Below are 72089 nucleotides of genomic sequence, written 5' to 3' on the forward strand. Positions count from 1 at the left end.
CGACTCCAATCACATAATGATCACGGAGTTCACCAACAACCACAAGCTGGACGCCAAGGACATTGGGGAGGCCATCTTCAAGCTTCATGAGAAAATCGAGCACCTCCAAGCCCAGATCTATGACCTGCAAAACCAAAACTATGAGTATGAATATAGATTCAAGAGGATGAGTTTGGCTGCAGATTTAAGGATCCCGGAGACTCGATCATCCTTCTATGATGGCGAGCCTATGCCTTGGAAGAGAGACGACAAGCCTACATCATCAACAACTCCATCATCACCACCCCCGAGGAAAGAGATATAATCACATGGGTATGGGCACTCCCCTTGGCAACTGCCAAGCTTGGGGGAGTTGCCCCGGTATCGTATCACCATCACACTCCTATCTTTACCTTTTTCTTAATTCGATCCTTTTGGTAATATCTTGATCTAGTAGAATAAAGTTTAGTATGATCTAGTTTTGAGTTTTGCTTTATGATCTTTCTATGTAATCGAGTCCGTGAGCTATATATAATAAAGATTAGTGTTGAGTCAAGGGCTTGATTACTTTGCTTTGATCTTGAGGGAATAAAAGAAAAATAAAGAATAAAAAGAAATAAAGAGATCATATTGATCTTATGAAGAGTAATGACTTCACATATAAAGAGTATGATGCATAAAAGTCGTTGAAAGTTGACAAACATAGCTTTGGTCATCGTTGCAATTAATAGGAAGTAATAAAGAAAGAGAGGTTCCACATATAAATATACTATCTTGGACATCTTTTATGATTGTGAGCACTCATTAAAATATGACATGCTTAAGGGTTGATGTTGGACAAGGAAGACAACGTAATGGGTTATGTTTTCTTATATCCGAATAAAGTATATTGTCATGGATCATCCAACATGTTGAGCTTGCCTTTCTCCCTCATGCAAGTAAATTCTTTGCACCAAGTAGAGATACTACTTGTGCTTCCAAATATCCCTTAAACTTGTTTTGCCATGAGAGTCCACCATACCTACCTATGGATTGAGTAAGATCCTTCAAGTAAGTTGTCATCGGTGCATGCAATAAAAATTGCTCTCTAAATATGTATGCTTTATTAGTGTGGAGAAAATAAGTTTTATACGATCTTATGATGTGGAAGAAATAAAAGCGACGGACTGCATAATAAAGGTCCATATCACAAGTGGCAATATAAAGTGACGTTTTTTGCATTAAGATTTCGTGCATCCAACCAAAAGTGCATGACAACCTCTGCTTCCCTCTGCGAAGGGCCTATCTTTTACTTTTACCTTCTACCCTTATGCAAGAGTCATGGTGATTTTCACCTTTCCTTTTTACATTTTATCCTTTGGCAAGAACATTGTGTTGGAAAGATCCTGATATATATATATATATATATATATATATATATATATATATATATATATCCAATTGGATATAAGTTAGTATGAACCATTATTGTTGACATTACCCTTGAGGTAAAAGGTTGGGAGGCGAAACTGGAAGCCCATATCTTTCTCTGTGTCCGATTAAAACTCCGTAACCACAAGTATTGCGTGAGTGTTAGCAATTGTGAAAGACTAAATGATAGTTGAGTATGTGGACTTGCTGAAAAGCTCTTACATAGAATCTTTCCGATGTTATGATAAATTGCAATTGCTCCAGTGACTGAGATTATAGTTTGTTGGTTCTCAATGAAGTCTCTGATTCATACTTGACCTTGTGAATAGATTATTACTTGAGCATAAGAAATCATATGACAATATATATATATATATATATATATATATATATATATATTGCTGTTATAAGAATAATCATGATGCCCTCATGTCCGTATTTTATTTTATCGACACCTCTATCTCTAAACATGTGGACATATTTATCGTTATCGGCTTCTGCTCGAGGACAAGCGAGGTCTAAACTTGGGGGAGTTGATACGTCCATTTTGCATCATGCTTTTATACCGGTATTTATTGCATTATGGGCTGTTATTACACGTTTACATGAAGAGGGAGAATGCCGGCAGCTGGAATTCTGGGCTAGAAAAGGAGCAAATATTAGAGACCTATTCTGCACAACTCCAAAAGTCCTGAAACTCCACGGAAGTCATTTTTGGGATTAATAAAAAATACTGAGCGAAGAAAATACCAGAGGGGGCCCACACCCTGGCCACAAGGGTGGGGGGGGGCGCCCTAACCCCTGGGCGCACCCCCTGCCTCGTGGGCCCCCTGGCAGGCCTCCGGTGCCCATCTTCCGCTATATGAAGTCTCTTACCCTGGAAAAAATCATAAGCAAGCTTTCGGGAAGAAACTCCGCCGCCACGAGGCGGAACCTTGGCAGAACCAATCTAGGGCTCCGACGGAGCTGTTCTGCCGGGGAAACTTCCCTCTGGGAGGGGGAAATCATCGCCATCGTCGTCGCCAACGATCCTCTCATCGGGAGGGGGTCAATCTCCATCAACATCTTCACCAGCACCATCTCCTCTAAAACCCTAGTTCATCTCTTGTATCCAATCTTTGTCCCAAAGCCTCGGATTGGTACCTGTGGGTTGCTAGTAGTGTTGATTACTCCTTGTAGTTGATGCTAGTTGGTTTATTTGGTGGAAGATCATATGTTTAGATCCTATATGCATATTAATACCCCTTTGATTATGAACATGAATATGATTTGTGAGTAATTACGTTTGTTCCTGAGGACATGTGAGAAGTCTTGATATAAGTAGTCATGTGAATTTGGTATTCGTTCGATATTTTGATGAGATGTATGTTGTCTCTCCTCTAGTGGTATTATGTGAACGTCGACTACATGACACTTCACCATTGTTTGGGCCTAGAGGAAGGCATTGAGAAGTAATAAGTAGATGATGGGTTGCTAGAGTGTCAGAAGCTTAAAGCCTAGTTTACGCGTTGCTTCCTAAGGGGCTGATTTGGATCCATATGTTTCATGCTATGGTTAGGTTTACCTTAATACTTCTTTTGTAGTTGCGGATGCTTGCAATAGGAGTTAATCATAAGTGGGATGCTTGTCCAAGTAAGGGCAGCGTCCAAGCACCGGTCCACCCACATATCAAACCGAACGCGAATCATATGAGCGTGATGAAAACTAGCTTGACGATAATTCCCATGTGTCCTCGGGAGCGTTTTCCTTTATATAAGAGTTTGTCCAGGCTTATCCTTTGCTATAAAAAGGATTGGGCCATCTTGTTGCACCTTATTTACTTTCATTACTTGTTACCCGTTACAAATTATCTTATCACAAAACTATCTGTTACTGATAATTTCAGTGCTTGTAGAGAATACCTTACTGAAAAGTGCTTATCATTTCCTTCTGCTCCTTGTTGGGTTCGACACTCTTACTTATCGAAAGGACTACGATAGATCCCCTACACTTGTGGGTCATCAGTAGGACAAAAAATGTTATGCAGATTCTTATTATAAGGACGTATGACTGCATACGGAATACATGCCTACATTGAGTTGATGAATTGGAACTATTATGTATCGCTCTAGGTTGTGAATTTTATATGATGAATGTCATCCACACTCAATATCCATTGCTGATCCAATGCCTACGTTTTGATCATATTGTCTTTACTAAGTTACTACTATTGCTGCTGCTGTTACGATCACTACAAAACTGTTACGATCACTGTTACTACTATTTTTGTTACTATCAAACTACTGTGCCACTAAATACTTTGCTGCATAGAATTAGTTTTTCATGTGTGGTTGAATTGACAACTCTACTGCTAAGACTCATAAGTATTTTTGGCTTCCCTTGTGTCGAATCAATAAATTTGGGTGAAATACTACCCTCAAAGACTGTTGGGATCCCCTATACTTGTGGGTCATCAGAGCGCCGTCATCGCCCAATCCACATGATCATGATTTTCACACGGAGCGTCTCGGGGGGCAAGGAGCAGCCGTGACGGTGCCTTTAATTCATCAACTTCTTGAAGGTTAAAAGTTACCGTGTTGCAGTTTGTACGAAGTTGTTCATGCTAAAGTTGTCGGGTACATAATTTAAACTCTTTTGTATCATTTCAATTATTTTTTCTAGGTCGGGCATTATCACCCGGTATTGAAAGGGTTACCGGTATTTGTTCATATGCTACCATTAGCATATAGTATGTGGGTTGCCGGTCTACTCATCTGTATCAGTTTCAAAACTAAATCTCGTCACAACTATCCATATAACTACATCACTCTCAGGGAGTACGACCTAGCATGTGATCGGAAGTATATCTATGTTGAGAGAGATGGTGGACTAAACCGAAGATTATGTTTGTCATCAAGTGTGTGAGTGTGACATTGTGAGTTTATAATTTTGTGAGAATCAGTGATGCATATATATGTACCTATAAATAGCAATTTTATTTACTTGTATTATAGCATCAAACGGATACAAAGCATGATGATCGGCACCTAACCTCTGCAAAGCTAAGCTTAGGATGTACACATTCAAGACAAATAGTCTAACAAATGAAAAAAACTATATGCTATCAACAGTAAAGTCACATGGGATCAAAACTATGTCTTGTTGAGGGAGACGGTGGACCAAACCAGATATTATGTTGCCACCCATGTTGGATAAAAATCTCCCGACCACTCGAACCAACCGCGTACACACCGTTTTGAACAAGAGTGGTACTTTGTTCGATGCAGCGTAGACCACATACAAAGGCAATACGTACATCCAACATGAGATCCACTTTCGAAGGTCTCGCCGCAATGAATTTAATGGTGAAAATGGATTTTATATCAGACTGACGGTTTGAGTTACAAAATATTTTGAATTTTAAATTTTGATGAAACTTTAACATCAGCATTTTCATCTCATATGCATCCATGCACACTTAAAATCAGCTGGAGACATCCCATGCAAGCTTGCTCGGCCGTGTCGAAGTAACAGTTCGATAACGTCACTAAAAGTGCAACATTTTTGTGTCCTGCTCAGAGAGGTGAGGCGGTGACGTCTCTCTGAAGACAGAATGTGGGGTGCTGTTCCACATAATGTCCTCCCCACCTAGCCCCGCCTTGGTGGTTTTTCCAGCATCGCTGATGGGCGTGCGAAGGTTTGTCTCCGGCGGATCTCACACAACTCGGTTGTATTTGTCTTCGATGGATCATTCGTCGATTATTACCGTCCAAGAAGGAAAGGAAAAGATGCATCGAAAGAACAGAAAACGTACCAGATAAATTACGCCTTCATCAGCGTAAAGCGCGCAAGACGCGAACACAGGGGGGGAGCGATCAGCTTGAAATAGCCAACGGATTAGAGGCCACTTTTCCAAAACGGCCCCTAATCTTTCCCCTCCCTCCCCCAAATCTCCAGCCCCTCCTCCCCTCCTCCCCCTTCGCAAATCCCAGTCCCCTTCTCCACTCTCCCTCCATTTCACGGGGTCTAAACATAGGCGCGAGCTCGGCGCACGCGTCGCACGCCCGCACGCACACTCCCGTCGGAGAAAATTTCCGCCCCTCGCTCGCGGTCTCCCCCGCCCCCCGCATTGAGATCGCGCCTCGCCCGGATTCGAATCGAGTTCGCCGGCCGGTGGTGGTGATGCGCCGGTGCTGGTAGCCGCAGGCTCGGGTCGGTCGGCCGGACGCGAACGATGAACCTCGTGCGGGGCGTCGCCGATCTGCTCCGCAAGTCGCCGCAGCCAGGGCCGCCCGCGCCCCCCTCCCCCTCCGTCCGCGGCGGCTCCTTCCGCGGCGCCGACATCGACGACGCCCCCGCGCCCCGCGTCGTCTTCAGGTACATCACATCGTCCCGCATTGGGACATGCGGCTTGCTCGCGCGGCGCGATGGCTCGATTCGCGCGCGTGTCCCCGCTTGCCCGTACGTGACCTAGCCTCTAGTGATGGGAGCTGGTGCGTGTCCTGTTCGCAAAAATGTGGGTGCGATTTTCATCTGTCTCTGTTGTCACAGTAATGTCCACGGGTTCATGAACTGTGGGAAATGCATGTTATAGGAGAACGATGCCGACGCGATGGGGGTAACTCAGTGTGGATTCTGAGTAGTGCTGGGGCTTTTGTTTTAGTGTCCAGCTATGAATTTTTCCTAGAGAAGAGCTATGAAATTTATTCACTGAGTTGAGCCTGAACTTGTACTGTAAGCTCATATCCTGAGCTGCACTACTTGCATTTGCTGTTCCAGTTTTGTGCTTTATAAGCCAGGCGAAAGCATTCCGTTCCACCTAAGGAAAACCACATTTATTCACTTGCTGCTGTCTGGTTACTAGTATTAGGGCCTTTTTAACTTGCCTGCATTCCCTGTATAATACATCCACCGCTTCCGAGTTGTTTTAAAATGGTTATACATATGGTTTACATTGAGCGTGCAACCATGGCTACCATGGACCGTGGAGCAGGTGTTCATGTTACAAAAGCATTAAAGACAGTAATGCATTGACTGATTTTAACTCCATGAACTCCTTTCTTATTTAATGATTGGGATATGTTGGTGCAACACAATACCTGCCTTCCATGACATTACGTGGAACAGCACACCATATGCTTGCCAGTTAGGAAATTGTTTAATATTCTGGTACATTTGACACTGTATCATATAGTCTGTAATGGTTCATACAGAAAATATATCATCAAACGACTTGATTGTTATGCGCACATCATCATGATTGGTTCTCATTATTTTTCATCTCGTTCTAGTGATAGCACTGAGGAGGGAGTCTTAAGTACACTTTGGCAGAAGTACGAGAATGCCCATGATAAGGTATTTCCCTGAAGCTTGCTAGTTTGTTGTATTGTCTCTATACTTTGATGTAACGTATGAGGAGGGAGTCTTGAACAACCCTTTTCATAATTAGGAATGTACACCTGACAAAGATGTCCAGTCTACTTTTGTTAGATGTATTGTCTCTATACTTTGATGTAACGTACGAGGATAAAGGACTAGTCATGTTTACTTAATGTTTGTGTTTCGGCTCTTATCCATTTCATTACTGAGTAATTTCCTGTCTTAGTGCAACACGTGAGAAGTATCAAATAGACATAATATCTATAGACAAAACTTATATTTTAAAGCCAAACGTGAAGTTTAATACTTCCATTTGGCTGTGTCTACTTGTTTGTCCATTGGGCTTAGAGTTGGTTTGTGTTGTAACAAGGTTGAATGCTTAACTTTCAAGTCGATTTGCACTTCGAATTAGAACTACTCCCAGTATGATGATAATTGTATTCACACATGTTGTTTGAAGCTACAATGTACAACTTTGTTTTTCAAGAAATATAACATTCAAAGCCTTAAGTGTTGTAACTGTTGAAGTGTATATGTGGATTGCCTAGCCCTTTCCATCAGTTTGGACTTTTGGTTGCATTGGCTAGTGCATGAAGCTTAATATGCTATTGGGGCCTAAGGTCTTGAGTTCAAGTCCTGGCTTTCGCAATTTATTCAAAAATTGTTGCTGTCCCCCATCTGTGTCGGTATATAAGCCTCTTGAGCCATACCTCTGAGTCTATTCACGTGTTGACTTCCGCGTCACACGTGAGAGGGGTGTTAAATGTATATGTGGATTGCCTAGCTCTTTTCATCGGTTCGGACTTTTGGTTGCATTGGCTAGTGCATGAAGCTTAAAATGGTATCAAGGTCCAAGGTCTTGAGTTCAAGTCCTGGCTTCACAATTTATCCAAAATTCTTGTCCCCCCCCTTTGTGTCCATGTATAGGCCTCTCGAGCCAGCGTTGCTTAGTGCATGAAGCTTAGCAGTAACAACAGTGATTGATAAATATGATTTGATTTCTGTTAAGTACTCCCTCCGTCCCAAAATTCTTGTCTTAGATTTGTCTAGATACGGATGTATCTAACACTAAAACGTAACTAGATACATCCGCATTTAGACAAATCTAAGACAAGAATTTTGGGACGGAGGGAGTATTAGACATAGCTGTATGTACTTGTGCTTTATGATAAACTAATTAGTGTATTTATTAGCAATTCAGTCAGTACTATATCTTGTATCTCTTTGCAATAATTTTTACAGGAGGAAAAGGAGAAATCACTGCAAATTTTTGTCTTACAATTCGTACAAACATTCAGAGACTGGGGTCCATACCATATTGAAGAATTGGTTATGCAAGAATTGGGATCTGATGAAACAGTCGTTGGATGCTCTTATGGGCATCCTTCTGAGGTCATTCTTATTCTGATCCAGGAAATTTCTCTAATAACTTCAACTATCACTGAAAGTAAGTGCCTCTACTATATGGCGAGTCTATAGTGGGATACCGCTCCACTTCTCAAGTCGCGCTATACAAGGGCCCACCTACTATTTATGTTCATAGTATATATAAATGTTCTATTATACATGGGACTTGAGAAGTTTGGAATTAGGTGTTGAGAAAAGATCGTAACGGTAACATGCTAGCCCAAATTTCTTAATGCTTACTCCACCTGTAGGGCTGGACCATGTATGCGTAGCACCCCTCTTACACTCTCATCCTGTCTTAATGGAAAAGGCTTAACCCAGAGGTCGTAAGTTTGGAACACAATGACATATATGTTGGTCCAATTGTATCTAAACTCTCCATGTTAGACTAATTCCACCATACAACTATACTTGGACCACATGGGCCTCCACTAATGGGATGGGGTATCACAGTAACTTCTTTGACGCTTTTGCTACAAAGCGCAGCTTTGCTGTTTTTCTAGCCACTAAAAGATGCACTCTTGTGGTTTTATTGTTTTTTCATTATTAGGGCTAGGGCATTTCCAACACCGACCTGCAAATTTCGTCCCGCATCCATCCGCAGACACACATGCCGGAGCCGGCCATCCAATGCTATCCGCGTACATCCGGCCCCATTTTTTTTAAAGTCCGCACGCTGAAATAGCCGCATATAAAATTTCAGTTTAGCTTCAAATGCAGCGGTTGTTCAAATATTACACTCCAACATCGTTCTCCCCTTTGACCACCCATAGATGCTCAATCAGATCTTCCTTCAGTTGCTCGTGAGTTGCTTGATGCCGAATTTGTTGATGCATTTGAACAAACTCTTCAAATGTGGTCGGATTCTTGTCTGGAAATTCCATAAGATCACCCATGTTCTCAAATTCAAGACCTGCAGCAGCATGGCCACCCTCATCTTGCACGATCATGTTTATGCAATATCACAAAACATGTCATCACCTCCCACAAGGTCTCTGGATCCCATTGTTTAGCATGTCCACGAACAACTACAAAACGTGCTTGCAGAACTCCAAATGCCCTCTCAACCTCCTTTCTAGGTGCTTCTTGTCTTTGAGCAAAGTGAGACTTCTTCTGACCAACTGAGTTAGAGATGGTGTTCAAAAGGTAGCCCACGAAGGATAGATGTCGTAACCAGATAGTAGCCCATGTTGTACTCATGCCCATTGACAGTATAGTGGCAAGAGAAGCTTCTCCTACAGTCAGCCTAGCAAACAGTGGTGCTAGCTACAGCACATTGATGTCATTGTGAGTCCCGGGCATTGCCAAAGAAAGCGTGCCAAATCCAAAGATCATTTAATGCAACTGCATCAAGAATGATGGTGGGCTTCTTAACATGACCCTGATATTGCCCTAGTAAAGCTTTTGGGCAGTTCTTCCATTTCCAATGCATGCAGTCAAGAGATTTGCGGAAACCTGACCACCCTCCTGCTTTCGAAATTGCCAAGAGCCTCTTGGTGTCTGTCACAGTTGGTTATCTAAGGTATTGGGGTCCAAACACCTCGACCACGGCATTGCAAACCTGACCATGACATCTCTGCATGTGCTCTCAGACTTTTGTAGGTATTTGTCCCGCGAATCACCGGTCATGCCATATGCAAGCATCCACAATGCGGCCGTGCACTTCTGGTAACCAGAGAACCCAATCCTTCCCACAGCGTCCTTCAGGATGGTGTAGTCATGAAAGGATCGGACGCAATGGTATAGACGATCGAAGACATTTTTGCGCATCCGGAAGCGCCGGTCATGCCATATGCAAGCATCCACAATGCGGCCGTGCACTTCTGGTAACCAGAGAACCCAATCCTTCCCACAGCGTCCTTCAGGATGGTGTAGTCATCAAAGGATCGGACGCAATGGTAGAGACGATCGAAGACATTTTTGCGCATCCGGAAGCGCCTGTGAAAATTGTCAGCAAAGAGGGCATCGAAGGCAAAGTAGTCGTCCATCAGCGTCAAATGGCCGCGTGCCCTATTGCGGTTGAGCACTCGATGACCCTTGATCGATCCCTTGAAATTGAGAACATGCTCTTCCACACACTCCGTGTCTGCAAGGACCGCCTGCATCATCACCGTTTCATCCTTGTAGTCCTCGTCGGACGAGCCGTCGGATGACTCAACATAGTGCTCGTATATGTACTCCATATCCGAATCCATTGCTTCAAAGAAGAAGGGATAAATTTTTTAGCACGGGCATTTCACTGAACAAATGGCAGGCATGGTGAGTATCGTACAAGCGGATGGTACCTGTGCGGCGGTCGGAGGAGAAGTGTGGAACACGGTAGAGAAGCGGTGTTGAGCCCGGGGTGTACCATCGGAGGTGATGGACCTGTCGACTTCCAGCAGGGGTGTGGTGGGGCGGCCGGGGTGGTGGAGCGGCGGCGATGGCAAGAGAGGAAACGGATGCAGACAAAGAAGGGAGGATGGAGGCGTGGGGTCCGAGAGCGGTTTTGGTGGGGGTTTCGGGCCTACGTGGCTGCTGTCTAGACTCCCACAAAGCCCCCCCCCCCCCCCCACACGTTTGTCTTGGGTTTGCGGGAAAAAGTGCGTCCGGACCGGTCGGCGGACGGATACAGGACATTGTTGGATGGAAAAACATGTCAGAACCGCGTATGCGGGCGGTTTGAGGATCCGCTTTGGAGATGCCCTTAGGTCACATGTAGTTTGACTCATTTAAGTAAAAGCAAAGCAGTAGAATGGTCTTGCCAGCAATAATGCTAGTAGGCAGGGCTAACTTCTCCTTTTTTGATCTTTAAATTTTCAGAGCAAATGTAAGAGAGGTAGCATGGTCCTTTGATGCCGTTAGTGGACATAATATAGTGACCAAAGAGAAGAGAGTGTGCATTGTCCGACAACAAAAAGTAATCATAGAGCTTCACTTAGAGACAATAACAAAAGTTCCGTAGTTTTAATCCTATTGCTGTAAGTAACCTACTTAAGTTAGGTGTCAGCTAGCAACTAGTGCTTCCGTCAGTCCAACACCTTTTGCTTCTTTTGTTGAGTCAGTGTGCTTAAGGACTACTTTTCTATTGTTGTGCAGTTGGGCTGTGGTGTGTTGTCCTCCGATGTGGAATCTATTTCGGTGTGGAAATCCTGACCAATTTTTATAGGATTTCATTGTTATGTTTGTGTGCAAGATGGTCTTATGTAGCTAGTATATCGAAAAGAGAAAAGTTCTCTTTCCAAATGCCGCTAACATACCAAATTTAGCATTAACCAATGTTACCCCAACATCCATGTCATACCGGATCACCACTCATGCTAAATTATTACTGCAGTATTCAGGCATTTGTCTGCAGGCAGTGCTGTACATGATAAATTCGAGTTCTAGTGAGGTTATACGAGCAAATGCCTTAACCAAAATACATCAATGCTATGGGAGCATGTACTATTACATGGGAATGTGTTGCTGATTTTTTATGATACTGTTTGTGATTTTGGCTCTTACTGTGATAAATGGATTCACATCTGCTCCTGTATTGCATTATTAGGTGGCACCAGTCCAGAATCTTCTCCAAAGCATTCGGACCAACTAGAACCCCTGGAATTAAGCGCTGAAAGATTGCATGTCCTGGAGTGCTTGACTATTCTGACTCGCTCCGTGCATAATTGTAGAGTATTTAGCTATTATGGTGGCGTGCAGAAGGTTACTTCTCTATTAAAAGGTAGCATTTCTCTTCAGATGTTGGTACATTCCGAGAATTATCTCTGGGTGCTGGATATGTGTTCTGATTACCTGTTCTATGTTCAACTATAATTTCTTATTTTCGTTACTAAATGTTCCAGTTGTACCATTATTTCTTGTTAGCTTACCTATACTTTCCTGCATCTGATTTTGATGGGTCACTATGCAAAATTTTAAATAACTCTTTCGTCTTTGGTATATTCAGCCGCTGTTGATCAGCTGAAAGCCTTGAACAGTTTGCATGCTGTAGATGACCAATCTTCAGATCAAGCAGTAGAAAATACAAGGATGATGCTAAAGATACTCATATGCATAATCACAATAATTTCAAATTTCATGAAGTTGGAACCAACTGCTACAAGGGACCCCTATTTTGTCGATACTACTAAATATGTCCGATCGAGCAGTTATTTGGCTACGGTTTCTCCAAGTATTCCAGAAAACACCATTCCTGATGCACTTCAACATTGGCAGCAAAAGGCTATTATTCTTGTGCTGGAAGCTGGTTGTGTCAATCGGTTAGTAGGTAAAGTTGCCCTTTAGCTGTTTATCAAAATTGAAATTCTGCAATTTTTTTCTCAAACATACATTAGTGCAGTAGTATCTGTTGTTTACTTTACTGGATTGTCATATAAAGCCTTCGTTCTTCCTTGACAATAGATTCTAGAAGTTTCAAATGTCGATGATTGAAGGTTTGCTGTTAGGAGCCTTATGTTAAGTACTCCTCATTGATGATTTATACTTGGTATTTTTTAAACTAAGAGAGGACTTAGGGAGAATCCTGATGTGTAAAGGGATACCAATTACAGAAAAGGGCATAGACATTGTCTGCACAGTTCACTGATTAAAGTTAGCTTTTTATTGATAGATGGAAAATCATACTTCTACTTCAATCTTTTGTGTTTAAGAACGAAAGTAGTGAAGAACAAAATAGCACTACTCCCTCCGATCGAAATTAATTGACACTGCTCTAGTATAACTTTAGTACAAAGTTGTAAGCACCATGGACCACAAGCAGTGAATGCCTATCGATGTTTGCCGGTGGATCCATCTGTAATTTACAATGTCATCATATGTCTCTTATTGAATTTCTATCATTTTTATTATTTGATAAAACATAGAAATGTTACTGCAGAACTGTTACGGGTCATTCAGAGGCTGAATTTGAAAGAGCAGTGGACTGATCTCTCACTTCATTTTACCACTTTGTGCACCCTTAGATCAACTATATCTGGTACCCATGCACAGAATCATTTCAGAAGCATTGGTGGGCTGGAAATTCTACTAGATGGATTAGGACTTCCTTCAAATAAATTTTCAGTTTCAAAGCATTCATCTATATCAAGAGATGAAAGGTGTACCTACAATACTTCTGTTTTTCATTTCATATTTCCTTACCTTATGCTCTCGTATTATACCCATAATGGCAAACATTCTGGTTAAGATGCAAACTACATATACCTAAGAGTTTTCTAGTTCCCAGTTAAAATTATATTGCAAAAGTCAAAATGCAACATTGCTTTGCAAAAAATCGTATCAAAATTCACTATTAAGTTAAAGATGCCATTTTATTTAATTTTAGCACATATATAATGTGAATGCGGAATTTCTATATCCATTCCACATTCAAATTGAAACTAAAATTTACTTGAAATCGTTAAGTTTGGCATTTTCGTTTTTGAGTGTCAGTTTCAAAATATAAATGTTATCTATGATATTAGTTTTCAAATTTGATATCTATTTTTTTCCGACAAATTTATGGGGCAGAGTGGTTGACAATGTGGAACATACAGTTGCAGTTCTTTAAATCATATACACTCATACATCAGACTTAGTGTTTAGACTGTTATTTACATCCTCTGTAAAGAAATGTAAGACATTTTAGGTCACTATTTTAGTGACCTAAAACGTCTTACATTTGTTTACTACTTTTTCATTAAATTTTCTCCAATTGCTTGTACAACTTGTAGAAAATTTGCAAGCTCTATTACGGGTGATAACAGGAAAGTTCTGCAATGAACAATTTGTTTCTGAAAAATCTGCTGTGAAATATTAGGATGAGAACCTGCTAGGTTAAGAGTTCAGCTCTACTGTGCTAGCTCACCTTATATATTTCATCCCCACTTTTATGTTCTGACATTACCATGCTTTTATAGGGGTGAAATTCTTCTTCTGCAGCTACTATATCTGGAAATTCTGAGTGAGGCAGTGTATCCTGTGCTCTAAACTACTTTTAATTGGTGATCACAATATGTTTCAGAATATTAATACGCTTCTCTAAACATAAAGAACATCAATATGCTGTGCTAATCTTTATCATTGGACAGATTAATGTACGTTTTGACTATGCTCTACCAAGAAAAAAAAGAGTGTTGTTTATGCATTTTCTTGACAAATTCTATTCCTTCTATCAATGCGTCGAGACGCAAGGCCTGTTGTGTTTTCTTTGAAAGAAAAGACTTACAATAATATTGAAGAATTTAATAGTGCATTTAAACTTCGATATTATACTGTTTTAGTATTTTCCCCATATTTGGTCCTTGACTGCTGTTCAGATTTGGCAATGTCAACAACTTGGAATTTTTATGCGAAAATGGATTGGTGCATAAATTTGCAAATAGCATCAGTTGGCCTGCATTTATGATTCAGGAGTCTCACCGGCAAAAGGATACTACAAAAACTCTTCTTGCATTAAATTCTATCTCTGGTCCAGTTCATTTTCTTAAAATAACAGAATGGAATGACTATTCTCTAAAGTTGAGCATTGCCCTTTGCTCTTTTATTCTCCCCTCAAATGTCGTAAAATGCTGTTCTGATGAAACTGCTATCAACCAAATTTCGGCATCCATCCCATCAGCTTATCAGGAGCAATCTGTTAGATGGATGATAAGGGTTCTCCTAACAGTCTTTCTTTGCATCAAAGCTTGTGCTTGTGAATCGGAATTACCAAGCCATATAAAGTAAGTTTTAAATGTACTGGCATGAATATTCTCTTCAGCTAGAATAGTTAACTACAGTGTTCTGTTACTTCGTTCAATGCTACCTAGCTGCTTCATTTGCTCCATGGAAGATATCTGAAGCTAATGCATTTTAGCAACCATGGAGTTTAGCTGATATTTTCTGAAGCTAAATTCTACTCCCTCCGTCCCATAATGTAAGAGCCTTTTTTACACTAGTGTAGTGTCAAAAACACTCTTATATTATGGGACGGAGGGAGTAACATGCAATGATCAATATGTCAGTCAAACCCGACTTCAATCTATTAGTTATTGGGCAAGTGACTAACAATATTCTGTAGTACACCCCATAAAAAACTGTTCTAGTTTATACTGCAACTGTTACCTATGCAGTGGATTAGTTTGACGCTACAGAAACTGCTGTACATTGTAGATTGTTTTTTTTAAGTTGAATTCATTGAAGATCTGTATGTTTGAAGCTTTGAAGATTACCTTTTCCCAACTCATTTAATGACAAAATGCTCCCTGTATGATGTGACTCACACTACAGGATATTAGCCAAAACCATTCAAATTTACACGATCCGTACATTCAGAAGGGTTCTTGTTTCAGCGCCAGCTCTACTCACAGCTTTTCGAGAGGAAGGTGTATGGGACTTGATATTCTCCGAAGACTGTTTCTATGTTGGGTCATCTGTGGAAGACATCCAATTTCATATTGGTACAGAGAACCAAAATGACAATGTCAGAAATAATAGGACAGCAACTGATTCTCAAAGCTCATATCGGACTGATGTTAACATTCTTCAAGTGGAAGCTATTTCCTTTCTGGAATTTGCTGCGACACTTAATGAAAACACATATAATCTGGTACAGTCTTTTCACTTCTGTTACCTTATATTTTATATTATTCTGTAATAATGATATTTCTATTATTTTGAGTTCTTTTTCTTATTATATTATTTTCGTTGTTTGTAGCCAGAATGCTCAGCACTAGTGGATGCACTTGAGCATTGCGTTTCAGATGCGGTGGTGGCCAGCATTCTTCTTAAATGCTTTCGTGTTATTCTACAACTTGCCACAGAACAAACTTTAGATTCATTCATATCCTTGGATGCAATCACTAGAGTCCTTAAGGTCGCATGCCTTCAAGCACAGGGACTACGAAACTCCAGGAATTTGCCTCGTCCTGAAATTACCATCGATAGAGATGGTTCTCGGACAGAAAATATTGAGATGACTTCACCTGAGGACAGAACTGATCACACTCTTACATGCCTAAAATTAGGTGTAAACCTCCTTAAGGATTATGTAACTATATCTAGTGATGGAAGAATTCTAGTTTTGCACAATGCTGAATGTATTGAGTGTTTATTCAACTTATTTGAAGAAGAGAGCCTACGGAAACTAGTACTGGAGCAAGTTCTTGCCTTATTTAGGGTAAAACTGTGTTTTATCTCAAATTTCCCTCTGTTAATATTGTTATAACTTTTGGAGCTAAATTATTCTTATAATTTATTGTAATCAGTTGCCTCCATCCTCAGCACGAGATCATGCTGCAAAGTTGCATCTATGCTCCAAATATTTAGAGAACTTCACACAAGCAAATGAAAATGAAAAGGTCAATTCGGAATTGTTAATTGATCTACTGGTCAGCATGAGAGAGATCATTATGATGGACCGCATGGTAGGTTCTCGTATATTTCTTGGCATATAGCAATTGAAATAGCAGTAGTGTTTGTTTTCTACTATAAGTGACATAATATGTTGACAAATACACTTTTATACTCCATTTTTGCCTAGTACTATCAAAATCTATTTCGCAACGAAGGGTGCTTTCTGCATATTATCTCTTTGTTAAATGGAACTTTCAATGAGGCAACTGGTGAGCGCTTGGTACTTAATGTCCTTGAGACGTTAACCTTACTGCTTGAAGGAAATAATGCCTCAAAGGTAATCATATCGTTGTACGTTGTTTTAAGCTTTTTTTTGTCTGTTGTGCTAATTAGTCTTGGTTTGTCTTGTCAGGCCGCATTCAGAGTGCTAGTTGGTGTGGGTTATCAAACATTACAGAGCTTGCTATTGGATTATTACAAAATGTTGCCAAGTGAGAGGCTCTTGGATGCATTGCTTAATATGCTAGTTGATGGGAAATTTGAGATAAATGAGAAAACAACTATAAAGGCTAGTATCTTTGAACCAATTTAACATGATGTTATCATTGCTGGGCCCAGTTAATTATTGTGCTTCATTCTTGTATCATTCTCATAAATGTTTTCTTAACTTATTTCTCAGAACGAAGACGTTGTTGTATTACTTTTGAACATTTTACAGAAGGTCTGTTCTCTCGCACACAGAGATGTGATTACCATCCTTTGATAAAATTTAATTTATGTTTTACATTTTTTGTAACATCAGCAATTTCTGATTGGCAGAGCAGCACATCACTTCAGCATTATGGGCTTGTTGTATTGCAGCAGTTGCTGAAGCAATCCATTACAAATAGAACTTATAGTTTCAGAGCAGGGTTGCTTAGTATTCTTCTTGATTGGTTTTCAATAGAAGAGAAGGATGATACAGTGAATGTAATTGCAGAGTTGATTCAGATTATTGGCGCACACAGCATATGTGGGAAAGATATTCGGAAAATCTTTGCCCTCTTACGCAGCGAGAAGATTAGTGCCAAGCAGAAGCACACTTCTTTGCTTTTGAGAAGTCTCAGCCACATGCTCAAAGAAAAGGGCCCAGAAGCTTTTTTTGAGTTCAGTGGCCATGATTCTGTGCGTTCTGTCATATTTATTTATCACTTATAATATTTTTGTTTTGTTATCCATGTTAATAGTGACAGGCTGTGAAGTTTTGAACTCTCAGTGTTTCCTGGGTGAAAATTAGTTTTTTTTTTTTGCACTGAAAATGGGTTTGTAGAGAGTTTGACACCACTAAGGTGTGGCTATGCAACCACGGTAGCAAGTTGTGTGAGTGTTCCTAATGATTTCCTAGCCTTTTGGGGATGAATTTCTGCCATCTTAGTACTTGTACATGTCTTCTGTTGTATGTTTCTAGACATATGTTACCTTGTGTGGAGTTAATTATGGTTGCATATAACATTTGACCATGATGTTCTGCCACTAACATCAATTTATCTATTTCATTTTCATGTGTCTTTTGAACATTTTATAAGTCACAGATACTACACGCATACAATACATAATGTGGTGATGGTCTGACATATTCCTTTTCTTTGATAGGGTATAGAAATAAAATCTCCATTTCAATGGCCTTATAATAGAGGACTATCTTTTTCTTGCTGGTTGAGGGTAGAAAACTTCCCAGAAAATGGTATGATGGGCCTTTTCTCCTTTTCCACAGAAGATGGAAGGGGGTGCTCAGCCATGCTTAGCAAAAGTGCTCTAGTATATGAGGTAATTGTGTTTTTCTACCTCATTTTTAGTCAAATCAGGTACTTGAATTGTAGTTATTGTTGTGAAACAGTTTATCAGATTAATGGCTTCTGTTAGCTAGCTAGCATATAGATAGAACCATATCTTTCTTTGCCCTATCAAATAATCAAAAATCACCATTTTGACTACATCACTTGATAATTTTCTCAACACAGTTTATCTAACTTCCAGATTTTAACACAAATACATGGAAACTGGCACAATAACAGCCTCAATGGGGATTCATGGAAATTGGCACGATAATTTCAATGCAATGAAACGAAAAAGTCTTTTGCGTTTTCTCGAAAAAATACAACTTCACTGAACATATTTACTAATTTCATAAAAGTTCAGAGAAAACCCCAGTTCCTTTATGCCATAAATTTTAATACGCGTTGCTAATGTTGGCTAAATTGAGCAATTTTGGTGTGATTACACTGATTCTTCTTGCTTATAACTCCATACGATGTTTATGAGTTGTGACTAGTTATTTATAGAGGTAGATCTGTTGCATCCAAAAAAATTCTTTAACTACATTCTACAATGTGTGGATGCAGAATACCGTTGAGTTTACAAAGGAATTGGTCATATTTACTCTAAACCTGCAGAGATTTCCATACCTCTCCAAAATAGAAAACCAAATATCCCATCCCCCTAAACTAAAAACACCAAATAAATTAACCCTGTAGCATTGGCTCCAGAGCAGTTTTGCCATTGTGGACACTCCCTTCCCCTCTAACTCTATCCCTACTAGTGTAGAATAAGGCAGTGAGAATTTGATATATTGACGGGTTACTGTGATGTGCCCATGCTCGACGTGGGTGGCAGTCTGGCAGAGGAAGAACTTTTTATTCGTGTAACTCATGACATGCCAGCCCATGTGGTAATAATAGATCACATTGCCTTTAACCATGAAAGAACAACATCTAGTTTTGGTCTAAATCTTGGGCCACAGGCATTTCAGATGATGACGGTCTTCATGTTTGCTTCCACCATGGTAGCCGTATGATTGGTTTGTAGGCTATGTATTTTTGTATCCTATGCTAAAGTCTGGTTCTTCTCTGCTTTGGCAGTCTATCAATAAAAAACATCAGTGTGTTTTGTTACAACTCAAGCTCCCACCAAAGGAGTGGAAGTTCCTTTCTGTTACTCATACAATAGGAAGGGCTTTTTCCGGAGGAAGCCAGCTGAGATGCTATGTTGATGGGGAGCTAGTATCGTGTGAGAAGTGTAGGTGAGCAAATCATTCTTCATCCGTAATTTACAATGATGTTGGCATCATCTATTTTGCATTGGGGCCTAATATGTGGCTACATTAATGTATTCTAATCATATTTTCCAATTAAAACTAATTACATAATATTGTTTACAAGTAATTATTTATTCATCTTGTTACATCGATGAAAGATAGGTTTGGGGTTCTTCAACATGTACTTTCATATGTTAAAGTATTCACTCATGTATAGTTCTAATTGGTAGACCCATAGTGTAGTCTGGCTCAAAGCACCCATGTAACATAGGGAACTTCCAAGACTTTGCAATAGAGTGAATTTATCTGGATATCTTCCTAGTTTAGACAATGCCATGTTGCCATGATATTATTATTTTTTCTGGAAAAAAAGAGATACTGTTAGTTTTGTTTCCCCTGATTTTAAGCTTGTAAAATCAGAAGTTATTGTTGCTATTTTTAGGTATGCAAAAGTCAACGAGGTAATGACCCGCTGCACCATCGGTACAGAATTGATGCCTCTTGGCGATGAACCTAATTCTATTGGTTTTGAAAGGACTTTCGCCTTTACTGGTCAAATGGGCCCAGTTTATGTGTTTTCTGATGCTCTCTCCTCAGAGCAAATAAAAGGCATATATAATCTGGGACCAAGTTATATGTACTCCTTCCATGGCGACGATTCATTGTACAGGGGAATTTTGGACGCACGAGACGGCATCTCATCAAAGATTATTTTTGGTCTTAATGCACAGGTTCCAATCTCTTTCTGATAAGCATGACGTTGTACTTATTTCATCAAGTGTAACACTCCAGTCCAGGTAGTGTTTGCCCATGTGTGTAGTAGATAGTGTAACTGGAAATGGGATTGGCCCAGCAAAAGTTTCAGAAAGTTTGGACCGCATATGAAGTTATAAACTTAAGGGAATCAAACATAGCAACTCTGCACAAACTGTAGTTTGGGAAAAAAACATGTAGTTTGCTATATGTGTCCAAATCGCTCCATGTTGGGCAACCTTGAGCAGATTTTGGGCTCTTTGGAGTTACAAAGAATTCAGACTAACTTAATGTTTTTCTTTCCCACATATTCTCAGGCTAGTGACAGCAAGACTTTGTTCAGTGTGTCATCCGCACTTGATAGTGCTGACAAAAGCACAGTTGAAGCAACAATCATCGGCGGGACAAAGTTATGTTCACGACGCTTGCCACAGGATATTATTTATTGTGTTGGAGGAGTCTCTGTATTTTTTCCTCTCTTCACTCAATTTTGTGACGCTGTAACTAATGGTGGGCAATATTGTGATACATCTGTCATCAATGATAAATTGGCAGCTGAAGTTATTGAGCTTGTCGCGTCTGTTCTGGATGGAAATGTATCAAATCAACAACAGATGTATCTTCTTTCTGGGTTATCCATTCTGGGTTTCTTGCTTCAAGCTGCTCCACCTCAGCTGTTAAATATGAAAACACTTCCTGCAGTGAAGTATATGTTCGATGTGTTACGGAACTGCGGTACTCTCTCTCTGTGTGTGTGTGTGTGTGTGTGTGTGTGTGTTATAATATATTTTCCTGTGTGTCTGACGAAGCTACATATTATTAATATTTTTTCTGCATATTCAGGTATGTCTAAAGTTCTTCTGAAAGATGCTATTTCACGAGTTTATTTGAATCCAGAAATATGGGTATATTCAAACTATGAAGTGCAGAGAGATCTTTATATCTTACTGATACAATATTTTGAAACGGATGGAAGATTTTTACCACTACTATGTGGACTTCCTAGGATTATTGACATTGTGCGCCAATATTATTGGGAAAAGATAGATTCTAAGTGTGTTATTGGTTCAAAGCTGCTGCATCCAATTACTAAACAAGTTATTGGAGAGAGACCTAAGATAGAAGAAATCCGCAAGCTTCGGCTTCTGCTTCTGAGTTTAGCAGAAATGAGCATAAAGTAAGCACGTCTAACTTTAAAAGAATCCTTTAAAGATGTTTAGATGTTTTCTCCTCTCTACCCCCCCCCCCCCCCCCCCCCCCTTTCCTTTGATTTCTTATGTAGATATCTTATAGTTGTACTTATTTCACAGGCTCAAAATTTCTCCAGCTGATATAGGAGCTCTTATATCATTTGTTGAGAGGAGCCAAGACATAGCATGCATCGAGGACATACTGAACATGATACTTCGCGCTCTTTCACATGATTCACTTTTGTCATCTTTCTTGGAACACGTAAATGTCCTCGGTGGCTGTTGTATTTTCTTAAATCTTCTTAAGAGGTAATATATTTTCATTGATCACTATCCAGAGCTAATTTCTTCATGTACATTAGTTTGTGCTAACTAATACACAACATATAAATCGAGATATTGCTTATCACGCAAATCAGACCCGATGGTACTTCACCATGGTTAAAAATTTAGTTGCTTGCTTGTGTAAAGTAATTGGATGCTTGATAAACTGCAAAACAACACAGAAAATTCCCAGAGATTGTGATTTTCTTTGACTCAGTTATTTGGTTGTGATGATTTCCCTCAAGGAATTTTGTAAACTACAAAAAATGAACAACGAAATGGACCACATGAATATTGGAGCAGATTGAATGGTGAGGATAGTGCACCATTATAAGGCTCTAGAGCTCATTTTCTGCCTATCTCAGCATCTTGAACCATATAGAAGAGCCTAGCTGAACATGGGGTGTCATGATTGTCACTGATGCCCCTGAATTCTTTGTTGTCGATGCTCTGCAAGAGTGCTGTCACTACTGTATTTTGACCTGCTTCTTGCAGTATTGAATGACTCATGTTTCAGAAATGTCTGTCCATTTGGTCAGAAAAAAAGGGAGTTCACTTTACCACAATTTCAGTTCACTGATGTGTAATATATATTCAGCGACGCCCACATTTTCCATGTACAAGTTTTTGTAACATAGACATCCATCTCCATTAGGGCGACACCTCTAGGGCGACACGGGGGCGATCTCGCGCCACCGCCGCTAGGCTTCCCCGCGTCCCCTCCATTCCTCGCCGCTGCCAGAGGCTGGCGCCAGGCAAGCCTTGGACGCAGCCAAGGAAGGTGGCGGCAGGGAGCTTCTCGCGCTCGGGCAGGCGCCTGGATCAGATCCGCCTGATCCGTCCGGCTGTTCGGAGGAGCTTGCCTCTGCGTGGTCAGCCGGTGCGGCGATCCGGGCTAAGCCCATGGATCGGACCTGGCTGTTCCGTCTGATCCTTCCGGCCATTCGGGACACCGGCGGTTGGGCTCACCCGGAGATGCCTGATCTGGATCGGGACGCCTTGTAGCCTTCGTCCCCTTCTAGGTGTGCTTCTCCGTACGGATCTGGGTCACAAGACTTGCCGATCCTCGATGCGGACGGAGCCGGAGGTGAGGATTCAGATCGGGAGAAATCCCTAGTCGACCTTTCGGCGGCGGCGGCGGCGGTGACGCCCGAGGGCGCCGCTTTCTTCTCCATGGAGATGCTCGTCAGATCTGCTTCTACTTCCACCGCGTCATTTGTCTCCCGGGTGAAAGCCCTAACTGCGGTGGGTGGCGACGGCGCCTTCGGCGTCGTTCCCTTCTTGAAGGCGCCGCCTTGGGAGCTGTGTGACTATGGACACCGTTGGGTGGGCGGGTGGGCGTTGGCGGCGATCTGTATTAGGAGGTGGAGCGGTGTTTCATCATACGCATCAATGCCGACGGATCTCGGCAGCGTGGCGCAGTGGAGTCCCGGCGTCCGATGTGGGTTGGCGGACTCGTGCAGGAGGACGACACTGTCTGGCGTCGATGGCAGAGATGCCTGGCAAGGTCGGTGCATCAGTTCTGCTCTAAGGATGAATAGATGGAAGATGGAGGTGACGGCCCTTGCAGCGTGCGGTGCTCACTGGGAGTGTGCCGGACCGGTGTATGACCCAGTCCAAGTAGTGGCTTGGATGGGGCATCCGGCTTTAGATGTTAGGTTTTGGTGCGATGTCTGTTTGGTATTAGGCCCGGACATTCGGCACACCTTCATCAAGGGGATAGGAGTAGCAACAGGCGTTGCCAAGATGGTGGCTTCAGGCTTATTGATGTATCACCTTGTATGGTCTTTGTGAATAATTAATAAAATGGCTGCATGCATGATGCAGAGGCCAGGGGTACATCCTCCTTTTCTAAAAAAAAAGACATCCATCTCCATATTTTAGTCTTCAACCGCGAACTCCAGAAAAGACTGATTTTGAACCCTGAACAAGGAAATTGTTTATTTACAACCCTGAACTAGGAGAACAGTTCAATTTACCTCTCGCTTGGTCTGGCAGGTGGTTTTGGTTGAGATTTGTGCCACACGTGTGTTTTGAATGATGTGGCATCGATGTGAACAATTTTTCTCCCTTGAGCTCTTTGTCATTCTTAAAAATTCTTAATAAGGTGTCCAAGGTTCAGTGACAGAACTCATTAAATGGAACAGGGTGTGATGTTCCCTACATATAGACTGATTCATTTTGGGGAAGAAGAAAGAGAGAGGCAAAGAGGATGTCAATCTCTTCTTGGACCCGCATAGACTTGTCTACTGGGTCCACATCAGATTTAAACCACTTCAAATTAGGTCGAGAGGGTAAAGTAAACTATTTTCATAGTTCATGGTCGTAATATAGATGCTTCCGTAGTTCGTTGTTGTTAATTGGATTTCTGCCAAAGTTCTGGGCTGAAAACTAGAGTTTTGTTTGCAAGAACCTTTTTGTTTCTGCGGTGATCTGTCTACCTTCCATCTTCTGTGCATTGCATCACTGGATTTTGTATGTTACTACAAAAAACATGATTGTGAGAACCCATAATATCTAGGTATGTCATACTTGTTTAACGTAGGTAGTATGTTTCTTTTGGTATATCTGACTTGGTTCATTTCTCAGGGAATTCGAGCCAATCAGATTGTTGGGGCTTCAGCTCCTTGGAAAGCTTTTGGTCGGGATTCCATCAGAGAAAAAAGGAGCAATATTATTTACCTTACCCACAGGAAAATATAGAAAAGAAATGACATCAGCACCTCAGTTGTTTTTCCATGTAATATCTGAAAGGCTCTTGAGATTTCCACCCTCAGATAATTCAAGTGCAACTTTTTTCGATGTTCTTCTTGGTAGAACCAGTCCAAAACAGGTCATAATGACAATTTTGTGTCATGTCACTGTTTCATTTTATTATTTTACCATAACTTTTAGTAATTAACTGAAACTGTAAATGTGGTCTGCTATTTTCCCTGTATAGGTCCTACAAGAACATTCTCAGTCTGATCCATCAAAAGATACAAATTCCAACGCTTCAAGCTTGGATCACTTTTTCCTTCCTCGGATTTTGGTTTGCATCTTCAAATATATGCAGTCTTGTCAAGATTCTTCAGCTCGCACGAGAATCTTAACTAAGCTTCTTGGTTTACTCTGTTCAAACCCTACGAACATCGAGGCATTAATGGTACTGATTATTTTCTTAGCTCTATATAAATTACTCCCTGTGTGTTAATCCTGGGATGATTTTATCAGGAGCATGGTTGGAACTCTTGGCTTGAGACATCGACAGATCTCGATGTAATTAAGGAATACAAACCAGCTCCTAAAGCTGAGCTGGACAATGTGGAGATCAATGAACTAATTCTTGTGAGGAAGTTGTACTCGTTGGTCCTTTCATACTACCTGAGCTCTGTAAAAGGTGGCTGGCACCAGCTTGAAGATACAGTTCATTTTTTCCTTCTGAAATTTGACCAGGTTTGGTGTTGTCTCCTTTTATATGAACAGCTTGGTACCATATATCTTTTGTTCGGTTCTGATGACATTACTGGGATTAATGAATCTGCAGGGACAACTATCAAGTTCTTATTTGCTGCGGGACATACTCGATGATATAGTTGGGAGCCTGCTTCAGACATCTTCGGAAGAAAATATTTTCCTTTCACAGCCTGGCTGTGATAATGTCTTACATCTTTTGAAGCTTATCCAGGAGTTGCTTGTCAATCAAATAGGAATTAAACTCTTGGTAAACTTCAAAGCATACTTCTATGAAACAGAAAATAATTTATTCTATACACACATTTCAATACTGTTCTTTTTCATTTACAGTTTCCATCTCCTAGCACTACAGACGAATCTTCATCCGATGACAAATGGAAAGAAGATATTAAGCTTACAGTAAATGAAATTTTAGATGCTGAGACCAATGGCCAGTGTAGAAGGTACTAGTTCTTTCCCTATGTTTTCCTGCATAAAATGCTTTGTTAGAGCATCTCCAGCCGTTGGCCCCCCAGGAGGCGCTAAAAATCGCCCCCTGGGGTCGCACCGGCGCAAAACGCGCGCTGGGGGTGTGATGCCACCCAGTCGGGGCGCCCACGTTTTTTTTGAAAATTAAAGTGCAGCACAAACACGGCGCAAATTCAACCATTTTCGGCGAGTTCATACATATTTCGGCGAGTTCAAACCAAATTCAACCAAACACGGCACAAACACGCCCACTCATACATATTTAAAATATTTTACAAAAAAGAAAAAAACACACTACTGGGCCCGCCCGCCGTCTCCCTCGCCTCGCCGCCCGCCGCCCTTGCAGCTCTACATGCCGAGGAGGCTGTAGAACTGCGTGTAGTCGCCGCCGCCGTCGTCGTCGTTGTCGTCGCCTCCTCCGCGGCTGCCGTCCCTGCTGCAACCCTCCCCAGGTTGGCGCGGCGGGTTGGATGGTCCAGGGGCGTCGTCGTCCTCGTCGCTGTCGAGGATCACCACGCCGTGCTTGTCCTCGCGCCCACGCTTGCGGGCGGCTATCTCCTCCAGGGCCCGGCGCTGCCAGACCATCTCGTCGCGGAGGTAGTCGTCCCGCGCCCACTGTAGGGCGTCCTCGTCGGAGAAGCCGCGCCGGGCTATCTCCTCGTACTCCGTGGGGAGGCCGGGCTCTGGCTTCGGCCTGACAAGGACGAGGCGGCCAGAGGGAGGGGTGGACTCGTCGATGCGGACGCCGGAGCTGCGGGTGCGCCGGCTGACCGGCGTGTCCTGGGGCTCTGGCTTGACGGGGCGGAGGCAGGGAGAGCCGGACGAGCGGCCGAATGAGGAGGACGCCCCGTGGTCCATGCGCCTCGGCGTCCACGAGCTCCCACGTCGGCGAGAGAAGGACGGGGCGGTGTACTCCAGCCTCGGCGTGTTGCCGCCCTCGATGTACTCGAGGACGGCCTCCAGCGTGCGGCCGGGCACGCCCCACCATTGGCGCCGCCCCTCGGAGTTGAGCCTTCCGGAGGGCACGACGCCGTTGGTGGCCTCGAGCTGCTCGGCATGGCGGCGGCGGAAGTAAGGCTCCCAGAGCGGGCTGTCCGGGACGTACCGTGGCCCTTCCCTCGCCGCCCGCGGCAGGGAGGCGCGGATACGCGCGATCTCCGCATGCCGCGCCGCACCGGTGGGCGGTGGTGGCACCGGGACCCCGCCGGCGCTGATTCTCCACGCCCCCGGTACCCGCATGTCCGGCGGGACTGGGTACTCGGCCTCGAAGAGGAGCCGAGCTTCGTCCTCGTGAAGGTGGCGGCGGCCGAAGCCGTTCGTCGCCGCGCCGTCGCCTGGAAAGCGCTCGGCCATGCTTTGAGCTGGAGACGGCGAGAGGAGAGGGAGGAAAGGGGAGAAATGGCGCGTCGGCGGTGGAGACTCTGTGCGTGTCACCGGCGCGCTGGGGTCGGCTTATATAGGCGGAGGCGCCGCGCGTACGCGTGGCCGCGGCGTGTACGCGTGGCGGGCGAGGGGACGCGCGTCGTCCGGTCTTCACTGCGCCTCCCGTGAGGCATCAATGGAGGAGGCTGACCGGCGCAGCAGCTTTGGCATTGATTCGCCGCGGGAAACGAGGCGATGAGGACGACGAAGCGGCGAGAAGAGAGACGAGTCGCTGACGCGGCGGGCCCGCGGCTCTTTCGCGCCAAAAACGATTCGCCCGGCGCCCCCGAGCGCCCCCCAGCGAGCCGGGTTCGGGTTGGGTCTGCCGGCGCCAATTTCGGCCCGAGCCGGCGAAAAATGGGCCCTTGGGGGCGTGACTGGGCCGATTTTTCTGCGCCGGCGGCCGAAAAGTCGCCTGGGGGGTGGCTTGTTGGGGGCGCGGCTGGAGATGCTCTTACTATTGCTAAATATGCGAGTCTTGTGTAGCTAGATGTGGAGTACTGCTTATACCTGCATTCTCACTCCTTGTATTGTTGTACATGCATTTGCTTTACCTGTCCATTTTACCCCTTTTCATTCCGAGGTGCATATTGCAGTATTGTGCCAGGAGCCCAGGTTATGGTCAGGGGTTACCACCATTTGACCACTGGTTGCCAGCCCCGTTGTGTTTCTACTGTCCCCGCCCTAGGCGACATATCTCCACTCCTTTCCCAGTGCATCCACTCCTTGCACAGATGCCTCAGTCGTACCCTGTTGTGGCTGCACTGCTTCAGGCCTCCACACTACTTGCGGTAAAGCAAGGCACACCGCAGACGGATCACAAGAATGGCCGTCCTCCGAAGGGCTCTGATGGCATACACTAGGTGATCGAACCCAGGTGCTGAGATAGGTGCTAAGGCAGCAAAGGGGAGGGAGCAAAGGACCGAGCATCAAACCCATTTTGCTGAGGTACCATTGCCTGACCTAAACAAGCCATGCATCTTATGTCAGGCAGTCAGATCATCAAGATCACCATGGCATTGTTTCAGGATCGATACACAGGGCTTTCTGTGTCATGTTAGGGTTTCCTCCCGCCTTCAGAATTAACACTGGATTACCTTTTATATCAATGTTTTCTTTGGTGGCCTTGTAAGATATTCTCTTATCCTGTAATGAGTGCCTCTTCAACAGCAAGCATCTTGGTTTCATCAGCCAGTTTAAAGGGCAGCCCGGTGCACGTAGCTCCCGCTTGCAAAGGGTCCGGGGAAGGGTCTGACCACTTTGGGTCTATAGTATGCAGCCTTTCCCTACATTTCTGCAAGAGGCTGTTTCCAGGACTCGAACCCGTGACCTCATGGTCACAAGGCAACAGCTTTACCGCTGCGCCAAGGCTCCCCTTCTTTCATCAGCTTGTTTGGACAAGACAAATCGGAGGCGACAGCTTGTGCTGCTTGCCAACAGCATTTATTCTTTTGGGTGTGTCTAGGGTTTCCTGGTCTTAGGCTTGTATACAGACCCATTGTTTTTTCTATCTATGCATCGAGAGGCCAAGCTTTGGTGTTATCTCCAAGGAAAAATAAAGATGCATTTACATGAATGAGCTCAGACCGGTAGTTAAACAATTTAATATTTATATTCGAGTCATACACAACCTGAAGCTGATATGTTAAACTGCTATTATTCCCAAGCTGAACAATGCCTTTCCATAGATTTTGATTTGTTTCGGATTTCTTAAATTTCTAAACTTGAGGAGCTGCACATCGATATTCTAACGAAGATATCAATTATCAGGTTTCCTTGGAGCTCGTGCCAATTTGCTGCTGGGGATGAAGTAAGTGATGATTGGTGGAGCTTCTTTGACAAGGTATGGAGTATTATATGTAATTTGAATGGGAAAGGACCAAGCAAATTGATCCCGAAGAGTCCCCAAAATGTTGTAGCCCCGTCCCTAGGGCAAAGGGCACGTGGATTGGTCGAGTCTCTGAATGTCCCTGGTGCAGAAATGGCGGCTGTTGTTGTATCCAGTGGTATTGCAAAAATGAATATATTTGCTGACAGAGCAACGATATTGAGGGGAGAGATATTCCCGAGAATTTTCTTTCACCTTGTTATTCTGTACCTCTGCAAAGCTGGATTGGAAAATGCATCCAAGTGTGTTCTGCAGTTCATGTCATTGCTTCCCTTGCTCATTGCAGACGATGACCAAAGCAAAAACAAGCTGCATTTTCTAATATGGTATGCTGAAAACATTGAGCTTTGTTATAAGCTTGTGTAAAATATTATTCTAACTCCTTTCTTGGTACAGGTCTTTACTCGTTGTGCGATCTCAGTATGGGCAACTTGATGATGGTGCACGCTTCCATGTTTTATCACACTTGATTCTCGAAACTATCATATATGGCAAGGCCATGCTTGTTACTAATATCTTGGGCAGAGATGATTCTATTGAAGTCAACAGCAATAAAGAGGCTGGGTTCATTCTTAGTTTTATACAGAAGGATCGTGTTCTTGCCACGGTTTGTTCCTTGGTCCTTATGTTTATATTTGTTCAGAACCTTTTGTTGCCGTCTTAGAAATTTGTAGCAGTTCATTGAGTAGGACATGTTTCAAGCGGCACAACTTCAACTAATGGTGTTGACCGCGTGCTGTATGGCTGTTTGTCTTTTCCTTTTCATTTTATTAGTGTGGTGGGCTGGGAAGGGGGATGAACCGTTCTTTATATGTTTATTCTTTTTTTGGATGTACGAACGATGTTAGAACACATATTTGTTTCTAAGTGGTGACAAAGTCATATTTGTTTTTCAGGCTGCTTATGAGGTTAAGCATATGCATGCTGTTCAGGCTGATCGCTTGAGGAATCTACAAAAACTAAACTCTAAACTTAACGAGCGTTTTACTAAAGAGACACAACTAGTGCAGATCGTTGATGATCAGATACATCTCTCCATCAGTTCTGCACTTTCCTCAGATGACAGTAGAAAAGCAGCTTTTCAACTTGCTTTTGATGAGGATCAGCAAATTGTTGCAGTAAGTGAAATACTGCCAAATTTCCAATGCCTTTTTGAGTTTTGGAAGACATATACTACCTCTGTTCGGAAATAAGTGACGTGGTTTTAGTTCAAATTTGAACTAAAACCACGTCACTTATTTCTGAGCGGAGGGAGCAGTTGTTAAGTTTCATGCACAAACCAGTAGAGCCAACTGTCCAAACTGATATGTTTAAAAAAAATAAATTCCAAACTGATAGAGAAGGTTGGTCAATCCAAACCCTCTCTCACGTATGGCTCAATTAGGTCTAAACGTGAACAGAAAGAGGGCAAGCAATTTTTTGTTTAAATTGTGAAGCCGAGACTTGAACCCAAGGCCTCTTGACTTTGATACCATCTTATGTTCCATGCACCAACCAGTAGAACTAAAAGTCCGACCTGATGGAGAAGGTTGGGCAATTCATATATACTTCAAAAATAGTCATATAGTAATTATGGTAATATGTAATTATTTGGAGGACATATAGTCATATACTCCCTCGGTCCCAAAGGGAGTATATGACTATATGTCCTCCAAATAATTATAGTACAAGTCAGCGACACTTATTTTGGGACCGCAGGAGTAGTAATTATTTTTGTGTTCTGGAGGACATAGTTATATAGTAATTATTTGCCTCTTGCATCAGGATAAGTGGATACATATTTTCCGTGCTTTGATTGATGAGAGGGGACCATGGTCTGCAAACCCTTTTCCGAATGATGCTCTGACTCACTGGAAACTTGACAAAACAGAAGATAAATGGCGGCGGAGGTTCAAGCTCAAGCGGAATTACATGTTTGATGAACGTCTTTGCCAACCTTCATCCTCTAGGAATGAAATTACAGAGCCATTTTTTGACCAACCTTCTTTTAGCACCAAAGTTCCTGAGAAAATGAAGCGATTCCTTCTGAAAGGCGTGCGAGGAATCACAGATGATAGTGGTTATGGACTATTTGAGGACACTAATGATACAAGTGAATCTTCCCACAGTCCTTCAGAGAACCAAAACCAGAATAATGCTGCAGATTCCTCAGATCATCGCACTACTGTTCAGAATAAGAAAGACACATCATCTACTAATGGAGATAGTGATTATACCAAGGTAAAAAAAATTAGCATAAAATTTACCTGAAGGTACCGGACAGATGTTGATTGCTGTTTGCTTTCTATTTTCCAGGTGCTATGTTCAGTTCATTGTGTTCTTGTAACCCCAAAGAGAAAACTGGCAGGGCAGTTAAATATCACACGAACTGTTCTACATTTTTCTTTTGATTTTTTGGTTGAAGGGACTGGAGGATCATCTGTTTTCAGCAAATTCAAAGATAAGAAAGATTCTGATAGGAAGAACGAGCTGGGCTGTGCGGAGAGACTTTATGGTTGTCGAGACAGTTTGATTAGAATCAATGGCGGTTTGATGCAAAACCAATCTAATAAAATCAAACATCACAGGAGGTGGAATATAGCCAAGGTATGTCCACCCCTCTCTCTGTCACTCTATTTTTCTTGCTCACTCTTTTCATCTTCTTTCTTCCTTGTTTGTTTCAGATAAAAGGAGTTCACTGGATACGCTACCTACTACAGTATACTGCAATGGAGATATTCTTTGATGATTCAAATGCACCTATATTTTTAAACTTCTCCTCCCAAAAGGATGTTAAAAGGGCCGGGTCTCTCTTAGTTTCCCTCAGGAATGATGCCTTGTTTCCTAAAGGAAGTATTAAAGACAAAAATAGTGTCATTTCATTTGTTGACAGGCGAGTTGCACTTGAAATAGCTGAGAATGCCAAGGAAAGATGGAAAAGGAGGGAAATCAGTAATTTTGAGTATCTAATGATTCTTAATACCCTTGCTGGACGATCTTACAATGATTTAACTCAGTACCCTATATTTCCATGGGTTCTGGCTGATTATGCCTCAGAAAATCTAGATTTCAACAAGTCATCTACTTTTAGGGATCTCTCAAAGCCGGTTGGTGCTTTGGACGAGAAACGATTTAAGGTCTGGTAACTGTTGAGTACTTATTTTCATGTACTAGGTTAGCATCCCTTATGAGAACCTCATAAACAATGTGCTATTGTCAGGATTTTGAAGATAGATATCTTAATTTCTGCGATCCTGATATACCGAGGTTAGATCTTGACTCTTAAAAAATAGTTCCTTTGGTTTCCCTTTTGTTGTTGTTTGAGTTCACATCAATTGTACTAAGAACTGTGAATCTTTTTGCTGCAGTTTTTATTATGGATCTCACTACTCTAGCATGGGAATCGTTCTTCATTACCTTCTCAGGCTTGAACCTTTTACAACCCTGCATCGTAGCCTTCAGGTTGTTAATGTGCTTGTCATAGAATATTTTTCACCATATATTTTTCAAAACTGAGCATTGTGTTCTCTTATCACAATGTCATTCATCTTCTGTTGATACTTAATAGAGCACTTGTCATGCCACATTTTCACCATAATTCATAAAGCAGTAGCTTTAATATGTGATAATTGTTCAGCATTTGTGCCTGTCTGACACTTCCTTGTACAGGGTGGCAAGTTTGACCATGCAGATCGTCTTTTCCAGAGCATTGACAGCGCTTACAGAAACAGCTTATCAAATTCAAGTGATGTCAAAGAGCTTATTCCTGAATTCTTCTATATGCCTGAGTTTCTTGAAAATTCAAATTCATATCATCTTGGTATTAAGCAGGATGGTGAACCTTTAGGTGATGTTGCTCTCCCTCCATGGGCGAAGGTAATGCATACTTCTTTTTGTCAGTTATCTATATGATTTTCATATTTGTTATCTTGATGAATTACTTGTCCACTAGGATAGCTTTATTTTTATTCTAATGACAATTAGTTTGGTCTTTTGTAATATTCACATGCTGTGTACAGTACCATCTCAGTTATGAGATTTGAGAGTTGAGCCAGCTTTCTAAATAGAAGATGGATTTTCTTATGTGGAAGCTGCTAGACTAGTCTTCCCTAGAAAATATCCTTTTGATTTGATCATCACTACTAACAAGATCAACTCCATAAACTTGTAATGTTGCAAAGAGCAATTTGTTGAATAATTATGTCAGTTCATGTTCTGATGTTCATGTAGCTCTCTATTTAGCATGCTTGTTATAAGTGAGAGTCTACTGGTTTGCACGCGCATCTTCAATTTCTTTGGTGTTCAACCGCATCCTATTTTAGTAATTTGGTACTTTTCCTGATATAATTTACTTCATACAAACATTTAGGGTTCTCCAGAAGAATTCATTCACATCAACAGAGAAGCACTTGAAAGTGAATATGTGAGCTCTAATCTCCATCACTGGATTGATCTCATATTTGGGTACAAGCAGCGGGGACAGCCTGCCGTTGAGGTGCAATTAGGTTATTTTTGCCAGCGTCTTTGAAACTCTAGCAATGGAATATTATTTGATCTATATATTTTTACCTTTTATAGGCAGCAAACATATTTTACTATGTGACATATGAAGGCGCAGTTGATCTGGAAAACATGGATGACATGATACAGAAATATGCTATTGAGGATCAGATTGCGAATTTTGGACAGACACCTATCCAGATTTTTCGTGTGAAACATCCAAGAAGAGGGCCTCCTATCCCAATTGCCCATCCACTGTATTTTGCACCACAGTCAATAACATTAACTTCAAGTGTTTCTAGCACAATCAGCCATATGTCGGCTGTACTATTTATTGGCTTGTTGGATAACACAATTATACTGATGAATGAGGGACTCATATTATCAGTGAAGCTGTGGTTGACAACACGGACGCAGTTAGGTGGAAATTTCACCTTTTCTGGACCACAGGTTTTTCCTGACTACAACACCATAAAATGATATAAATATTGACATGTTAGTATATACTTTTGTTGGTAACATCTATTTATTTTTGTAGGAAAATTTCTTTGGGGTTGGTTCAGATGTTATCTCCCCTCGTAAAATTGGCACTTTCCTGGCTGAGAACGTCAAATTTGGAAGACAGCTCTTAGCAACTATGCAAATTAACAGTGACAAGTATTTGATTTTATGTGGAAATTGGGAAAACAGTTTCCAGATAATTTCTCTCAGTGATGGAAGAATTGTGCAGAGCATCAGGCAGCATAAGGATGTTGTTGGCTGTGTTGCAGGTACAGACATTTTAACGGGTTTATGTTATCCATTTTATTTTCAAGTTTCCAGATTATTTTGGAGTCCGTAGCTCTCGCTTTGACCAAGATATGGGTACCCAAGCCGGTCCTAGGAGTGTGGAGATTAAACAACTCGACTTCCTTACCCCCAGGGCACTAGCCTACTTCTGTAGTTCCCTAGCTGGAATTGTAACAGAATTTGCAATCATTTGCTCATGCACACCCAAATATGGGCCGTTTTATATTAGAAGGAGAACACAAACATGTCACAAAAGGTTACAAGGGTTAACCGGCAAAACCAGAAAGAACCAAAATAACTATAGTAAACAGCCAAAGAAGAAGCCTAAAAGCTACTCCCTCCATCCATAATATAAACATTGTTGTAATAACATCTTATATTATGAGACGGAGGGAATAAGAAAGAAGAAGACCAAAACCCTACTGCAACCGTTGCAGGTCTGGAGGCTCTGCATGCAAGAACTCGCAATCCTAAAAAAATATGCCTCGTGTGCTAACAAATCTTGCTCTTGAGCCCCTCGAAATAAGCCATGTTCTCCGTCTCTCTCGATTGCATTTCCACAATGGATGTGAAGTAGTTTGTGGTGAGGAATAAAGTCTGTTGACCACTTCATATCCTTGTTTCATGCATGGTAATTTGGATAGTAAAACGGAGCAGCAAATTTTAAATTAATGATCTGGTTATCTCATTTTATTAGACATTTTCTGGGTCCTTGTGTGACCATTCGATTGTTTGTTTTATGTCTTTTGTACGTTGACTGGATTTTTAAAATGTAAATGGTTCTTGTCGTTCCATATTGCTTCTTATGAAATTTCTCGTCCTAGTTGTCATTGTTCTTGTTTCCCCTTTTCATTGTTAGAAACTTTTGTTATGCAGTTTCATCCGATGGAAATGTGGTTGCAACTGGAAGTTATGACACAACTGTTATGATCTGGCATGCGTTTCGAGGCAGACCAAGTGAGAAAAAAATGAGGACTGCAAATTTTGAAATTTCAGAAAATGATCATATTATAATGGAAAGGCCTGTTCATATCTTGTGCGGTCATGATGACATCATAACATGTTTATTTGTTAGCACAGAACTGGACATTGTTGTCAGTGGATCGAAAGATGGAACTTGTATTTTCCATACACTGCGTGAAGGGAGATATGTCAGATCCATTCGGCATCCATCTGGCTTTGGTTTATCAAAGTTGGTGGCAACAAGGCATGGAAGGGTGGTACTGTATTCTGAAATTGACCTATCCTTGCACATGCATTCTATCAATGGAAAACATATTGCTTCGGCAACATCCATTGGACGTCTCAATTGCATGGAACTTAGTTGTTGTGGAGAGTTCATGGCTTGTGCTGGTGAGCATGGGCAAATAGTTCTGCGTTCTATGCATTCTCTTGATATTGTTTGGAAGTATCCTGGAGCTGGGAAGGCAATTACTTCTCTAGCTATGACCCGTGAGGAGTGCTTCATAGCAGGAACCAAGGACGGTAGCTTGCTTGTATTTTCAGTAGAAACTGCTCTAATTCGACGAGGGAGCATGCCACAAACAAGTGTAAAGCCTTCGGGAGCTGGTTGAGTTGTGGTAACTTGTAGCGAGAGAAATCCACTCACAAGAACCCTTGCTCGGAAGTTTGAAGCACAAGGTACACCAAGTTTGAATTGATAAGTCTTTTCTCACGCTCGTCTCACTCAATTGCCCTTTATCATTTTTGTCTTTATTTTTCTCATGATTTTAAGTATGATGTGTATTTTACACCATCTCTTTATATTTTAGTACTTCCTTCTATTTTCATCTCTTAAACCAGCAAAACGAACTGAACCTTGAGTTACCCCGGCTTAGTACTGCTTATAAGTTATAGTGCATACAAAAAGTGTACCGCAGCTAGGAAATAATGTCTCATTTAGCTATCCTAAGATTTCTCCAGCCATGACTGTTAGATTGCGTTAATCTCAGGTTTAGTTCTAAGGGTTTCCGTCAATTTTGAGTAGTTCAGTACTTCTGACTGCTATTTGAACTGCCAAGTTCAGAAGTTAAGATTTGGAAATGTTAGCTTTAGCTCAACTATGCGCAGAATTCGTCATGAAAGTATTGACTGCTGAATTCTGTTGGTACTCTCTGCAGGTTATTAGCAGAAAAATACACCAGTTCTCACGCTCATGCATAATGTACATAACGTGGAGCGAGATTCAGAGAACAAAGGATTCTCAAGATGCTGTGCTGACGACGATCCATGAGCAACCAAGCTGACAGTAGTGAAAACTAACATGCATGAAGAACACCGACTAGCGGAGTACCAAATTGATTTTCAGGGTAGACAATAGCAATTGACATCCGTCTCACAGCGGTACGGCACACTGCCACTCCTGTTGTTGTGTAGTGGAGGGGTGGTGCCAGGGTTAGCCTAGCCCCAGCATGGTTTGCCTGTATGTATTAGACGTCAGTGCTCTGTAATCACCAAACTCCTCACTGTGGTAGAGAGGGTATTCTACGTTCCTAGCAATTGGGAAGTGTACAAATCATCTAAGACCAGCAGTTGTTCTCATGGTTCTTGAAACTTCTAGAACATATTATTGATGTCAGCCTTTTAAAAAACGATACTGAAACTTGAAAGGTGCTCTTGAACAGTGTCTAGATCGATTCCTCAGAAAAATAATAATTAGATTCCTCAAAATCAAAAAGATTCCAGGAAAAAAAAGTGTCTAGATCAGAATCCATTTTCACTATTGCATTAGTTCTTATGAGATCTTCAAAACCGGGCCCCAATTGTATTCGTCTCAGCCACATTCGTCTTCTACTGCATTTTGCACTAGTGTATGCACTGCTACTGCATTTTGCACTAGTGTATGCACTGCAAATTTTGTGTTTTTATACAAATTTGTATTCTATTTCTACACTAATGTGTACTACATTTATGGACAGTAGGTACTACTACGATGGTCTATAGCACTTTTGCAAGAGTTTCCTTTTGAGTTGTATTCCATGTGGATGTGTAAGAAAATTGTGTGTGAACTATAATACTATAAAAACATTGGGAAATGATTCTAATCACCCAAGAACTTTAAAAACAAGCCAGCTCCACCTCCACATTCTCCCTTTCCGTCTACCAATCCAAGACCTTGCTCGCTCCCTCTCCCTCTTTCCTCTCCACCCAGATCCTTGCCGGCCAGGTTCACGAACCTACCAAGCCTACCAAGCCTCGTGCTTCTGGAGAAGGTTGTTGCCGCCGGCGTCGAGGAAGGAGAAACTCTCGGTACTTGGGGTCGGGAGGAGCAGGCGAGGGCGCTCGTACGCTGGGCCAAGAGGTCTCGAGAGGTGGAGGAGGCTGCCGCCAGAGGGGAGGATCCGTCGTTCCTGAAGCCGCTCGATCAGACGTCGATCATGGTGGGCCTGGCACCGGACGTGAAACTAAAACGTGATGGCGAGCATACCTCCATCTCCTCTCCAGGTCCTTGCAAGAGCTAGCGATTAACTAGGCTAGGCCATCGGCTCGTGGAATTATCTATTGCGAATTGTGTTGTCGCAGATTTACTTCATCTTGTTTTCCTGAGTAATTTGCAAAAAACCACCACAATTGCGTCGCTTGGTGCGAAAAACCACCGTTTTCATAAAAGTTTGCAGAAACCACCGTTTTTGAGTAATTTTGTTGCACAAAGCACTAACTGGTCGATTGACCGCGTTTTGGCAGAAAACGTGACGGGTCGGGCCCAACCGTCAGGCCACGTGGCATGGGGCAGACGGCGCGCGCCTGACGCCTGTTAGCGGTGCTCCCTTGACCTGGTTCGACCGGACCAGCTCGTGCCCGCCTCTTCCTCTCTTCCCCCCCTCTTCCTCTCTTCCCAGGGACCTAGTTCATCTTCCCCGCCGCCGCCGCCGTTGCCAGCTGAAATCAGTTGCCGACAACCACCGCAGTCATGGTGTCGTGGAATGACGGCGAGACGAGCTCGGAGTCGATGAGGAACCATATGCGAGTATCATTACCTCTCTGCCTAGGGTTAGGGTTTGCTATTTTTGATTTTCAGATGAGAGATTGCATTTGTTTTGATTTTCTCCCCTTTGCTCTGCTTAGCGCCCAGCAACAATAGAGGACAGGGATTGGTCAGGCATTGATGCCACTGGAAAGCACCTTTGCAAGCATGGGAATGCTCTTGTCGGTGTGGAACGACACCTATGGGATCACAAGAATCCCTACTACGGTTGCCGGGGCGCGGGGTTGCAAGAAGAGCAGGGCTAGTAGACAGCACAAGGATCGTTTACCCAGGTTCGGGCCGCGAGGATGCGTAAAACCCTAGTCCTGCTTTGGTGGGTGTATTTCAGAGAGTTCCTGAGCTCTTGAACTAGCTGTGGTCAGTGCGTGGTTCAAAAGAGCCGAATCCTTCTCCGGTATGCCATGGGCCTCCTTTTATAGTCAGAAGGGGCTGCCACAGTGGCACACAGGAGGTGGAAAGGCGTACAGTGCCCTGAGCCTATCGCTCGTATTACAGGACAATACGCATTTAATGCATAGCTTAGGTGTCCCCTTGCTTTATCGGGGACGGGGGCGAGGCCCGTCCCGTCCGTCGCCGCTCCTCCTCGCTTCGACACGCGCCTTAGCCAGCGATGCGTGCGGCGCCATGTAGGCAGGCAGCTGAGGTGGCGCGGTGGTGGAGCCTTCACGAAGATCTGCATGCCGCCACGCAGGCGCTCGATGAGTTGGCCTGGGGGCTGCATGTTGCCACGCAGGTGCCCGCCCAGCTGGTTGGGCTGACAGCTGCATGTGAACGGTGGTGGAAGCTTGGTCGGCGTGGGCCTGGCGGTGGCCCTGCTGGCGTCCTTGGTGATGGCCTTGTCGGGTGGCCCGGCAAGGGCCTTGCCGGGTGGCCCGGCAAGGGTCTTGCCGTGGCGCGCTGTCCTCCCCGGCAAGGGCCTTGCTGGGGGTCTGGTGGCCTTCCTCAGCAAGGATCTTGCCGAGGATCGTCGTCTTCTAATCTTAATCTGATCTTGAATATGTCTTTACAAAGATCTGCATGCCACCACAGAGGTGCCTTCCCGAGCCCTGGCCTCACGTGGATGATGGCATTGGGGACCGTGGGCTCAAGGGTGGCTCACTCTGTTGGTGTGGGGCGAGCTGCCCCGGCAAGGGTCTTGCCGGGGCTGCTGAGGCTGCCCAAGCAAGGGTCTTGCCGGGGGAACCTGCTTCGTCCCTCTGCTTTTTGTGGTCTTGGCCTTGGCGTTGCTTCTTATTATCTTGGGCTTTGGTCTTACCTTGGCTCACCTCCCCTGTTCTGCTTGGCGTGACCATATGCGCGGCTCCGACTGCCCGTGCACAGGTATAGGGGTACAAAAACGCACCCCTCTTTTTGTACACCGACAGAAGCCCCCGGGCCTGGGCCACACATAAGCGCGACACGTTGTTGGGCCAGGCCCAAAACGGTGCGCGGGCAGGCGGGGCGTTTTTACCGCGGTAAAACTTTTCGCGCGTTGCGCTTCCCATGACCCGCGCGCGCGGCGCGGCGTGGAGGGGTGTGCGTGACGTGGGCGGCATGCGTGGGGCGGTTTCCGCACGCATACGTCACATCGCAGTAAATGGGTAGCGCGCCCCGCGGCTTCCCCATAAAAAGGGATAACCGCGGGCGCACTGTTCCTTTTACCCTTCGCGCAACTCCAATCTCGGAAACCTCCGCCTGCCTTCCTCTTCTTCTCCAAGCTTCGTTCCTGCTCGCCGCCGTTGCGCTTCCGCCGCCCTCTGTCCTGCCCTCCTCCCCCAGCCGCTATGGCCCCAAAATCCACCAAGGGCAAGGGAGTGGCCAAGGACGCCGGAGCCGCCGGAGAGTGCGTTGGCGGTGCAGCGGATGCAGTCCGCCTTCTTCCCCTCGACAGTTGACGTGTTCGAGCTTCGGGACTCCTTCAGGCCCCTGTGGGGAGTGAAGACGGGGTGGGGGGGGAGAACTCGGGGCATCCAACCACGCGCGTCATCCCCGCCGACTGTGCCGAGGCTGCCCCAAATCGGTACCCCTTCTTTGTCGATTATTTTTCCTGTGGGCTCTGTCCTCCCTTCTCTGATTTCTTCAGTGACGTCATGCATACCTTTGGCTTCCGCCTCCTGGATTTTACTCCGAATGCGGTGGCGTGCATGGCCCTTTTCGCGCATCTCTGCGAGGGCTTCGCCGGGGTGCACCCCAACACGACTCTCTTCCGCCATTACTTCTCCCCTCGGATCCAACCAGGGGGCGCCTTCTCCGGTTGCATTGCCTGGGTCTCAAGATCCAAGGGGGCGTATCCGGAGGGCGCCATGAAGGAGAGGTGGGAAGAATGGCGGGGCCGGTGGTGCTGGATCGAGGAGGAGGACCCGCCGGCGTTCTGCGAAGTTCGCCGGGCGCCGCCGGTCCGCAGAAGTGATTGGAGCGACGTCGACGCTGACGACGAGAAGCTCACGGTCGCCACCACCAGGATCTCCGGCTCACCGAGGCCGGCCTCACCCTTGAGATGATCGGGGCGGACTTCATCCGCCGCCGGATCGCTCCACTGCATAACAAGGGGAGGCCAGTCTGGCTCTGCACGAACCCCGCCGACATCATGCGGCCTCGTCCCGGCCTCGACCACAATTTCACAGTGATGGGGCACGCTCATTTCTGCCAGCGGCTCTTCCAGCTTGACGTGGGCCGCGACGGCGAGGTCGATCGGACCGGCAAGGTCGCGAGGGCCACCGCGAAGGCCGACAAGGTCCTCAAGGGGCCTCTGTTCAAGCTGCCGACGGGGGTGGTCCCGTTGTGCAACAACTCACGCCGGTCCGATATCATTGCCATGATGCCAGACTGCAATGCACATGGCCCCGACCCGAGCTGGAAGGAGCCGGGGGACGCCGAGGTGCAGCAGTTCTTTGACACTTTGCACGAGGGGTACGTCAACGCCGACGCCGAGCGGCTGCTCGTCCAGGACACCACCCAGGCGGAGCTGGACTACATCGCCACCAGGGCGAGGGAGGCACAGCTCGCCAAGGAGGCCGGCAGCGCCGGCGGTGTGGAGGACAAGGTCGCGACGGCCGCGGAGGAGGAGGAGCTCACCCGGTGGGCGGCGGCCGCCGGGGAAGCCAGCAGCGCCGACACCGAGGCTCCTCTGGTTGAAGATGTGACCGGCGAGTCGTCGTCGGAGGAGGCCGAGACCGCAGGCCCGACGCCGGCTATGGGGAGAGGGCGAGTCCTGCGGCGGGCCAGTTCTGGCGAGCCGGTCCGGCCCGGCAGGGCTGCGCGGCCACAGCTGACCTTGGAGGGGTCCGGGCGCCACACGAGGGCCGCGGCGACAAAGAAGCCGGCGAAGGCCGCGGTGAAGAAGAAGACAACCGCCCCTTCTTCGTCCACGCATGTCCAGACACCACCTCCTTCTCCTCCTTCGGCGGATGTTGATACGGAGGTTACTTTCGATTATGGATCCCTCAGCCCGAGGAGGAAGAGGAAAACAGCAGAGGAGGAGGCGGACGATAAGTAAGTATCTGGTTCCTTTTCGTTATCTCTGCCTCCTCAATCTGTGTTGCTCGTCTTGACTTGTCTTCATCTTTGCAGGGACGTGGAGACGCTGGCCCAGAGAGTGAAGAGGGCCAAGGTCTCGGCGGGTGGCCAGCCCCCAGCTGGTACTTCGGGGGCGCCACTGGTGGTGTTGAGCAGCCCGGACAGCAGCCCCCGGCATAGCCCCCAGCATAAGTTCATCACTCTTCCCCCGTCGACGTGTGTCAGGGGCACGACACTTTCATGCTGACCTTGCTAGGTATGCAGGAGGAGAGCAGCAGCAGCAGGAGGAGCCACAGAGGGCTACTCCCAACACGTCGCCCCCACAGGGGCGTTCCCGGCAAGGGCGCCAGGCACCGGGCCCACGCACATGGAGGAGGAGGAGAACTTGGGCGCCGGCAGCTTTGCCTCGACGCCAAATGTTGGCGGGGAGGGGACTTCCGTTTCCCAGCCGGGTGCTGGCAGGTAAGTCGTTCGCCGTTCGTCCCTGCTTCTTTTTCTTTCCGGCTCTTGGTCCTGGCCTTGCCTTACCCCTTTCTTCGGCGTCCAGATTCCTCCTCGGTGAACCCAGAGGACGTGGACGCCGTCATCGAGGACGTCGCCAAGGCCGCTGAGGCGGACGCCGAGAAGATCGCTGCCGAGGAGGCCACCAAGGGTGCTGCCGAGGACGCCGCCGAGGGGCCTACCGGGGAGGCCGGCAAGGCTACCGCTGAGGAGACCGGCAAGGGGCCTACCGGGGAGGCCGGTGGGGCCGCTGCCGAGGAGGAGGAGGAGGTGGCTGATGACCAGCCTTCCTCTTCTGCTGCTTCCGGCTCCGGCAAGCACCTGAGGGTGAGCGACGACTTGTTCGTCCACCTCCCTGGCGCGTCGAGCACCAGGACACCCGTTGAGGGAGAGGTGTTCGACGACAAAGTGCTTGCCGCTGCCGTGCTTGAAGTCGTCGACAAGCCGATCGTTGGCGGCGACGGTTCACAGGAAGAGCGGCTCCTCCACGCCATGGGCGCCAGCTTCCGGAAGCTCCAGGCGCTCCATCGCGCCCGCCTGGAAAAGGCTAAGTCCAGGACGGCGGTGGTGGAGAAGGCGGAGGCGGACCTCCAGAAGCGCGTCGCCGAGGCGAAGGACTGGTTCCGCGAGGCCCACAAGGAGATCAAGGCTGCCCAGGGCGAGCAGGCCAAGCGCGACATGGAGCTCACCATGAAGCTCGCCGACGTCAAGAAAGCTCAAGAGATGGCGAGGAACTTGGTCGCGGCCGCCGAAGCCGCTCGGACCCAGCGCGAGGCCGCGCTGAACTCCCAGGAGGAGGACCTCGCTGCACGCGAGGAGAAGCTTGCCACCATGCTTCGCGGCAAGGATGCAGAGGTGGAGAAGCTTGTCTCGCAGCGGACCAGTGAGCTAGAGCAGAGGCACAAAGAGGCACTCAATGCCCAGGCCCAGGTTCACGCCGGCAAGGTGGAGGAGTTGGAGGCGGAGCGCGACGGGCTGAAGGAGCAGGCCCTGAAGCTGTCCCAGGAGAAGGACACGCTTAACAGTGCCCTGACTGAGGCGCAGGGCGCGGTCGTCAGCAAGGCTGGGGAGCTCTCCGAGGCCAACAACTCCATCAAAGACCTCAAGCTGAAGCTGGAGGGTCTCGAGAAGGTGCTGTCAGATGCCAAAACCCGAGAGGGGACCCTGGCCAAGGAGCTGGAGGCCGAGAAGCAGTTGCAGACGAACGAGGGCCTCAACTTCGCGGATCACGTGGCGGGCGAGAACCGTTGGCTCGATCGCCTCACCACCGTCGCCAACCAGGCCACCGCGCAGCTGGCCATCATGGGGATGCCGGACGTGAGGTATGTCCCGGAGCGGAGCGTGAGCGCCAATTGCAGCCTGACCATGTTCTTTGAGAAGGTCGTCGGCGCTCTGGAGCGGCTCCACGCCAACCGGGCGGCCTCACTGGCCGACGAGTCCCGGAGGCTTTGCCAGGGTGCCATGACCAAGGTTCTCACCAAGGTGCCGCACTGGTACCCCGACCTCGACTTTGACGCCGCGCTGGAGAGCTTGCCGGAGGGTACTGACCTCGCGCCGCTCAGGGAGCGCATCAAGCCCATCATCAGCCGAGTCGGCGAAATCCAGAGGGTGGAGGGCCAGCGCCGGGATTAGGTATCCCGTTCTTTATCGCCGCTGCAGGTTCACAACCAAGACAATCGCTATCTCTAGTTAGAACCGCAACAACAATTCAATGTAATATAACTCTGCAACACTTTCAATATTATGCATGTTATTTTCCTGTTCGATTTTCCTTTGTATGTCCCCCCTACATTACTGGGTAGGCTCGCCGGCGCGTAAACCCAAGGCGGCGTCTTGGGGACGGATCCCCATTGGCCTGCCGGGTGTGCTTGCTACCGGGCGAACCACCTTGCCGCCCTTAGCGTGGCCGCCCGAACTGTCGAGCTTGACTCGAGTCAGAGTCGGGAGCGTTGCCAAGTGCGGAAGGCTACCCCACCACTCTCGACGCGGCCGCTTTGAGCTGTTGAGCGGACTCGAAACAGAACAAGGGCGTTCCCAATTGCGGGAGGGCCCCTTTGCGTGCAGGTTTCTCATACATAGGCGAGATCTCCGAGGACGATAACCTTATGTATAGGAGGAAATAACTCAAAGTTCTGAATGACTTAGCTTTTCTGTTGCCGAGCCGGCGTTGTTCCTCCGGCCGCCTTCTTCTCAGGAGCCAAAGGCGATGAAGAACTGCTAGGCTAACTACTAGACCATATTCTCACAATTGCACCATCCCCTACCTGGCGCGCCAAAGATGTCGGTGTCGAACGACACCTATGGGATCACAAGAATCCCTACTATGGCGGGGTTGCAAGAAGAGCAGGGCTAGTAGACAGCACAAGGATCGTTTACCCAGGTTCGGGCCGCGAGGATGCGTAAAACCCTAGTCCTGCTTTGGTGGGTGTATTTCAGAGAGTTCTTGAGCTCTCGAACTAGCTGTGGTCAGTGCATGGTTCGAAAGAGTCGAATCCTTCTCCGGTATGCCATGGGCCTCCTTTTATAGTCAGAAGGGGCTGCCACAGTGGCACACAGGAGGTGGAAAGGCGTACAGTGCCCTGAGCTTATCGCTCGTATTACAGGACAAGACACATTTAATGCGTAGCTTAGGTGTCCCCTTGCTTTATCGGGGACGGGGGCGAGGCCCGTCCTGTCCGTCGCCGCTCCTCCTCGCTTCGACACGCGCCTTGGCCAGCGATGCGTGCGGCGCCATGTAGGCAGGCAGGCAGCTGAGGTGGCGCGGTGGTGGAGCCTTCACGAAGATCTGCATGCCGCCACGCAGGCGCTCGATGAGTTGGCCTGGGGGCTGCATGTTGCCACGCAGGTGCCCGCCCAGCTGGTTGGGCTGGCAGCTGCATGTGAACGGCGGTGGAAGCTTGGTCGGCGTGGGCTTGGCGGTGGCCCTGCTGGCGTCCTTGGTGATGGCCTTGCCGGGTGGCCCGGCAAGGGCCTTGCCGTGTGGCCCGGCAAGGGTCTTGCCGTGGCGCGCTGTCGTCCCCGGCAAGGGCCTTGTCGGGGGTCTGGTGGCCTTCCTCGGCAAGGATCTTGCCGAGGATCGTCGTCTTCTAATCTTCATCTGATCTTGAAATATGTCTTCACAAAGATCTGCATGCCACCACAGAGGTGCCTTCCCGAGCCCTGGCCCCACGTGGATGATGGTGTTGGGGACCGTGGGCTCAAGGGTGGCTCGCTCTGTTGGTGTGGGGCGAGCTGCCCCGGCAAGGGTCTTGCCGGGGGAACCTACTTCGTCCCTCTGCTTTTTGTGGTCTTGGCCTTGGCGTTGCTTCTTATTATCTTGGGCCTTGGTCTTACCTTGGCTCACCTCCCCTGTTCTGCTTGGCGTGACCATAGGCGCGGCTCCGACTGCCCGTGCACGGGTATAGGGGTACAAAAACGCACCCCTCTTTTTGTACACCGACAACTCCTGAGAGGCTTGTTGTGTTCGATGGGCTGAACACTGGCAGTAGATTTTATGGTTGCGCTGAGAAGGTTAGTAGCAAATAAGATTTAGAGATAAATATAGCTCTATTATTTTGTTGGAATTCTTAGACATAGCTATTGTTTTTAGATTAGTTAATTGATTTAGATATAGGTAATGTAATGGCTCTGTTTTAGGAATGATGTAGATATTAACTTTATAGAACTGAGAGATGCTCTGTTTTATTGTATTGAAATATGTATAAATGATTTACATATAGGTAATGCAATTCAATGATCTGTTTTTTGTACTGAATTAACCAAAAAAAATCTGCACTTCTTTATAATTCACTTCTCTATTTATTGTATTGTTAACTAAAAGGAAAAAAATGGTTGCAGGAGGGTAACAATTGTGGTGTTGTGGAATGGGTGGACAATGAATGGCCTTATGCACTAAAGAATTCATTGACAAAACTCTTGTTCTTGGGTGCTCTTTCACAACTCTAGTAGTAACTATACATCTGGATCCAGGGTTTGTGTCAAGGACTGTCTGAAGGTAGTCCCTGATTCTTGTGTACTACCTTTCCTGATCACCCTGGACCACTGCCAAAGCTAGTTTTCTTGCCCTGTATGCCTTGTTCTTGCTTACCTCCACACCAAACTTTTCCTTGGTGTTCTCTATCACAGTATCAACACATGTGCTAGGATCTGTCCTTAAGCTGCTCTCAATTGACTTTGCCACATACTTAATGGGCACTTTGCAGTTCTCACCAATTACAGGACATGTGTGCTGCAGTTGAAGTTTCTTTATGCAGAAGGTTTTCTCTTTTCCCACTTGTGAGGCAGTCATATGAAAGTTGCAACCCTCTTGACTGTAGTCAACTATTATCCTGTCCTTGCAATTCCTATGATAGTGGAAATTCCTCCTCTGAGTTACATGCAAGTTCACCAGAGCCCTTCTGAACTAATACACATCATCAAAACACATCTGCCAACAAATTTGATCTTCAGGTTGTTGCATTTCCTCCTTATACCACTTCCTCACTGCTCTCTTCTTAGCTCTTGATCTCTTGCCAGTATTTGGCACATATCTTATCTCCTCCTCATCTGATAATTCACACTTAACATCTTCCATGTTCTCATGAGAGGAGGGCACATAATCTGTTTCTATTGTTGCTGCAGAACTGCTGTGAGATCTGTCAGTTGGCCCTCTTCTAACTGGTAGTTTTTGTGCTGGAGCTTGCTGTACTAAAACCTCATCCTCATCTGAACTATCCTCCTCATAGAAGATCTTCTGGATCTGTATCACCTTCCATGTGGTACCTAGGATCTTTTTTCTTCCTCTTTAGTTCACAAATCTTTTGCTTCAGTTCTGGATCATCAAGTTCTTCTCCTTCTGAACTATCATCAAGTTCTTCTCCTTCTGCAAACTCATACTTCTCTTGTCCTTCTTGTTCTGCATTGGCTGCTTCCTCTTCCATAGGCTGTCCATCATCAATAGGATCCGCATATTGCTCCATAAATGCATTGAGAATGTCATCTACATTGTCATTTACAATGACAATCTCCTTCTCTTTCTCATTCTGCAAATTGCAACTCTGCTGAGTTATCATATACTCTGCTTGAGAGTCATCTGGCTGCATTGGAGTACAGTCATGTGCATTAGCTTCAGAACTGCCTTGTGATTGAAACAACACACCATCATCATTTATCTCATAAACAATTGGATTACCAATCTCAGAAATGGGCACTTGATCTTCACATGCAGCCCCTTTGTCAAGGTCTTGTAATGACAACAAGTCAGGTTTGCTGGCACTGATCATAGTTATGTTCACTACTTTTGTCTCTGCATTCAAATCAAGCATCTCCTCGACATTGTCATCTGACATAATCTGGTCCATCCCTGCATTCCCAGCACCTACCACCTTTGGATATTACATTGAATAACTTCCATCATAACCTTGTTCCTCTTTAACAGCTACCAAATGACTGAATGTTATGTCAGACTCCTCTATCTGCCTCTCATAATTGTCTTCTCTAATGAAATTAAACCTGACATCCCAAATTTCATCATCAAAGCTACAAAAGAATAAGAAAATAACAATGGTTAGGACTACAACCTTTTCCAGTTATAATTTACATCACACATGTACAAATTCTTTAGTTGTCCTCCACTAATTTAAAATCTACAGAGAGCACATATTTAAACAGACTTCATCCATATTTAACAATTCTAAATGCAACACAATTGTAAAAGTCACTATATATTATTTACAGCACAAATGTTTACAGAACTAAACAAAAAGAGCTCATTATTTACAATACCAATGAATTTGACAGCAAATAATAATTAAGAACAACCATGTACAACACATTTTTTTTACAACATCTCAGAAGTATTTAAATGCCTAAAACCTATACAGAGCATATAACAGAATTATTTACAACATTTAGAAGTATTTAAATTACTACAAACCTACTCAGAGCATATAAAATAATTATTTACAGGATTTCAGAACTAGGATTTTGCACAACCAAACAATTGCTACATCTTTGACAACAATAATTACATCTAACACATTCAACAACACTACTAAGTAAACAAGCTAGCTAACCCTAATTCTACATTTCACAGAGGTGGCAGATGCATAGAGGTAGGAGAAGGAAATCTTACTCGACACCGCCAAGACCAGAGGTATAATGGTGGCTCTGGCTAGGGTTGGCCTTCCAGACCTTAGCCAATGCCGCCGCCGACCTAGCTCCCACGTCGTACGACGCCAACGACTGGCTAGATGCGGCAGGAACTTCACCGCCGCCGCCCGTCATCTTCACCGCGTTGTCGCCCTCCGGCCTCAGGTGCTCCTTCTCTCCTTCGTCCTCTCATTCGCCGCAGCCGCCGCCGCGTGTCGCCATGGAGGGAGAGGAGGGGGAATGGTGGCGCGGGCACGAGCTGGTCCGGTCGAACCATGTCAAGGGAGCGCCGCTAACGGGCGTCAGGCGCGCGCCGTCTGCCCCATGCCACATGGCCTGACGACTGGGCCCGACCCGTCAGTTTTTCTGTCAGAACGCGGTCAATCGACCAGTTAGTGCTTTGTGCAACAAAATTACTGAAAAACGGTGGTTTCTGCGAACTTTTATGAAAACGGTGGTTTTTGCACCAAGCGACGCAATTGTGGTGGTTTTTTTGCAATTTACTCAGTTTTCCTCTGTTTGCAATATCGTTGTAGAACAATTATGTTGTACTCCTACTTTCTTTTTCTATCATGGATCCGATGAAGATCGACCCGGAAACTGGTCAAAAATCTTGCCAATTTATTGTTGTTCCCGTGCCTAACTAGCTTTGTGAGTGTGATGTCTTGTGTCCCTCTGGGTGACTAGATGCTGATTAGGCTCGTAAATGACTTCTTTTTGTTTCGATCGATGCATCATGTCCAAACAAAACCTTTTCTTGTATATGCACACGGATACCCAACACAGTTACTCAAAATCTAACCAATAGATCTACCGATGGGGCACAAGCATATCATGCTTTCACTACCAGAACAGGGCTCGATGCCGACGGCCAAATGTATGCCGACGGCCCCCATCGGCCTACTCCACGCTATGCCGACAGCTGGGTCCAGGCCGTCGGTGTATAATGGCCGTCGGGCTATCCCCGGCTACGCCGACGGCCCCCGTCGGCAAAGAACGGCCGTCGGCTTATCCCAGACTACACCTACAGCTGCCGTCGGCATAGACGGGCCGTCGGCATAGCTGTGGGCCCATTGACCACGCAAGTGACGGGCGGCTAACGGAGTCGGATCTATGCCGACGGCGGAGATGGGCGGCCGTTGGCATAGATACGGGTGCCACGTCATCGATCCAAAGCGCACCGACCAAAACCTATGCCGACGGCTGCCGTCGGCATAGATGGCACGTCATCGATCAGCGGCGCGCCGTCCATCTGCCCTGGCCGCAGCTATCCGTCGGCATAGTTTTTTTCCTTTTCATATAGAATTTACGTATTATTATTTAATTAACTTACAAGTAGCATGTGTTAATATAATCATAAATACTTCAACTCTTCAATTATATACGGAGGCCGACATGTGGAGGGGGGAAACAGCCACATCGGGGCCATACGGAGGGACGTTGCTCCCAAGTGTTTATATGGGATGGCCTACCACAACCGGGTGGTGTGGTGGCATGTCTGAAGAGGCGGCACGTGTCTCCGGGGGGTGGCCCCCCTCACGGAAGGCGTCGCCGCCGGCTCCTGGAGGGGGAAAATGGACGCGTTGGGTCTACACGGAGGGGATGTTGCTGTGGGTTTGGCCCGGATGTTGCTCCCAGGTGTCCCTATGGGCTGACCTAACACAAACGGGTGGAGAGGTCCACTGGTCAAAGCCCGTCCGTGGGAAATCAAAGGGGCTAGGTCTCGTGGTCAACCACTCCAGGGTTAGGCGGGACGGGGGCCCTGGGGGTAGCAATGCCACCGGAGCATCGCACCGGGCCCTCATACATGCGCGCGGGGGGGGGGGGGGTGTGGTGGCATGTCTCAAGAGGCGGCATGCGTCTCCGGGGTGTGGCCCCCCTCACAGACGGCATCGCCGCCGGCACGTGGAGGGGAGAAACGGACGCGTTGGGTCTACACGGAGGGGATGTTGCTGTGGGTTTGGCCCGGATGTTGCTCCCAGGTGTCCCTATGGGCTGACCTAACACAACCGGGTGGAGAGGTCCACTGGTCAAAGCCCGTCCGTGGGAAGTCAAAGGGGCTAGATCTCGTCCTCAACCGCTCCAGGGTTAGGCAGGACGGGGGCCCTAGGGGGGGGGTAGCAATGCCACCAGAGCATCGCACCGGGCCCTCATACATGCGCGCGGGGGGGGGGGGTGGCATGTCTGAAGAGGCGGCACACATCTCCGGGGTGTGGCCCCCCTCATGGAAGGCGCCGCCGCCGGCACATGGAGGGGGGAAACGGACGCGTCGGGTCTACACCGAGGGGATGTTGCTGTGGGTTTGACCCGGATGTTGCTCCTAGGTGTCCCTATGGGCTGACCCTAACACAACCGAGTGGAGAGGTCCACTAGTCAAAGCCCGACCGTGGGAAGTCACAGGGGCTAGATCTCGTGGTCAACCGCTCCAGGGTTAGGCAGGACGGGGGCCCTGGGGGGGGGGAGGGTAGCAATGCCACCGGAGTATCGCACCGGGCCCTCATACATGCGGGGGGGGGGTGGCATGTCTGAAGAGGCGGCACGCGTCTCCGGGGTGTGGCCCCCCTCACGGACGGCGCCGCCGCCGACACGTGAAGGGGGGAAACGGACGCGTCGGGTCTGCACAGAGGGGATGTTGCTATGGGTTTGGCCCGGATGTTGCTCCCAGGTGTCCCTATGGGATGACCTAACACACTCGAGTGGAGAGGTCCACTGGTCAAAGCCCGTCCGTGGGAAGTCAAAGGGCTAGATCTCGTGGTCAACCGCTCCAGGGTTAGGCGGGACGGGGGCCCTAGGGGGGTAGCAATGCCACCGGAGCGTCGCATCGGCCCCTCATACATGCGCGCGGGGGGGGGGGGGGTGTGGTGGCATGTCTGAAGAGGCGGCACGCGTGTCCGGGGTGTGGCCCCCCCTCACGGACGGCGATGACACAGTAGTAGACGTTCTGCGGCAACGGTGCGGCGTGAATATTATTAAATACACGGAGCGCGATAAAATCATGAGTTTTTTACATGACGTGGGCACATGTGCTATAGGACTGATGGTAATTTTCCATAATTTTTGGTGATCGAGAAGTATCTGAACACTTCACTCTACGTGGATTTCCCTTCGCATGTCTATGACTGTGGCCGGCGGCCTCCGGGGGCTAGCATGCCGCCAATTTTGCGTACGCGGCCGCTCACAAGTCTGCAAGTGTTTTGGCGGTTGCAAACAACCGGCACGCGTGTCCGGGGGGTGGCCCCCCTCACGGACGGCGCCGCCATCGGCACGTGGAGGGGGAAATGGACGCGTCGGGTCTACACGGAGGGGATCTTGTTGTGGGTTTGGCCCGGATGTTGCTCCCAGGTGTCCCTATGGGCTGACCTAACACAACCGGGTGGAGAGGTCCACTAGTCAAAGCCCGTCCGTGGGAAGTCAAAGGGGTTAGATCTTGTGGTCAACCGCTCCAGGGTTAGGCAGCACGGGGGCCCTGGGGGGGGGAGGGTAGCAATGCCATCGGAGCATCGCACCGGGCCCTCATACATGCAGGGGGTGTTGTGGCATGTCTGAAGAGGCGACACGTGTCTCCGGGGTGTGGGCCCCCTCACGGACAGCGCTGCCGCCGGCATGTGGAGGGGGGAAACGGACGCGTCGGGTCTACACGGAGGGGATGTTGCTTTGGGTTTGGCCCGGATGTTGCTCCCAGGTGTCCCTATGGGCCGACCTAACACACTCGGGTGGAGAGGTCCACTGGTCAAAGCCCGTCCGTGGGAAGTCAAAGGGCTAGATCTCATGGTCAACCACTCCAGGGTTAGGCGGGACGGGGCCCTGGGGGGGTGTGGTGGCATGTCTGAAGAGGCGGCACGCGTGTCCGGGGTGTGCCCCCCCTCACGGACGGCGATGACACAGTAGTAGACGTTCTGCGGTAACGGTGCGGCGTGAATATTATTAAATACTCGGAGCGCGATAAAATCACGGACGGCGCCGCCGCCGGCACCTGGAGGGGGGAAACATCGGCATCCATCATGAAAAAAAACTATCGATGCTATCTATGCTGCTGCAAAAAAGAGCATCTATGCCGCTGCAAAAAAAAACTATCTATGCCGATGGCATAGCAGTCGGCATAGGTTGCCACATGGCGTCTTTACCTATGCCGACGGCTATGCCGATAGCTGTCGGCATATATCCCCTTATCCACTCGGGGGCGATCCGCGGCCACTCATTCTCGTTCCCCCGTGCCTCTCCACACCCGCCTCCACCCGCGCCGCTCCCCGCCGCCGCCGCTCCACCGGCGCCCCTCCCCTTCCCTCGCCCCTCGCCGCCTCCACCCCGACCCTCTCCCCCCTCCTCGCGTCACCGTCATCGCCACCTCGACTACACACCGCCGCGGCCACCACTCGACCTACCCGAGCTCGCCGCTGCCGACCACTCCACCTCGTCCCTGTCGTCGCCGCCGCCCCACCCCACCACCACCCACCCCTCCGTTACCCCCGTCCGCCCTGCACCGGCACCAGCCCCGTCCACGCCGCCCCGACCCCGGCCGCCCCTCCCTCTCCTGATCAGGCCTCCGCCGGCCTTCGCCGCGCCGACCCGGGCTCGGAGACCCCTCCGCCGACGCCCTGCAGCCGCCCCGACCCCGCCTCCTCGCGCATCCGCCCCGACCCCGGTGAGCCTTCTCTTTTTTTCATTTTTTTCATTTGTTAGATGAATGCCACTGTTAGATGCATGAATGGATGTTAGATGAATGGATATTAGATGCATATGCTAGATAGATGGATAATTTTTTTTGTTTTGTGTAGTTTTATTAGGTTTTTAGATACATAGTAGAAAGTTTTTATTAAATTTGTCAATGGATGTTAGTCAAGTTAGCAAATGTTTTGGTTTCTAAAATATAGATGAATAGATGTTGCTTAAGTTTGTGATAGAGGGATGGATATTGGTCAAGTTAGTGTTAGGTCATGTTGATTCATAAGAAGCAATTCGAGACACTTAGTTTCTAAAAAAGATAACGAAGCATTTTTGCAATTTGACACGTTGTTTCATGTTGATGCATAATGTTGTGCCAGTGCTTAATGTGAGGTGAAGACCTAATTTTTTTCACTCGGTGGAATTAACAGGATTTGTGGTGTTCCATCTTCCTGGAGTGATCGTCGACGTTGGAGGTGTTGGTCCACGATCATCCCTCTCCTTTGATCGACTACATCGTCTACATCGGAGGGTGAGCAACAATTTCATGACCTCGTCCGCTTTTTTCCATGTCAGTAGATTAAATTTTCATATCAAGTCACATAACCTAGGCGTCTCCCGTCCAAAAGGGTTGCATCGATAAATATGCATTCAGTTGCATATTTATCACCGCAGCTCTTTCGGATTGTCCAGCGTTTTCCACGGACAGCCCGAGGATGTGTAGATTGGGTATGTTGTCCATGCTCTACCCCATTCCGAGACAGGATTTCGGCGATGCCTCCCCGTTGTTCTCCGGACGCACATTCTCCCGGCATTTTGCCGAGACGTGTATTTGGAGAACAACGGGGAGGTGCTACCGAAAGTTTGTCTCAGAATGGGGTAGAGCATGGACAACGTACTCAATCTACACATTCTCGGGTGGGATTAGGACCCATCTTTACCTATTAGAGATGTAGGTGGATTAAATGTCGTTTCTCGTCAACCCTGAAAAAAATAAAATATTGATGTGAGTAATTTAAATTAATCCTTAATTTTTTGTGTGGCTTCCAATAAAGCAGAGATGGCAGATAATTAGTGGATGTGTAGTGGGTTTTTCCGTCGGAATCAAGTAACAACAGAGTGGGTCGAGAAAACTGATGTGTTTTTGAAAGAGATATTCCGTAGTCCAATGAGGATTGTGCCAGAATGCCCGTGTGCCAAATGTAAGAGACGTATGCGCAAAGGTAAGACAGAGATGACTAAGCACCTTCGCACGCATGGATTTATACCCAACTTTAATATGCCGATAAACTTTGCCCAGCGGGACCGTGGTAGAGAAGAGGTGATACGACAACGCGTCGCTGGTTATGAGGACGATGGGGTTAGAGACATGCTAGATGATGTCTTTTCTGCACAGGCGACACCTCCGTCACATTCAGTGAATGAACTGGAGGAGCTGGAGGAAACCGCAAAGGCCTTCCTAGATATCTTGGCCTCATCAAAGAAACCTCTTTATGAGGGTGCCAAGCTCTTTGTGCTGGATGCCATCTTGCAACTGATGGCAGTTAAGGCCGAGTACGACTATAGCCGAGGTTGCTTCGAAGCATTTCTGGGAGTATGGGCTAACAGCCTGCCTGAGGGCCATGAACTGCCGAAAACCATGTACGCTACAAAGTAAATCATGAAGGCGCTCTCCATGGATTATGAGAAAATACATGTTTATCCAAAGAATTGCCTTTTGTTTAGGCATGAGTATGCGAATGACACTACTGTAGGAAGTGCGGTTCCTCTTGGTATATTGAGGTGGTCGATGAGCAGGGCCAGAAGCAGCAGCTAAAAATCCCTGTGAAGGTTCTTCGGTATCTTGATTTTATAAAAAGACTGTAGCGCCTTTTCATCACCGAGGAGTCTGCCAAAATGATGAAGTGGCACAAGGAAGGGAAAAGGTACAATCCAAATAAAATTGTACATCCATCAGAAGGTGAAGCATGGAAGTCATTCGATATAGAATACCCGGAGGAAGCAACCGAGGCTGGGAATGTTAGAATTGCTATATCAGGTGATGGGTTCATCCGTATGGTATGTCGTCTAATCCATACAGCTGCTGGCCCGTATTTGATATTCCGCTCAATCTCCCTCCCGGCGCCATAACGCAACGGAAGACCATGTTGCTGTCGCTTATAATTCCGGGGCCTGAATATCCGGGGAAGAATTTGAGTGTGTTTTATGCAGCCGTTGGTGGATGATTTGCACCATTCTTGGTACTTCCCGAGGTTGACATACGACCGGCATCTGCAGAAAAATTTCTTGATGAAAGTTTGGCTACAGTATTGCATGCATGACTTTCCCGGCTATGCCCTATTCTGCGGATGGTGTACAAGTGGGAAGATGCCTTGCCCAGTGTGCATGTAGGCCTTGCTTTTCATTTGGCTGAAGAAGGGTGGCAAGTATGTTGCCTTTGACCTGCATCGACAGTTCCTCCCTCCAGACTATCCTGATAGGGAAGACAAGAATAACTTCACAAAAGGTCGTGTCGTCCATGAAGTAAACGAGATTCCAACGTTTTCTGGTGCGGATGTGCTTGCTCAGCTGAAAGCTCTTAAGCCTGCCAGCGAAGGGAAAGGCAAAGCCAAAGCCAAAGCCAAATCCACAGGCGAAGACGAGGGCGAGGGCGAGGGCAAAGGAAAAGGCAAAGGGAAAAAAATGTTTCGAAGGATATGGTGAGACGCACCACTGGACTCACATTACCCCCTTCACGCAGCTTCCCTATTTTCAGGACCTCAAACTTCCATACAACATCGACGTGATGCACACCGAAAAGAATGTCGCAGAGTCCCTTTTTCGCATGATCCTCAACATTCCTGATAAGACAAAGGATAATGTTAATGCTAGAGTCGATCAACAGAATATTTGCGATAGACCACGCCTACACATGCAGCCTCCCACAGGCAGTCGAAAATCTTGGTTCAAGCCAAATGCTGACTTCATACTTAAAAATGATCATAAGATGGAGGCATTCAAGTGGCTGAAACACGTCGTGAAGTTCACTGATGGTTATGCGTCGAATATAAGTAAGGGGGTCAATCTTTCAATGGGCAAAGTGACCGGGCTCAAGAGTCATGACTATCATGTATGGATTGAGCGGATTATGCCGGTGATGGTTTGGGGCTATGTTCCCGAGCGTGTCTGGCGTGTGCTTGCAGAGCTAAGCCATTTCTTCCGCACGCTTTGTGCTAAAGAAGTATTTCCTGAGATGATAAAAGAAATGCATAAGAAGGCGCCGGAGTTGATATGCAAGCTAGAGAAGATCTTCCCGCCAGGCTTCTTTACTCCGATGACACATCTCATTTTGCACCTCGCGAATGAGGTATTGTTGGGGGGCCCTGTGCAGAATCGTTGGCAGTACAGCCCTGAGAGACAGAACAAGCATCTGCGACAGAAATGTGGAAACAAAGCTAAGATTGAAGCTTCCATAGCTGAGGCACTTATCCTAGAGGAGGTGGCAGACCTCAGGACAACGTACTGATACGTCTCCAACGTATCTATAATTTAGGGATAATTGATTTTATGCCCCTAGTTGGGTCACACTCGGCAGGTTTACCCCTAGTTTCCGAAAACACTTGTTCCTGCCCAAACCACTTTGCTCCTCTTATGCTTTTGCCCTTTGACCGTTTGACCATCACTTTGAAAAATTCATAAAAAATTCATACTAACTCAGAAAAACTCAAATAAGATATCAAAATGTTCAGAAAAGCATCACCTATATGTGCATGCCATTTGCGTTCATGAAAAAAGTGTTGGCCAGTCCCCATCTCGGTTTTAGCTCATATGATCTTAGCATGAACAATAAGATCTAAAAATCCAAAAATTCTAAAAACAATTGGTGGCAAACTTTGACCAATGTTTTGAGTGCTTGCCAAGTTTCATAAGGGAATGACATTCGTGGAAGTCGTGGCAAAAAAAATCAATGCACCAAAATTTCATTTTTTTACCACGACTTCCACAAATGACATTCCCTTATGAAACTTGGCAAGCACTCAAAACATTGGTCAAAGTTTTCCACCAAGAAAATTTAGAATTTTTTGATTTTTTTAGATTTTACTGTTCATGCTAAGATCATATGAGCTAAAACTGAGATGGGGACTGGCCAACACTTTTTTCATGAATGCAAATGACATACACATATAGGTGATGCTTTTCTGAACATTTTGATATCTTATTTGAATTTTTCTGAGTTTGTATGAATTTTTTTATGAAGTTTTCAAAGTTATGGTCAAACGGTCAAAGGGCAAAAGCATAAGTGGAGAAAAGTGGTTTGGGCAGGAACAAGTGTTTTCGGAAACTAGGGGTAAACCTGCCGAGTGGGACACAACTAAGGGCACCAAATTAATTATCCCTATAATTTATGAAGTATTCATGCCATGTTTACAATAGTTTTATATAATTTTGGTATGATTTGGTTAGAACTAGCCCGGACTGACGCTGTGCAAAACTACCGTGGTGTTGTTTTTGTGCAGAAATAAAAGTTCTCGGAACGCGATGAAAATCAACGGAGAATTTTTCTGGAAAATATGAAAAATACTAATCTACCCCTTGGTGCGCCCCCTGCCTCGTGGACTCCCCGAAGGCCCCCCTGACGTGAAATCAACGCCAACTTCTCCTATAAATACAGAAACCTCCAGACAATGGGCTTCCTCAAATGCCCTAGGTCTTCGTGAGCAAGCAAGTTGGATGCACACCCACTTAGTTTCTTTTATTGAGCTTTCATACATTCATAGCTCTCGTGCATCCATTGCATGGCAATCCCTACTCCTCGCATTGACATCAATTGATGGGCATCTCCCTAGCCCGTTGATTAGCCGCGTCAATGTGAGACTTTCTCCTTTTTTGTCTTCTCCACATAACCCCCATCATTATATTCTATTCCACCCATAGTGCTATATCCATGGCTCACGCTCATGTATTGCGTGAAAGTTGAAGAAGTTTGAGATTACTAAAGTATGAAACAATTGCTTGGCTTGTCATCGGGGTTGTGCATGATGAGAGCATTCTTGTGTGACGAAAATGGAGCATGACTAAACTATATGATTTTGAAGGGATGAACTTTCTTTGGCCATGTTATTTTGAGAAGACATAATTGCTTAGTTAGTATGCTTGAAGTATTATTATTTTTATGTCAATATTAAACTTTTGTCTTGAATCTTTCGGATCTGATCATTCATGCCACAATAAAGGGAATTACATTGAAGAATATGCTAGGTAGCATTCCACATCAAAAATTCTGTTTTTATCATTTACCTACTCGAGGACGAGCAGGAATTAAGCTTGGGGATGCTTGATACGTCTCCAACGTATCTATAATTTTTGATTGTTCCATGCTATTATATTATCTCTTTTGGATGTTTAATGGGCTTTATTATGCACTTCTATATTATTCTTGGGACTAACCTACTAACCCAAGGCCCAGTGCAAATTGCTGTTTTTTTGCCTATTTCAGTGTTTCGCAAAAAAGGAATATCAAACGGAATCCGAACGGAATGAAACCTTCGGGAGCATGATTTTTGGAACAAACATGATCCAGAGGACTTGGAGTGGTTGTCAAGAAATGAACAAGGAGGCCACGAGGCAGGGAGGCGCGCCTGCCCCCTGGGCCCCTTGTAGCTCCACCGACCTACTTCTGCCTCCTATATATATCCACGTACCTCGAAAACATCCGGGGGCACCACGAAACGCTATTTCCACCGTTGCAACCTTTTGTACCCGTGAGATCCCATCTTGGGGCCTTTTCCGGCGCTTCGTCGGAGGGGGAATCGATCCTGGAGGGCTTCTACATCAACACCATAGCCTCTCCGATGATGTGTGAGTAGTTTACCTCAGACCTTCGGGTCCATAGTTATTAGCTAGATGGCTTCTTCTCTCTCTTTGGATCTCAGTACAAAGTTCTCCTCGATCTTCTTGGAGATCTATTCAATGTAACTCTTTTTGCGGTGTGTTTGTCGAGATCCGATGAATTGTGGGTTTATGATCAAGATTATCTATGAACAATATTTGAATCTCCTTTGAATTCTTTTATGTATGATTGGTTATCTTTGCAAGTCTCTTCGAATTATTAGTCTGGTTTGGCCTACTAGGTTGATCTTTCTTGCAATGGGAGAAGTGCTTAGCTTTGGGTTCAATCTTGCGTTGCTGGATCCCAGTGACAGAAGGGGAAACGACAGGTATTGTATTGCTGCCATCGAGGATAAAAAGATGGGGTTTATATCATATTGCTTGAGTTTATCGCTCTACATCATGTCATCTTGCCTAATGCGTTACTCTGTTCTTATGAACTTAATACTCTAGATGCATGCTAGATAGTGGTCGATGTTCGATGTGTGGAGTAATAGTAGTAGATGCAGGCAGGAGTCGGTCTACTTGTCACGGACGTGATGCCTATACACATGATCATGCCTAGATATTCTCATAACTATGCACTATTCTATCAATTGCTCGACAGTAATTTGTTCACCCACCGTAATACTTATGCTATCCTGAGAGAAGCCACTAGTGAAACCTATGGCCCCCGGGTCTATTTTCCATCATATAAGTTTCCAATCTATTTTTACTTTGCACTCTTTACTTTTAATCTTTATCATAAAAATACCAAAAATATTATCTTATCATCTCTATCAGATCTCAATTTTGCAAGTGGCCATGAAGGGATTGACAACCCCTTTATCGCGTTGGTTGCAAGGTTCTTATTTGTTTGTGTAGGTACGAGGGACTTGTGTGTGGCCTCCTACTGGATTGATACCTTGGTTCTCAAAAACTGAGGGAAATACTTACGCTACTTTGCTGCATCACCCTTTCCTCTTCAAGGGAAAACCAACACATGCTCAAGAGGTAGCAAGGGGCCATCATTTCCATGAAGGCCAAGGACCAGAGGGAGAACCTCTCCCCATCTAGGGGGAGGCCATGGAGGAGGAAGCACAAGGGGGAGAACCTCTCCTCCTCTCTCTCGGTGGCGCCGGAGTGCCATCGAGAGGGGAATCATCGCCGCGGTGATCGTCTTCATCAACATCACTACCATCATCACCATCCTCATCTCTTTTACGCGGTCCACTCTCCCACACCCCGCTGTAATCCCTACTTGAACATGGTGCTTTATGCCACATATTATGATCCAATGATGTGTTGCCATCTATGATGTTTTGAGTAGATATCCTTTGTCTTTGGGTTGATTGATGATCTAGATTGGTGTGAGTTGTATGTTTTATTTTGGTGCTGTCCTATGGTGCCCTCCGTGTCGCACAAGCATGAGGGATCCCCGCTGTAGGGTGTTGCAATATGTCCATGGTTTGCTTATTGTCTGCGTTGCGTGAGTGACTGAAACACAAACACGAATAAGCGGGACATGGCGTATGGGAATAAAGAGGACTTGATACTTTAATGCTATGGTTGGGTTTTACCTTAATGATCTTTAGTAGTTGCAGATGCTTGCTAGAGTTCCAATCATAAATGCATATGATCCAAGACGAGAAAGTATGTTAGCTTATGCCTCTCCCTCATATGAAATTGCAATAGTGATTACCGGTCTTGTTAACGATTGCCTAGGACAATTCCGCACACCGATCCATCATTATTCCACACTCGCTATTTATAATATTTAGTAATATATTCTAACTTTATGATAACAATACCTACTTTTATATTTTAGCTCTCCGATTTCATGCAAAGTTATCCTCTTCATACCCACAACGTAGTTTTATTTCTCGTTGCTAGTTGGAAGCAAACGTTCGGTGTACGTAGAGTTGTATCAGTGGCAGATAGGGCTTGAGAGAATATTGATCTTACCTTTAGCTCCTTGTGGGTTCGACACTCCATACTTATCACTTCCGCCTTTGGAAATTGCTACGATGATTCCCTTCACTTGGGTATTATCAAGCTCTTTTCTAGCGCCGTTGCCGGGGAGCAATAGGGTGGGGTTGATATTCTCGTGTGTGCTTGTTTGCTTTCTTCACTAAGTAGATTTTGTTTTTCCTTTTTGTTTCTGTTTAGTTGTGGGTGAAACATACAATTTTTTTAAAAAATAATGAAAATACAAAAAGATTCACTTGCCTCTCATGCCTAAAAAGTTTTTCAAAAAGAGAAGTGATTGGAAAGTTATGCATTGAAGAAGTCAGGGTCGACCTTGAGCACTTGTGTTCATGCTCACGGAAACAATGTAGAATTTTTCATGGAATTTTCTCTGTAAATAATTATCCCCTTGTGTATATCCATTGTATTATAAAAATAATGTGCCAAGCTTTGGTTTTAGGATGATTAGATTGCTTGTTTACTATGTGCAGAACAAAAACAGAAACTTTGGCTGTAGCGCGTGATTTTACATTTTTTTACTGGAAGGTCAAATGGGTCTGAAACTTTTTGCACATTACTTCTGTACACATTTTTAAAATTTTAATATTTATTTCATAATTTTTGAAGTTACAGAAATTTACTAAACTTCCAGATTACTACAGACTGTCCTGTTTTTGACAGATTTTGTTTTCCGCGTGTTGTTTGCTTATTTTGATGAATCTATGGCTAGTATCGGGGGGGTATGAACCATAGAGAAGTTGGAATACAGTAGGTTTAACACCAATATAAATAAAGAATGAGTTCATTACAGTACCTTAAAGTGGTAGTTTGCTTTATTACACTAACGGATCTCACGAAGTTTTTGTTAAAGTTTTTTGTGGATGAAGTGTTCAAAGAACGAGGAGTTACCAATGTGAGAAGAATAAAGAGAGGCAAGAGTTCAAGCTTGAGGATGCCCAAGGCACCCCAATTAAATATTTCAAGCATACTCAAGCATCTAAGCTTGGGGATGCTCCGGTTGGCATCCCATCTTTCTTCTTCAACAATTATCGGTATACCTCGGTTTTTGTTTTGTTCACATGATTTGTGTCCCTTGTGTTTTTCTTTTTTCTTTCAGAACCAGGCTAGTATGAGATATCCCTTCATCGATTTATAGAATGATCCATGTGCTTCACTTATATCTTTTGAGTATGACCTTATAGAATGCTCTTTGCGCTTCACTTAAATCTTTTGAGTATGGTTTTATAGAATGCTTCGTGTGCTTCACTTATATATTTTGAGCTTGGATATTGGTTAGTCTATATTAATTGTAGAATGCTCCATGAACTTCACTTATATCTTTTGGAGTATGAATAATACTATCATCTAAAGCGGGTTTGGAAGAGTGTCAACTTTAGGAATTAGTGACCCCACTATTCCGAATGAGAAGAATTTTGCTTATGTGGAGAGTAGAAAATTCTCTATGCTTGTAGATCATGAAAATAATGCTTTAAGTGATGGTTATATTGTTGAATTCATTCATGATGCTACTGAAAATTATTATGAGGGAGGAATATATGCTTGTAGGAGTTGCAATAATATCAAGTTTCCTCTATATGTGCTTAAAGTTTTGAAGTTATACTTGTTTTGCCTTCCTATGCTAGTTGATTCTTGTTCCTATAAATTATGTGCTCAAAAAATCCCTAGGCATATGAAGTGGGCTAGATTCAAATGTGCTAGTCATATTCTTCATGATTCTCTCTTTATGTTTCAATTCTTTTCTTTTATGTGAGCATCATTGAAATCATCATGCCTAGCTAAAAGGCACTAAAGAAAAGCGCTTGTTGGGAGACAACCCAATATTTACCCTTACTGTTTTTGTCTGTTTACATGATTAAGCTACTGTAGTAAAAATGTTTTATAGCTTTTGTTTCAATAAAGTGCTAAGTAGGACCTTTGGGAAGACTTGGGTGAAAGTTAATGTGATCTTGCTGTAAAAAACAGAAACTTTGCGCTCACGAGATTAGCTGCCATCTTTTTTACAGAAGAGTGCTTTTGAGTTGATTATTTTTGTAGAATATTAATAGACAAATTCCTCACGTCCACCAATTTATTTAATAATTTTTGAAGTAGCATAAGTATGGTTGCTGTTCAGATCATTACAGACTGTTCTGTTTCTGACAGATTCTGTTTTCATTGCATAGTTTGCTTGTTTTCTAGTTTCTATGGCTTATATTTCTCAATATAAATTGTAGAAATGATATGATACAGTAGGCATTGTGTGAGAACAATTATGAACCTTGTCTTTGACAGCACCAAAGTGAATGGTTTACTCTCTATCATAGTAACCTATCTCACGAAGTTCCGTTAAGTTTTGTGTGATTGAAGTTTTCAAGCTTTGGATGAGATATCGATATGAGGAGAATAAGGAGTGGAAAGACCCTAAGATTGGAGATGCCCAAGGCACCCCAAGGTAATATTCAAGGAAGACTCAAGCGCCTAAGCTTGGGGATGCCCCGGAAGGCATCCCCTCTTTCGTCTTCAGAACTATCGGTATACCTTACTCGGAGCTATATTTTTATTCGTCACATGATATGTGATTTGCTTGGAGAATATTTTCAATTTTACTTGTTGTTTGAATAAAATCATTGGATCTGAAATCTTGAATGAAATAGATCCTCCCATGGCTAGTTAATTATTTGCCTACTCAGTGTTCTTCACTTATATCTTTTTGGAGTAGTTTGTCATTTACTCACGTGCTTCACGTATATCCTATGAGTAAATGGTTGAATGAATTGAATTTCATAAATCTGAATTTATATATGTTTCATATGCTTATAACATGGGAGTAATGAATTCACACATAATAAGTATAGGTAGTAAACTTATTGAAAGTTAGCAAACGTAGAATTGGTCACTTGAACAATTGATACGTCTCCAATGTATCTATAATTTTTAATTGTTCCATCCTATTATATATTCTGTTTTGGATGTTTAATGGGATTATTTATACACTTTTATATTATTTTTGGGACTAACCTATTAACCGGAGGCCCAACCCAAATTGCTGTTTTTTTGCCTATTTCAGTGTTTCGCAGAAAAAGAATATCAAACGGAGTCCAAACGGAATGAAACCTTTGGGAACGTGATTTTTGGAACAAACGTGATCCAGAGGACTTGGAGTGGACGTCAAGCAACCGACGAGGCGACCACGAGGCAGGGGGGCGCGCCCTCCACCCTCGTGGGCCCCTCGTGGCTCCACCGACCTACTTCTTCCTCCTATATATACCTACGTACCCCCAAACCATCGAGGAGCACCACGAAAACCTAATTCCACCGCCACAACCTTATGTACCCGTGAGATCCCATCTTGGGGCCTTTTCCGGTGCTCCGCCGAAGGGTGCATTGATCACGGAGGGCTTCTACATCAACACCATAGCCTCTCCAATGATGTGTGAGTAGTTTACCTCAGACCTTCGGGTCCATAGTTATTAGCTAGAGGCTTCTTCTCTCTCTTTGGATCTCAATACAAAGTTCTCCTCGATTCTCTTGGAGATCTATTTGATGTAACCCTTCTTTTTGCGGTGTGTTTGTCGAGATCCGATGAATTGTGGGTTTATTATCAAGATTATCTATGAACAATATTTGAATCTCCTCTGAATTCTTTTATGTATGGTTGGTTATCTTTGCAAGTCTCTTCGAATTATTAGTTTAGTTTGGCCTACTAGATTGATCTTTCTTGCAATGGGAGAAGTGCTTAGCTTTGGGTTCAATCTTGCGGTGTCCTTTCCTAAGACAGCAGTGGCAGCAAGGCACGTATTGTATTGTTGCCATCGAGAATAAAAAGATGGGGTTTATATCATATTACATGAGTTTATCCCTCTACATCATGTCATCTTGCTTAAAGCATAACTCTGTTCTTATGAACTTAATACTCTAGATGCATGCTGGATAGCGGTCGATGTGTGGAGTAATAGTAGTAGATGCAGAATCGTTTCGGTCTACTTGTCGCGGACGTGATGCCTATATACATGATCACACCTAGATATTCTCATAACTATGCTCAATTCTATCAATTGCTCGACAGTAATTCGTTTACCCACCGTAATACTTGTGCTCTTGAGAGAAGACACTAGTGAAACCTATGGCCCCCGGGTCTATTTTCCATCGTATTAATTTCCAAACAACAAGCTATTTCTGGCGCTGTTTATTTTACTTTGCAATCTTTATTTTCTCTTTATCATAAAATACCAAAAATATTATCTTATCATATCTATCAGATCTCACTCTCGTAAGTGACCGTGAAGGGATTGACAACCCCTTTATCGCGTTGGTTGCGAGGTTCTTGTTTGTTTGTGTAGGTGCGTGGGACTCGAGCATGGCCTCCTACTGGATTGATACCTTGGTTCTCAAAAACTGAGGGAAATACTTACGCTACTTTACTTCATCACCATTTCCTCTTCAAGGGAAAACCAACGCAGTGCTCAAGAGGTAGCAAGAAGGATTTCTGGCGTCGTTGCCGGGGAGTCTATGCACAAGTCAAGACATACCAAGTACCCATCACAAACTCATCTCCCTCGCATTACATTATTTGCCATTTGCCTCTCGTTTTCCTCTCCCCCACTTCACCCTTGCCGTTTTATTCGCCCTCTCTTTTCCGTTCGCCTCTTTTCGCTTGCTTTGTCATTATGGCTAGTCCTTTATCCACTCTTTTTTCTCCCGAGAATGAAGTTCTTAATTTTAGACAAAGGGAGGGAGAAAATCTAAAAGATGCTTGGTATAGAATTTGCAATGCTCAAAATAGATCTACCCAGAAGCAATCTACTACCATTCTTCTTCGCAATTTTTATGTAGGCGTCACTCCTTGGTATAGATATATTCTTGATACCATTACCGGAGGGAATTTCTTGGGTAGCCATACTTTTGATTCTTACAATGCTATGATAGATTTGTTCGGCTCACCACCTCTTTTGGTTAATGGAACTATGTTAACTTTGGAACATGTGATGCAAAGGCTTGAAATTATTGAAAATAAAGTTGCTACTACGGATTTGATTGAGAATTTGGATAAAAAGATCCATAATCAAATTACCCAATATGGATCTAAGGTAGGAGTTACTTTGAATTTTTTTAAAGAAAAGGAACCCATAGTTAATGAAAGAATAGTTCAAGATTCTACTAGAATTGATAAGCTTGAAGGTATTATTACCCACTTGGGGTCCGCTTTTTCTTCCGTTATAAATACTCCAAATCCTTCTACCAAAATTGTCGAGCTTATGTATGTTCCTAAAAATAAGGGTGAATCTTCTAGTAAGGAAACGGCGGATCTCAAATCAATAAGTGTTCACCCCAACTTTTTCGCTATCATTAAGGAACCATTTGCTACAAATGAATTTCTTGATTTCTTGCCTAAATGTTTGATCATCAATAAGAAGAAAGAAGTTCCTAAGGGTTATAGGTGTTCTATTGAAGAATTGCCTACCAAAGATGGCAATACTTAGATCTATCCTTGCTTTTATGCCTAGCTAAGGGCGTTAAACGATAGCGCTTGTTGGGAGGCAACCCAATTTATTTTTATTTTTTGCTTTTTTCTTCTGTTTAGGAATAAATCTTTGATCTAGCCTCTGATTAGATGTGTTTTTATGTTTTAATTAGTGTTTGTGCCAAGTTAAACCTATAGGATCTTCTTGGATGATAGTTATTTGATCTTGCTGAAAATTCCAGAAACTTTCTGTTCACGAAAACAATTGTTAACAATCACCAGAACGTGATAAAATATTGATTCCAATTGCAGTAGATCAATGAACAAATTATCTAGGTCTTCCTATTTTGGTAGATTTTTCTAAGTTCCAGAAGTTTGCGTTAGTTACAGATTACTACAGACTGTTCTGTTTTTGACAGATTCTGTTTTTCGTGTGTTGTTTGCTTATTTTGATGAGTCTATGGCTAGTAAAATAGTTTATAAGCCATAGAGAAGTTAGAATACAGTAGGTTTAACACCAATATAAATAAAGAATGAGTTCAATACAGTACCTTGAAGTGGTGTTTTGTTTTCTTTCGCTAACGGAGCTCATGAGATTTTCTGTTAAGTTTTGTGTTGTGAAGTTTTCAAGTTTTGGGTAAAGATTTGATGGATTATGGAACAAGGAGTGGCAAGAGCCTAAGCTTGGGGATGCCCAAGGCACCCCAAGGTAAATCCAAGGAAACCAAAAAGACAAAGCTTGGGGATTCCCCGGAAGGCATCCCCTCTTTCGTCTTCGTCTATCGGTAACTTTACTTGGAGCTATATTTTTATTCACCACATGATATGTGTTTTGCTTGGAGCGTCTTGTATGATTTGAGTATTTGATTTTAGTTTACCACAATCATCCTTGCTGTACACACCTTTTGAGAGAGACACACATGATTCGGAATTTATTAGAATACTCTATGTGCTTCACTTATATCTTTTGAGCTATATAGTTTTTGCTCTAGTGCTTCACTTATATCTTTTAGAGCACAGTGGTGGTTTTGTTTTATAGAAACTATTGTTCTCTCATGCTTCACTTATATTATTTTGAGAGTCCTACAAAAAAGCATGGTAATTTGCTTTAATCATAAAATTAGTCCCAATATGATAGGTATCCAAGATTAGTAAAAACTTTCTTACGAGTGTGTTGAATACTATGAGAAGTTTGATGCTTGATAATTGTTTTGAGATATGAAGATGATGATATTAGAGTCATGCTAGTTAAGTGGTTATGAATTTGAGAAATACTTGTGTTAAAGTTTGTGATTCCCGTAGCATGCACGTATGGTGAACCGTTATGTGATGAAGTCGGAGCATGCTTTATTTATTGATTGTGTTCCTTATGAGTGGCGGTCGGGGATGAGCGATGGTCTTTTCCTACCATTCTATCCCCCTAGGAGCATGCGCGTAATACTTTGCTTTGATAACTTGTAGATTTTTGCAACAAGTATATGAGTTCTTTATGACTAATGTTGAGTCCATGGATTATACGCACTCTCATCCTTCCACCATTGCTGGCCTCTCTAATACCGCGCACTTTTCGCCGGTATCATACACCCACCATATACTTCCTCAAAACAGCCACCATACCTACCTATCATGGCATTTCCATAGCCATTCCGAGATATATTGCCATGCAACTTACCACCGTTCCGTTTATTATGACACGCTCCATCATTGTCATATTGCTTTGCATGATCATGTAGTTGACATCGTATTAGTGGCAAAGCCACCTTTCATTATTTTCATACATGTCACTCTTGATTCATTGCATATCCCGGTACATCGCCGGAGGCATTCACATAGAGTCATATTTTGTTCTAAGTATCGAGTTGTAACTCTTGAGTTGTAAGAAATAAAAGTGTGATGATCATCATTATTAGAGCATTGTCCCAGTGAGGAAAGGATGATGGAGACTATGATTCCCCCACAAGTTGGGATGAGACTCCAGACGAAAAAAAGAAAAAAAGAGGCCATAAAAAAGAGAAAAAAGGCCCAAATAAAAAAAGAGAGAAAAAGAGAGAAGGGACAATGTTACTATCCTTTTACCACACTTGTGCTTCAAAGTAACACCATGATCTTTATGATAGAGAGTCTCTTGATTTGTCACTTTCATATACTAGTGGGAATTTTTCATTATAGAACTTGGCTTGTATATTCCAATGATGGGCTTCCTCAAATTGCACTAGGTCTTCGTGAGCAAGCAAGTTGGATGCACACCCACTTAGTTTCCATTGTTGAGCTTTCATACATTTATAGCTCTAGTGCATCCGTTGCATGGCAATCCCTACTCACTCACATTGATATCTATTAATGGGCATCTCCATAGCCCGTTGATACGCCTAGTTGATGTGAGATTATCTTCTCCTTTTTGTCTTCTCCACAACCACCATTCTATTCCACCTATAGTGCTATATCCATGGCTCACGCTCATGTATTGCGTGAAGATTAAAAAAGTTTGAGAACACCAAAAGTATGAAACAATTGCTTGGCTTGTCATCGGGGTTGTACATGATTAAATACTTTGTGTGATGAAGATAGAGCATAGCCAGACTATATGATTTTGTAGGGATAACTTTCTTTGGCCATGTTATTTTGAGAAGACATGATTGCTTTGTTAGTATGCTTGAAGTATTATTATTTTTATGTCAATATTAAACTTTTATCTTGAATCTTTCGGATCTGAATATTCATACCAGAAATAAGAGAATTACATTGAAAATTATGCAAAGAAGCATTCCACATCAAAAATTCTGTTTTTATCATTTACCTACTCGAGGACGAGCAGGAATTAAGCTTGGGGATGCTTGATACGTCTCCAACGTATCTATAATTTTTGATTGTTCCATGCTATTATATATTCTATTTTGGATGTTTAATGGGCTTATTTATACACTTTTATATTATTTTTGGGACTAACCTATTAACCAGAGGCCCAACCCAAATTACTGTTTTTTTCCTATTTCAGTGTTTCGCAGAAAAAGAATATCAAACGGAATGAAACCTTTGGGAACATGATTTTTGGAACAAACATGATCTAGAGGACTTGGACTGGATGTCAAGCAACCGACGAGGCGACCACGAGGCAGGGGGGCGCGCCTACCCCCCTCGGCAGGCCCTCCACCCTCGTGGGCCCCTCGTGGCTCCACCAACCTACTTCTTCCTCCTATATATACCTACGTACCCCCAAACCATCGTGGAGCACCAAGAAAACCTAATTCCACCGCCGCAACCTTCTGTACCCGTGAGATCCCATCTTGGGGCCTTTTCCGGCGCTCCGTCGGAGGGGGCATTGATCACGGAGGGCTTCTACATCAACACCATAGCCTCTCCGATGATGTGTGAGTAGTTTACCTTAGACCTTCGGGTCCATAGTTATTAGCTAGATGGCTTCTTCTCTCTCTTTGGATCTCAATACAAAGTTCTCCTCGATTCTCTTGGAGATCTATTTGATGTAACTCTTCTTTTTGCGGTGTGTTTGTCGAGATTCGATGAATTGTGGGTTTACGATCAAGATTATCTATGAACAATATTTGAATCTCCTCTGAATTCTTTTATGTATGATTGGTTATCTTTGCAAGTCTCTTCGAATTATCAGTTTGGTTTGGCCTACTAGATTGATCTTTCTTGCAATGGGAGAAGTACTTAGCTTTGGGTTCAATCTTGCGGTGTCCTTTCCCAGTGACAGCAGGGGCAGCAAGGCACGCATTGTATTGTTGCCATCGAGGATAAAAAGATGGGGTTTATATCATATTGCATGAGTTTATCCCTCTACATCATGTCATCTTACTTAAAGCATTACTCTGTTCTTATGAACTTAATACTCTAGATGCATGCTGGATAGCGGTCGATGTGTGGAGTAATAGTAGTAGATGCAGAATCGTTTCGTTCTACTTGTCGCGGACGTGATGCCTATATACATGATCATACCTAGATATTCTCATAACTGTGCTCAATTCTATCAATTGCTCGACAGTAATTCGTTTACCCATCATAATACTTATGCTCTTGAGAGAAGCCACTAGTGACACCTATGGCCCCCGGGTCTATTTTCCATCATATTAATTTCGCAACAACAAGCTATTTCTGGCGCCGTTTATTTTACTTTGCAATCTTTATTTTCTCTTTATCATAAAATACCAAAAACATTATCTTATCATATCTATCAGATCTCACTCTCGTAAGTGACCGTGAAGGGATTGACAACCCCTTTATCGCGTTGGTTGCGAGGTTCTTGTTTGTTTGTGTAGGTGCGTGGGACTCGAGCGTGGCCTCCTACTGGATTGATACCTTGGTTCTCAAAAACTGAGGGAAATACTTACGCTACTTTACTGCATCACCCTTTCCTCTTCAAGGGAAAACCAACGCAGCGCTCAAGAGGTAGCAAGAAGGATTTCTGGCGCCGTTGCCGGGGAGTCTACGCACAAGTCAAGACATACCAAGTACCCATCACAAACTCATCTCCCTCGCATTACATTATTTGCCATTTGCCTCTCGTTTTCCTCTCCCCCACTTCACCCTTGCCGTTTTATTCGCCCTCTCTTTTCCATTCGCCTCTTTTCGCTTGCTTTGTCGTTATGGCTAGTCCTTTATCCACTCCTTTATCTCCCGAGAATGAAGTTCTTAATTTTAAACAAAGGGATGGAGAAAATCTAAAAGATGCTTGGTATAGAATTTGCAATGCTCAAAATAGATCTACCCAGAAGCAATCTACTACCATTCTTCTTCGCAATTTTTATGTAGGCGTCATTAACATGTGAATAGCTTGTTACTTAATCATGAAAAGTTTTATGAGATCAGATACTGTTATGACATATAATGATGCTAGAAAAGGTGATTGAAATTATCATTGATCAAACTTATGCACTTGCTAGCATTCACACTTCATAAATTATTTCTTTTATTATTTACCTACTCGAGGATGAGCAGGAATTAAGCTTGGGGATGCTGATACGTCTCCAACGTATCTATAATTTATGAAGTATTCATGCCATGTTTACAATGGTTTTATATGATTTTGGTATGATTTGGTTAGAACTAACCAGGACTGACGCTGTTTTCAGCAGAACTACCGTGGTGTTGTTTTTGTGCAGTAATAAAAGTTCTCGGAACACGATGAAAATCAACGGAGAATTTTTCTGGAAAATATGAAAAATACTGGAACAAAAATCCACCGGAGGGGAGTCACGGGGGGCCCACGAGGGTGGGGGGCGTGCCCACCCCCCTGGGGCGCGCCCCTGCCTCGTGGAGTCCCCGAAGGCCCCCCTCACGTGAAATCGACGCCAACTTCTCCTATAAATACAGAAACCTCCAGAAATTAACCTAGATCGGAAGTTCCGCCACCGCAAGACTCTGTAGCTACGAGAAATCAATCTAGGCCCTCTCCGGCACCCTGCCGGAGGGGGCCATCACCAGCGGAGGCCATGGAGGAGGATCCCGGAGGGGCCATCATCGCCATGAAGGCCAAGGACCAGAGGGAGAACCTCTCCCCATCTAGTGGGGAGGCCATGGAGGAGGAAGCACAAAGGGGAGACCTCTCCTCCTCTCTCTCGGTGGTGCCGGAGTTCCATCGGGAGGGAAATCATCGCCGCGGTGATCGTCTTCATCAACATCACCACCATCATGACCATCCTCATCTCTTTTACGCGGTCCACTCTCCCACACACCGCTGTAATCCCTACTTGAACATGGTGCTTTATGCCACATATTATGATCCAATGATG

At 44.9% G+C, this 72089-nt stretch overlaps 1 protein-coding gene across 1 annotated transcript; it reads left to right on the forward strand.

Annotated features, from left to right (window-relative positions):
• Positions 1-5333: 5333 nt before the first annotated feature.
• On the forward strand, positions 5334-36855 carry LOC123168958 (BEACH domain-containing protein B). Its single transcript, XM_044586817.1, has 40 exons — positions 5334-5745; positions 6660-6723; positions 7990-8194; positions 11684-11857; positions 12083-12403; positions 13013-13232; positions 14034-14087; positions 14433-14837; positions 15385-15703; positions 15812-16273; positions 16362-16520; positions 16637-16786; positions 16862-17017; positions 17129-17170; positions 17269-17613; positions 18082-18255; positions 19347-19507; positions 19965-20253; positions 20593-21010; positions 21119-21452; positions 21586-21774; positions 24379-24622; positions 24731-24934; positions 25003-25224; positions 25316-25492; positions 25576-25688; positions 28906-29349; positions 29420-29630; positions 29920-30141; positions 30788-31243; positions 31319-31609; positions 31687-32139; positions 32223-32269; positions 32371-32464; positions 32672-32878; positions 33372-33497; positions 33581-33952; positions 34041-34272; positions 35168-35932; positions 36412-36855. Exons 1-39 carry the CDS (start codon positions 5603-5605, stop codon positions 35863-35865), a joined length of 9597 nt encoding a protein of 3198 aa, XP_044442752.1. The 5' UTR covers positions 5334-5602; the 3' UTR covers positions 35866-35932; positions 36412-36855.
• Positions 36856-72089: the final 35234 nt, after the last annotated feature.

The sequence above is a fragment of the Triticum aestivum genome, chromosome 7D, assembly GCF_018294505.1.
Source record: "Triticum aestivum cultivar Chinese Spring chromosome 7D, IWGSC CS RefSeq v2.1, whole genome shotgun sequence".
Lineage (NCBI taxonomy): Eukaryota > Viridiplantae > Streptophyta > Magnoliopsida > Poales > Poaceae > Triticum > Triticum aestivum.

Excerpts from the sequence above, each read along its gene's own strand:
- LOC123168958 (XM_044586817.1), top strand. The coding sequence starts at position 5,603 with ATGAACCTCGTGCGGGGCGTCGCCGATCTGCTCCGCAAGTCGCCGCAG. Across the intron at positions 25,493-25,575 it reads AAATAGGAATTAAACTCTTG|TTTCCATCTCCTAGCACTAC; the intron begins GTAAACTTCAAA and ends TTTCATTTACAG. Across the intron at positions 25,689-28,905 it reads ACCAATGGCCAGTGTAGAAG|GTTTCCTTGGAGCTCGTGCC; the intron begins GTACTAGTTCTT and ends ATCAATTATCAG.